At 47.6% G+C, this 72,089-nt stretch overlaps 2 protein-coding genes across 3 annotated transcripts; one reads left to right on the forward strand and one right to left on the reverse strand.

The window, feature by feature from the left end:
- Positions 1 to 5,016: 5,016 nt before the first annotated feature.
- LOC144724407 (cytoplasmic dynein 1 intermediate chain 1-like) lies at positions 5,017 to 45,012 on the reverse strand. 2 transcript variants are annotated; one of them, XM_078603507.1, is made up of 18 exons: positions 44,785 to 45,012; positions 34,350 to 34,465; positions 32,724 to 32,832; positions 30,049 to 30,072; positions 27,577 to 27,721; positions 27,132 to 27,191; positions 25,175 to 25,290; positions 23,018 to 23,110; positions 20,531 to 20,693; positions 18,599 to 18,698; positions 18,181 to 18,306; positions 17,668 to 17,814; positions 16,921 to 17,034; positions 13,988 to 14,121; positions 13,473 to 13,617; positions 9,688 to 9,828; positions 8,615 to 8,740; positions 5,017 to 7,258 (listed from the first exon to the last, which is right to left on the reverse strand). In XM_078603507.1, the coding sequence occupies exons 2-18, from the start codon at positions 34,455 to 34,457 to the stop codon at positions 7,154 to 7,156; spliced, it is 1,956 nt and encodes a 651-aa protein (XP_078459633.1). In that variant the 5' UTR covers positions 34,458 to 34,465; positions 44,785 to 45,012; the 3' UTR covers positions 5,017 to 7,153. The 2 variants fall into 2 exon arrangements, with proteins under 2 accessions (XP_078459633.1, XP_078459642.1); XM_078603516.1 differs by lacking the exon at positions 30,049 to 30,072.
- A 2,649-nt stretch (positions 45,013 to 47,661) lies between these two features.
- Positions 47,662 to 50,910, forward strand: LOC144724414 (uncharacterized). Its single transcript, XM_078603530.1, has 2 exons — positions 47,662 to 47,732; positions 49,272 to 50,910. The coding sequence occupies exon 2, from the start codon at positions 49,297 to 49,299 to the stop codon at positions 50,449 to 50,451; it is 1,155 nt and encodes a 384-aa protein (XP_078459656.1). The 5' UTR covers positions 47,662 to 47,732; positions 49,272 to 49,296; the 3' UTR covers positions 50,452 to 50,910.
- Positions 50,911 to 72,089: the final 21,179 nt, after the last annotated feature.

Here is a 72,089-nt window from a genome sequence, read left to right on the forward strand (position 1 = left end):
CCCCCTCCGTGTGTGAATCTGGCTCTGACACTAGCCAATGGCAAGATCTGAAACCGCCGCCATCCTCAATGAACGCCAAGAAACCCATTCGTAACATCAGCAGGGACGAGCGCTCTGAACTCGCCGAATTGAAAAATAGAGATAACATTGTCATCCTCTCAGCCGACAAGGGCAATGCCACAGTCATCATGGATAAAACCACATACAACAACAAAATCCAGGACCTTCTTAATGATGGCCGTTATACCAAAATCAACAAAGATCCCACCAACCGCCTGGCTTCAAAAAACAACAATATCACTAATCAAACCGACTAAGCAGCTCTCTCTAAAACCTTTGGCTGCTAGACCACCCAGATTTTATGGCCTTCCAAAAATCCATAAAGAACGTACTCCACTCCGTCCTATCGTATCCACCATCAACTCACCTACCTACAAACTGGCCCGATTTCTGTCTGAGAACCTGCTTCCATTCACGGACAAGACCACCTCAGCAGTACTCAACTCAGCTCACTTGGTTTCTCTAATCAAGGACATTTCACTGTCTCCAGATGATTTGCTTGTCAGTTTTGATGTAGTCTCTCTGTTCACCAAGGTGCCTGTACCTGACACCATAGCAATCATTGAAGGCTTGGTCCAACAGTGACTGAATCCTGATGTACCAACTTTAGTGAGGCACTGCCCTTACCAGCACTTACTTAATCTGGAATGGTACATTCTACAAACAAAATGAAGGTACCCCTATGGGTTCTCCCTTATCACCAGTGGTAGCGAATGTTTTCATGGAGAAATTTGAAACAGATGCCATCCTGACATCCACCCTACGTCCTTCCCTGTGGAAGAAATACGTAGATGACACTTTATTCATCTGCCCACATGGCCAGCCAGCACTGAACCAATTTTTCAACCACATCAATTCCATACACCCATCCATCAAATTCACCATGGAAGTGGAAAATGTTGGCAAGCTACCATTCCTGGATGTTTTGATTGAGAAGAGGCCTGATGGCTCGTTGGGACATTCCATCTACAGGAAAGCCACCCACACGGATTCCTATCTAAAGCCTGATTCCCACCACCATCCAGCCCAGAAGCATTCTCTCATCAAAACACTACCCCATAGGGCCCACTGTATCTCTGACCAGAGCCACCTAGCCAGTGAACTGGAGCACATACATCAAGCCCTCAAGATGAATGGATACTCAGACCACACAATCCGCAAAGCTGTATCCCCAACCATGGGGAGAAAACCATCTGAGGACCCAATCAAAACCATCACCTTGCCATACATAGCAGGTGTTACCAAAAATATTTCCCAAATCTTAAACAAACACAAGATCCAGGTCCGATTCAATACAGTACACAAAATTCGTGATTTGATCCCATCTGTGAAGGATGTCATTTCAGACATGCAATACCCTGGTGTCTACAAACTAAGTTGTGTCTGCGGTAGCAGTTACATTGGGGAAACGAAACGACACGTCTCAGACCGTGTTCGCGAATACAAGGCAGATTTGAAACACGGGAGAACCAATATCTCTGCCGTGGCTGATCATTGTTATAATGCAGTGGGCTCGCACGATATTGTTTTTTTTTCCCGAGACCAAGGTACTCTGCAAACCGTCGGGCTACCATCAAATATTTGTCCATGAAGCCATCCAGATATATAAACACAGAGACAATTGCAACCGAGAAGATGGGTATAAGCTGAGCAATCATTGGAAGGACGTTATTAACCAAGCAAAGTCGTAACTTGCTGTGGTGCTTCCATCCTTCCTGCCGTTTGGCTGTTATCTCCGACTCTCTAAGTTGCATTTCCCTGTTGGGTGCCTCTGCATTAACAGGCTGGGGTCTCACTAACATGGCCACCTCTGCTCCCTTAGCCTCGATGTATCGATGGTTCTGGCTGTGTGATGGCTGAGTGTCTCCCTGGCGTGACCACCGTTGCGGTGGTTCTCTTGCGTTGACGCGCTTGCTCCTCACAGCGCAGTTGGCAGCGCTGCAGCTTGTGTTACACATAGACGTGACATTAACTTGCTAATCTCCCTAATCTCTCCCATTAACACAACTGACGTGCTTGCGTGCGGGGATGGAATTCCTTTCCAGCTCGGACACCGCCTGCTTGCCCTTGGCCAACATATATAACCTCTTGTTGTAACAGCTCACTCGCTGTGTTTCTTCCTGGTTCAGCAGTTCCACTGCTGGATTATTTTTTCCGCCTGAGGACAATCGCTTGCATTGCGATCGAAACGTCGTGATATATTATTTTATATTTTATTTTATTTTTCTACCTACGTGACTTTAATGAAAGAACAAAATAGTATGGTTGTAATCGTACTTGTATCTTCATTGTTACACACATACGTGTATAAGCTAGATATGACCATATTCTTTGGGTCTTTCGGTAAAGCCACGTAAATAGAAAAAATAACAAAAGTTAAAATCACGACGTTTCGATCGCAACACAAGCAATTGTCTTCAGGTGAAGATGATTACCTGTGTTGTGATCGTGATTAAAATTTTTGTTATTTTTTTCTATCTATGTGGCTTTACCGAAAGACCCCAAAAATATGAATTCCTGCAGTCACGAAAGCTTTAAGTCAAGATCGAGATGTGACCACCAAGTGGCGGTGCAGCCTCGCATTGATTCGTTTAATCTGATGTAACAGCCAAGGTTTGAACTCGCATCCTTCCGACAGAGCCGTTCGCTTTTTCCCTGAGCCAACATAAAAGCAATAACATCACTCAACCTGAACGTGTCACTCGCACCTGTACGCTCACCATTGGCAGTCATGATCTATAGACTGCTGGATAAAGGGTTCCCCAAGCCGTTGTCACCTCTCGGTTCTGTACAATTATAGAAGACGTATTTTTTTTAAAGCTGGAAAGCCGGGCTCACGATAACGATTTTGGTGTTAGGGGAGGGTCCGGGTTGTGCTGGGGTGGGTCCGCGGGTTTAGGGGAGAAGGGGTCCGGCGATGTCTTGGGTAGGCCCCAGGGAGGGGGGGTTCTGGGTGTCCAGGTGGGGCGGTCCGGGATGGGTATAGAGTCCAGGGTGGATCCTTAGAGGATCCGTCGGGGGTCCGGCGTACTTCCGGACAAGGTCCGGGATGGGTCCTGTGGGTACGGTGGTCCGGGGGTGTTCCGGTGTCGGTCCGGGGCGTCCTTGAACATATTTTTACATAGCATGTTGTTTGTATGTTGAACTCCTTTTGCACCGTACGTAGCCAACTCTGATAATTCACTATGTAACACGATTTTTGTTCCTGGGTAGTAAGTGTTATTTTCTAATTGTTTATGCCTGAAAAGTATAGAAAATGGCTATTATTCCCCATAAACGTTGCTTTTGTGACCATGACTCTATGTGAAGGAATGACACAAATGCACACGTTTTCTCATTAAAAATAGGTACATTTCAAAATATCACTGTCCTGGTCACAAAAGCAAAGTTTGTGGGGAATAATAGCCATTTTCTGTACGTTTGAGGCATAAGCAATTAGAAAATAACACTACCCAGGAACAAAAACAAATATTTATTGTTACAGTGTTATAATCGGAGGTGCTTTTTGAGGCATCTCACTTGCAAACTTAAGGAGCCTAATATTCCATTGCAGGGAGTCCCAAGACCACACTCAGGAGTCCCAATTCTACTTCTGGGAATCTGAATGCCACATTCTGGAGCCTGAATTCCAACGCTATGGAATTAGGACTTCCGAAAATGTAATTGGGACTCATGTAGCCCTAATTAGGGGTTATGGTTCGAGTTTAGGGTTAGAGCCAGGGGTTAAGGTTTGGGTTGTGGATGGGGGGTTAGGATTATAGGATAAGGGCTATAGAGTTGAGTTGGCTATATGTGCATTACAGGTTAGGTTCAGGGCTGTATATGGTCACCTCTGATTAGCACGGTTGGTTATGTATGGTGCGATAATTCAACATACATACGTAAGAGCTATAGGGTTAGGGCTATAGGTTAGAGCTACAGCGTTCAGGTATTTACAGGTAAGGGTCAGGGTTATGGGGTTGTGATGGATTTATGTGCACTATCAGTTTTATACAAGTCACGTTATGCCCTCTTATGGATAAATGATCAACTACAGCTGCTGCTTTACAAGGAACACAATAACAGAGCGGTCGTTAACATCTCGCCACCGCAGCGCCCTATTTTGTACACAGTAACTAACCTGGCAGGAACAGTTTCTAGGGTATATTTTAGCACAAGCAGTGCACCTAGACAGGGAACGATAATAGGACTAGGCTTGTGGTCACATCTGCAGAATTAAACGTTTTCTGCCTGCTGCACTTATTTGATCCTGTGCTAAATTACCTCAAAACAGGGAGGTTCATGGGTGAAGATCTCCTCTACGAGGAAGGCGTGGGGCCTAAAGAGGAAGTCCAAAGAAACCTCGAATTAAACCTGGCCCCTCATTTGGGCTGCCTTTTTAGCCTCCACCCCTCCTGTCTAGGCCATGCCCTTTATCTGTACGACCCCTACCCCTTCATGTCTATGTCCTACCCACTCCCTCTTTAGGCCTCATGTCACTTTAGGGCCCACCCCTAAATCGCTCAAATGAATCACAGTTAATTTGAGTGAGAAAGTGAGTGGGCAGCGGTGGGGGTTGTGATGGGGCGGATTCACGATGACCAACATTCCTTATAAGCAATACATACAGGTGATCATATTAACACGTAGGCTTTGGCGACCAATATCATCCATAATAGAGGTTTTTGGGTTACGCGATCTAACCCAAAAACCTCCATTATACAGGTGATCATGTTGGCCAGTCCCAGCAGCACCGGGCCCCTTTTTCTAGCAGATCCACAGCACCTCGACCCCACCTCTAACCAGAAACCCCTGCCTCGTTTTGCATTGTCCCTCTTGGAACCTTTTCCCTCAGTCTCTCTCCTCAGTAGAGCTCCTTCTCTTCACCTTGTTTAGTAGCTCAGCCAACCCTATATAAATATAAGATTGTACACACAAAACATAGCTACTAAATAAACTCACCATTGGACATAAACATCACAACTTCGATCGTGTCATTTATTGCTGGTCGCTTTACGTTTTGGACCTTTCTTTATTCTGTTTTGTTGAGTTGATCGTGTTTTTCTTACACACCAACATCCAATTTTCTTGTACACTGACACATATTGTTTTGTTGCTGAAATAAAATCAAATGGCAACAATATAAACCCATACAACTGAGGAATACCTAATAAGAATGTTGGGTGATGTGCGTGGTAATTTGTAACTACAGGTCACAACTTAAAACTCACCCACCCCCTCATTCACACACCCACTCACCACATTCACATTTCCTCACCTACCCACTTAATAACTCTAAGCAACCCACTCACCTATGCATTTGTTCATCCATACTGTGTTCCACCAACCCACTCTCCCATAAAGACAAAGATCCCCCCGTATATCCTTGACAGACTGTAGAGGCAAGTGCTGTTAGTGAGCACCTATAAAGGCCGGCACGGCACACACGAGGGGGTGGGTGGCCAGAACCAAGCCTAGCCGCCTTTGTCTCCCTAGTGGCGATGTTTACACATCACACCAGCTACTCATTTTAGGCTGAGTCGACCTAGGGGAGGCCCAGGACCGGTTCAGATAATCGTCACTGGTGTTGGCCGTGAGCGGGAATCGAACCCGGGTCGCCAGGTTCATAGCACAGCGCGCTAACCGCTACACTACCGCTTCCACACTCACCCAGACACTCACCATTCTGCAGGTCACAACACTTCTATTTCATCTCACTGTTCCACTCTGGAATTCCCTCTCAAGCTCAATTCAGGAAACACGTTTACTCTGATCTACAACTCAAATTTGTGTATTGCTGGCTGCTTGACGTATTGGGCATTTGGGCCTGTGCTCGATTGTTTAAAAATAAATGCAATAGTCACTTACGGTAATGAATAAACTTAATTCTGAAAACCATATTTATCAATAAATACGAATAAGTTAGAATATTACATAAATACAGATAGCATTCCAATTACCATAATATCCCCATTCATTAGATAAGTAATGTTCTATAGGTCTATTTCATCTTTACAGGCAGCATATAAGGGTGTATAACAGGGGTCAGTAACCAAAATAACAAGAGCCATTGTTTTCGAATTCTGTAATAAACTCAATATTTCAAGAGCCGCAATGCAAGTGAATAAGAGACAGTCGTTAATAAAGAACGTCACAAAGCAGTCATTAAAGAGCCGCATGCGGCTTCGGAGCCGCAGGTTGCTGACCCCTGTGTATAATAACACAATGTAGTGTAGCAGTTTAAACATCAATTTCAGCAGAGGTTGCAGTGTATTGTTAAATAATGGCATTCATGCAAAACTTATTTTTCAGTGTTGTGTTGACTTTTAATATATTAGTATAGAATCCCTAAATGCATCGTAATGCTAACATCCAAAGCGAAAGAAAAGCCATACAGTAAATACTACTGGTTAGAATGCTGCTTATGACAACATGATTAGTGTCATTGGAGATTATAAGTAACAAAATAAATAAGCAGACAATGCGCCTCATTTCACATTATTGTTCCTGCACATAAAATACTAATATTGTTTTAAATATCTCATCAGGCACGCAGCCTTTTGGGATAAAAAAAGCAACATTGGTTTAACACCAGAAAATTCTGGACCGGTTTCAATATGCATCGTCTAATCAGTAGTTATGGCTTACTTCAATCAATACCGGTGAACTTCCAGATGTGTACAGGCAAGACATATATATAGATGTCATAATATTCTCCTCAACGACACTTATGATGGTTTTGTGTTATGCATTATAAAGTTTTGTATCAAACTAGGATCCATATGTAAAATACAGAAGGTCACCACCATTTGTTCAAGCAAGCCGAACTACTGATGAGACGCCGACTGTCAAAAACCGAAATAGAGTTTCCATGAATTCACTCCCAGTAAGCTGTGTTGCTGATGGGATGTCTAAAACATACTTTCATATTTTTATGTGGAGGGATAGGCATGTATTGTTATTTTGAGTCATAAGGCAAGTTCTGTAGCAGACAGCAGCTGTGGCAGAAGCACGTCTTCACTAACTCTGCACGGAGTATAACCCACATATACAGTTATCAGCTACAAGCAGCTGCTATGCCTTGGGAACACCGGCACGCTGGAAAAGCTGGATCTTAGATACGGGACGATTCCTCTTCAGCATCTGCCCTGTTGGCTCGGATTTCCACAAGAGTCCTAGCGAAGGACGTCCACTCATCGTTGCGTGGCAGTGCCAATTGCTGCAAAGGACAATAGACAAAACCATCAAGTGAAATAACACAATACATAAGCAAACAATATGCCTCGTTTCCATATCTGTCTCTCAACATAAAACAAACAAAAGTATAGATTTGTGTCATACATCCCATCAGCCACATGGGCTTCTGGGATTTTTTCAGCAACATTGGCTTAATTCAAGAAAAGTCTTCGAGTAAAATCCAATTATTCGGTGATACTGCGTTAGCAGTGGTGCACAAATGACAAAAATCAACACGATAAAATAAAATAACAATATTTCATATTAAGTATTCCCACGTTGTTCACGAACTTGCTATCTGCGATTATGGCTATCTGCGAATCTCATCTGGGCCTCTACACAACTGTATCGAGAGAGAGAGCGCGAGAGAAAAGAAAGTGATGAGCTAAAGTGATGATGAGAGAGTAGGGGCATTGCAACGATCACCTTAATCATCGTTGTCAGCATCATCGTTCTGGCATCATTATACTGTGCAGCGTCATCTTTATTTAAGGTAGGTTCATTTATAAACTATTGTTTAATACTTTTATATATTTATTTACTTTGTTTTTTGGTGTTATTATAATTTTCATGTATTCATGGATTCATTTAAGGTAAGTCATTAAAAACCGTGATATTCACGAGCATCTCTGGAACATGTCCCTCGTGAATGACGAGGGAATGACGAGGGAATGACGAGGGAATGACGAGGGAATGACGAGGGAATGACGAGGGAATGACGAGGGAATGACGAGGGATGCTGCATGACAATAGGTGAGGCTTCGGACATGGGGAGCAGTTACGTAGTGGTCGGTTGTCCTTCACCTGCACCTCCGATTAGCACGGTTAGCTATGTATGGTACGAAAGAAGTTCAGCATACATATATACATTAGAACACGCTTTATGAACCAAGCGACCCATATTTGATATCCGCTCAGAGCCAATATCGGTGATGACTATCTGAATTTATCTTGGGCTTCCCCTAGGTTGACTTGGCCTTACCTGGTGTGGTGAGTAAACTTCAGCATCGGGGAGAAAAAGGCGGCTGGGTGTGGTGCTGGCCACTCACCCCCATGTGCCATGTTGGCCTTCATAGGTGCTCGCTAACGGCACTTGCCCAAACAGCCTGTTAAAAGCTCTATGAGGGATCTTTGTCTGTTTATATTTGAGTGTCTATGTGTGTGTGAGAGTGTATTTTTCTGTGTCATTGCGTGTTTGCTGTGTGCATGTCAACTGACACCCTGGACACAATTGCAAACAAGATGTTATATCTCAAGGAATAATCTCAGTGACATATTTTCATTAATAATATAAATAAACTATGTGCTCGAGAATACACCATGACTTCCACATTCTTACCTCGCCTATTTCGTAAATCCACAAGTGGCCTTCAGAGTCACCCACCGCCAACTCACGACCAGAGTGAGTCCAACGGACGCGGTTCAGAGCTGGGCAGCCATCAATCGTAACGCTAGCGGCAGGAACCTGCAATAAACCACACGCATTTAGGCTATGGAAGATGTGCATGAGTTGTTGGATAAGGATCACATTGTAATAATTTCCAACTAGAGTTGAAAATAAATAAGTTAACAACAAGGCTCTATCTGACATCTGTCCCTCCTCATAAAAGTATGTTTTACACATCCCATGAGCCACATGACCTTCTGGGAGTGAATTTAGCTGAACTGGTTTGGCTAAATGACGAGCTGGGGGTCCAGCTAGCTGGGGTTTACTACATATGTCAATACGTTTAACGCGTAGGCTTTCAATACTAATATCATCCATAACAGAGGTTTTTGGGTTAGATCGCGTGAATATCAATTGTTGTATTTGTTGTTTTAACAAATAACGTGGAACAAAAACTGACAAGTTTTACAGGGTGGATTTGTATGTATTCATATAACATTACAAAGACAAAGATACCCCGTATTGCCTTAACAGGCTGTTGGGGCAAGTGTCATGAGTGAGCACCTATGAAGGCAGGCACGGCACACAAGGGGATGGAGTGGCCAGCACCAGGCCCGACCACATTTTTTTCCCCCAAGGCTGCAACGGGTACCTTTTTGAGAAATGTATAATTACACTAAAAGCTTGGCTCACTCCACCTGGGTATGCACTTGGGTGCCATAGTGGCGAGATGTTAACTACCTTGCCTGGTATGCAGGAGGTCGTGGATTCGATCCCGACCCTGACACCTGTATATTTGGTCATGTGGAATTTTCTTCAGGTTCTCCGGTTTTCCCTCCACATTTAGAATCAACATGTGTTTCAACTAGTTGTTTTTTAAAAATAAATTTCCACATGATAAGCCACTTCGTTGAGCTATCATTTGTGGCCAGGTCACTTCTGAAAAAGAGCTATGTAGCTCAGTGGCCCTTAACTGTTAAAATAAAAAAAATAGTTTAGTTCTAGTTGAGTAATCTCGTCCTCACCTCCGTGTCACTGTTCAGGTTCCACAGATCGAGCCGCCCCATTCCATCTACAGACGCAAAGAGCGACGGGTGGACCGGAGACCACATCACGTCGTACACGTAGTCCGAGTTGTCCTCAAAAGAATAGAGTGGCTTGTTGTTCTGCAGCAGAGAAAAGCACAAAATACTAAGATCTGAACATTCTCCATGTTTGAGACAGGTGCTCTTACTTTCTGTGCTCATTCTTAGAAAGCCCCTGGGACTGGAGGACTCAACAAGTGACGTTCACGGGAACAGTAACCATGGTAGTAGCGATAAAAGAGTGGGTGAGTAAGTGAGTGAGTGGATAACTGTGTGGGTAAGTGGGTCAGTGAGAGAGTGGGTGCGCAACTGGGTGGGTGAATGAGTGTGAGTCGGTGAGTTTAAGTTTTTCAGTTTCATTTATTTGGTACTAGCTTGACTACCCAGCTTCGCCCGGGACTTGGATTCACCCCGGCCGCCTTTGTCTCCCCAGTAGCGATGTTCACACACCACACCAGTTAGTTGTTTGAGGCTGAGTCGACCTAGGGGAGGCCCAGGACCAGTTAAAATAATCGTCACCAGTGGTGGCCGTGAGCGGGAATCAAACTCGAGTTGCCGGGTTCGTAGCGCAGCGCGCTATACACATGCGTTACGCTTCTACATGCGCGAGTCACATGACAGATTTGACGTCACAGCTCACTTGCCGTGCAAAAAATATATGCATTATTGAGCCCCCTCCCCCCCAAAACAAGTGTATTTGTTCAATTTTTGCATGGTGTACAGTCTGGAAAGTACCCACATGGCAAATTTCAAGTTTGTTGCATGTCGGGAAGTACGCTAAACATTTTGAACAGACACACATAATCACAACTATGCCTTTTATATTAATGGAGATAGCCCTGTGAGCCATTCGGCTCTTGAATCGGGTGCAACCACAACAAACAAAAACATGAACAAGAAACATCTTAAAGTGACTATGCGCAAACAGAAAAATCCAGGAAAAAACAGCAAAGTCTTCCAGAAAAAGCACCATATATCAATGCTGTGCGCAAACATCCCAGTGGGATGCAAGTCAAACAATAACAACCATAAGACAATTTAGATTAAAGTTATCAGTCTAACTCTGTATTACAACAAACAAATATGGCTAAACCAAAACTTTTCAAAATCACCAAAATAAAGCTATAAAAGCAATGTAACAGTGATCATAGGAACTGTGATTAAAATTTTACAATAAACGATATACATAACATGTACGCCTTTTGGCGTCCTCTGGTCGAACACCTTTTGAGACGAGGCTCCAAAGAAGGCTGTCTCTGATGTGAATCAATCAGTTTCAAAGACAATGTATATATTATCAGAGTATGTTTTGTTTGTTTTCATTGTGACCACAAGTATTGTGGTTAATGCAGACATGATTCCTTGTAAAAGGTTTCAGTTTGGTGTTTTAACATCTTAACACCTGTTTTGTTACCAGAGAAAAGGGGAAAACCTATTCTCATGTACTAATTCTAGATTTGAAACTTTGCAGCCATAGCTGGCTGCATGAGTCACTCCATAACAGCAGGAGTATCAGTAGGAGTATACAACATTTTCAATGCACCTTTAGGTGCGAGCTAAAGTGACCCTTCGGGATAGTGATCCTGTTGGGTGACTTTAATGCCCGAGTGGGTCATGACGCAGACACCTGGAGCAGAGTGATTAAAAGTAATGACGGTAGGCGGCAGCTACACTTCTGTGCAACCCATGGGCATGTCATTACCAACATGCTTTTCCGATACTGGCGCATCCACACATAATAGATGCATGCCGCATCCAAACTAGAACATATGCTGGACTATATATTGATGGAACAGCAGATGTGGGCCCATGTCCTTAACACCAGGACCTTCTGTGGAGCTGATCTGTCCACTGACCATTGACTTGTCATCTGCAAGACGCACCTGCCATTCTTCCACTCTGGAGGTGGGTGCCCACCTCTGACCCCATTCAAATACACAATAGAATGGTCTCAACTAGCTGACGAGTTGCAAGTTAGGAATTTCAACATCGCTTGCAGCTGGAGTTGACATCTCTCCGCCCTCCTGATGCTGAGGGAAAATGGGTGAGTATCAGGATTGCGGCTCATGCAGCTGCAATGACTGCATAGGATATCCACCCCAGACCTCCCCAGAGACCCTGGCTGAAAGAGGTGTTTCCAGCTGGCTGAGAGAAAATGACAGACCCACTCCCGTCGTCTACAACATCCAACGTTGGAGAATAAGGAGGCTCAGAGGTTCGGAGAGCAGTGCGGCACTGCAAGAATGAGTGCCGAGGAGATGGAATCTGCCTCAGTAGTCTGCAATCACTGTTTAATCCCATCAGAAAATAACTTGTAGCGCTTTATCTATCACCATCCATAAGGCAAATAACGGTGATCCGATCTCCGACCCCCAGGAACAGATCTGCAGGTTTGCAGAGTATTTCTATGATGTCTTGGGGAGGGGATTTCCCTCAGCCCAAATAACATCATGAAGCAAGGTGAGGATGCCCCTGCTGGAGCTGTGGTGCCTCAAATATTGGCTGATGTAACCACCCCTTGTGAGTGGCTGGCTGAAGTGCAATCTGTTGTTCAAGTACGAGCAGTGATCCAGAGTCTGAGACCATGAAAAATGCCGGGCAGAGGATGAACTCCCAAGGAAACTGCTGAGGGAGGGTGGTGTCTGTGTGCAGACTGCCCTACATGACATCATCACAACTGTATGGACCACAGGACAACTTCTGCATGATTTAAATGACGCCCTAGTAGTCCCCCTCTTTAAGGGGGACCTGCGCAGATTGTAACAACTAACGGGTATCTCCCTCCTCAGTGTGCTGGGAAAGGTCCTGGCAAAGATTATTTAACTTCTTGCCAGGCATGCTGAGGAGTAACTTTCGGAGCTTCAATGTGGTCTCAAGCCAGGGTGTTCCTGCACAAATGCCATATTCTTTGTCCATCTGCGAGAGCAGAGGTGCAAGGAATTCCAACAGGATATACATCTCTGCTTTATTGACCTGGTCAAGGCCTATGATACCATCAATAGGCCAGGGCACTGGGTTGTTCTTTGTGCTTTCGGAGTCCCTGACTCTCTGCTCATAGACCACCTTCACCGTGGGCAGACCCGGGTAAAGCTACATGGCCAGGAGTAGGAGCCATTCTCTGATCATCTTGCTGTGCAACAGGGATGTCCTCTGGCAACCACATTATTTACTGGGCAGTTGGAGGCAGTCGCTCTCCAACAACAATGGAGGGCAGAGGAGAGACGCTCACAACAACGAGCTGAGCGCCGAGTAGTTAAAATGCTGAAAGTTGGCACATTAAAACGCATACTGTAGCTGGTAAATCTGCCAGTCACCTCAGTCAATAACCAATAGCACCTGGGTCTGTCCCATGACCTCCTGTCAGTGAGCTTTCGGCACTTCACGTGGCCTTGCAGTGCACCTGACTTGACACAAGCTCGGTGGTGACGTCACCGCCATTTAAGTGGGGAGCGGCAGTTGTTCTTGTTGTTGTATGTACAGTATGCTGAACTTATTTCACATTGTACGTAGCCAACCGTGCTAATTGGAGGTGCGGGGGAAGGACAACAAACGAGAGTTAGGAGGTGAGTGAATAGATAAGTAACCAAGTGGTTGAGTTGATGGGTGGGTAAATGGCTGAGTATTTTAATGGGTAAGTGAATGGGTGGGTAAGTGGGTGAGTGAGTGAGTGAGTTGATGAGTGGGTGAGTTTAGTGGGTGGGAGAGTGAGTAGGCGGGTAACAGACCTTCGTGGTCCAGAGCTTGATTGTCCAGTCAAACGAAGAGGTGAGAAAGAGGTGAGAGAAGTCAATGGGTCCTGCAGCAGAGTGGCTGTGAATGCCAGTCACTGGTCCCTGGTGCCCTTCAAACACCTCACTGATCCCTGCTTTGCTGGAACATGCACATTGCCAAATACATTCTTAAGCCAGAGTGTAGCAAATACATTCTTAAGCCAGAGTGTAGCAAATACATTCTTAAGCCAGAGTGTAGCGACAACAGTGCGGCTCGAGCGAGCATCGAGGCACTGCTCATCTCCTGTTTACAGCCCTGAGTCAGTGACCATGGAAATGCCAGATTCCATTACACTCCCTTTGTGTATGTGCGAATGTATCCACGTACGTGTGTTTGTGGATGTGAACTGCATGTTTCCTATGCATGTCAATTGACAGCTTGTATACCGGTGCAAACGAGACATTTCATTCCAAGGGATTTTCTAGAGTGAAGTATTTAAACAGATAAAACTCACAATCAGTAACCTCACCTCCCATGCCTGCAGGCAGTGTATACCGAACCCTCTTCACTGCCCACCACAAAGTTATTGACGTCACCGACAGGAAAGGTCATGCAGGTGACTGCGATCGACTTGGACTGTTTGTGCACGAGTTCCATGCTGTCCTGTTTGACGACATGGAGGAAACGTGCTCAGTTGCCAAGACGTACGAACACACAGAACGCAAAACTCATTAGCGTCGCTGTGAAGATAAATAAAATCACAAATCAGCAGACGATATGCCTCCTTCTCGCGTATGTTCTTCCACGTATTTTTTTTACACATTCCATCAGTCAACACAGCTTTTCTTCTGGGAGAATTTTATGTCAGCAGTCTGGCTTGCCATATGTTTATTGGCAAGCACCCTCTCTGTTAGGGGGTCCGAGTTCGACGTACAATTATACAACACAAAATAAAAAAAAGGCAGAGGTGTGGAGGAAGACATATGTGAATGTGGCGGCACATTGTCTGTTTATTTATTTTGTTACTTAGATTCTCCACAATGACATGAATGATCACTCTTCTATCGCTACTCGCATGTTTACTGTTCCGTGAGCTCCATCCGTTGATTCCGCCACCCATGTTGAGGATGATCTACCAGACACAGACTATTTCGTCTCATCCACCACACAGTATTCAACCACTACCACCACCACCACACTGCAGGTCACAACACACACTCACTCACCCACCACTCCCTTCCTCATTCCTTTACTTACTCACCGAATTACCACACTGCAGGTCACAACAACAGACTCACTCACAACACTGCAGGTCACAACAACAGACTCACTCACAACACTGCAGGTCACAACAACACACTCACTCACCCACTCACTCCCAACATTGCAGGTCACTACAACAGACTCACTCACAACACTGCAGGTCACAACAACACTCACTCACCACACTGCAGGTCACAACAACACACTCACTCACAACACTGCAGGTCACAACAACAGACTCACTCACCACACTGCAGGTCACAACAACACTCACTCACCACACTGCAGGTCACAACAACACTCACTCACCACACTGCAGGTCACTACAACAGACTCACTCACAACACTGCAGGTCACAACAACACTCACTCACAACACTGCAGGTCACAACAACACTCACTCACAACACTGCAGGTCACAACAACAGTCACTCACAACACTGCAGGTCACAACAACACACTCACTCACCCACTCACTCACAACACTGCAGGTCACAACAACAGACTCACTCACAACACTGCAGGTCACAACAACACACTCACTCACCCACTCACTCACAACACTGCAGGTCACAACAACAGACTCACTCACAACACTGCAGGTCACAACAACACACTCACTCACCCACTCACTCACAACACTGCAGGTCACAACAACACACTCACTCACCCACTCACTCACCCACTCACTCACCCACTCACTCACCCACTCACTCACAACACTGCAGGTCACAACAACACACTCACTCACCCACTCACTCACCCACTCACTCACCCACTCACTCACCCACTCACTCACAACACTGCAGGTCACAACACTTCTCTTTCTTTCTCCATCTTCCCTCGCACTGCTCCACTCTGGAATTCCCTCCCATCGTCTCTTTTCACCGAGCTCATATAATAATAACCTTAAATTTCGATTTAAAGCTTTCGTGACTGCAGGGATTCATCTTCTTGGTTCTTTCGGTAAAGTCACGTAGAAGGGAAGTAATAAAATAATAAAAATAAAACATAATAAAATAATTCTCACGACGTTTCGGCCACAACACAAGCAGCCTCGACAGACCTGGTTTTCACCTGAGGACGGCTGCTTGCGTTGTGGCCGAAACGTCGTGAGAATTATTCTATTGTTTTATTTTTATTATTTTATTACTTCCCTTCTACGTGACTTTACCGAAAGAACCAAGAAGAATAATAACCTTGCTCAATTCTAGACGTATGTCAACTCTTGTTTATCACAGTTTTGATAGCGCTGTTTGTTTTGGCTGCTTGATGTACCTGTGCTCAGCAACTGTTTAATAAAATAAATAAATGTGGTTTGATAGTGCACTTTGGCGAAAGTAAAGACATTCATAAAATATATGTTACAGAACTGGATATGTGTAACAGGTGTGGTCATGGTTATGATATCTTGTGCGTATATTGATGCCAGCCAGTAACGAGTGTTGGAATTGCCCAATAGAAGAGTAACCCTGGCCCATGATTGGTCAAGGACAGATGGGCGGTACATTATGCCCCGCCCCTTCCTCCAGATGCAAGTCGGTAGTCTCGGGACTGCCACGTCAGAGCACAAGAAGCGCTTTGCGAAGGTGTTCTACTGCCTGGGCCGAGTCAGGGCCTGGGATGGTTGCGTTGCAGGTCCTGCTGGTGTGCCAGCGTGTCAGTCTGCCAGCGTGTCAGTCTGCCGGAGTGTCAGTGTGCCATGTGTTAGTGTGCCATGTGTTAGTGTGCCATGTGTTAGTGTGCCATGTGTTAGTGTGGTGGTGTATCGGTGAGTCGGCGTGTTCTTGTGCCAGAGTGTCAGTGTGCTGGTGTGCCGGAGTGCCTGTGAGTCGCCGTCTTGATGTGCTGGTATCTTAGTGTGCTAGCGTATACGTGTGCTGGGGTGTCAGTGTGCCGAAGTGTTGGTGAGTCGGCGTGTTAGTGTGCTGGCATGTTGGTGTTCCCACGTGATGGGGAGTCAGTGTGAATAAACGGGCACCATTGTGGTTCTTCAAAATCACCTGGAGGCTCCGTGTATGCGTGGTGGCGAACGAGTAACAGGGACGCCGAGCAGCAGCAAGAATACAATGCACGAGTACTGCCGAAATTTGACAAATTCACTTAACAATAACCACCCTTTGTTCTTGGCGAGGTATACGGCCAGAAGGATGAGACACCGTGAGCACGGGTTACAAATGCGTGGCTATGTTTGAAGTACCTGTGGCTGGGACAACATGTCCAGACTCCAGGAACACATTCGTCCGTCTGTGGACACGCTGATGAGATTGTGCGCGTTCTGTGTCCCCACCACATTCACGCAATACACTGGGTGCTGACAGCCAAAGGACAAAACAAGAGTTAGCAGAACAGAGAAAACATCAAAATAATTTTCTGCTCAAACGAGCACTGAGGCAGTGCCTATCTCCCGTTTACAGCCCTGAACTAATGATCGTGGAAATTCCACATTACTATGGCGGTGGTAAATCTCCACTATTGATCTTCTCCACAACGTTGTCGTTGTTTTAGCCACCCTGGAAGAAGCGATGATTGGCCGAGTCAACCAATCAGTCCTTTTGTGCAATATTTGTGTTTTTCACATGTTGTCACTAGACTGCAGCAGACACAACACACGTGGGTAGGTCCATAAAAACAACTCGCAATTCACTCTGGGATTGTCCGAATTGCAATGGTGACCAGCATCATGAAAATGACAAAAGCAAAAATATAAAAAATAAAACAATTCTGAAAATAGAAATGAGAGAAAGGGTTAAATTGGTCAAGTAAGGTTGCCACCTGTGTTTGGGTGGCAGAAATTATTTTTTATTGTGATCTGGTGGTATTGTTAAACTGTATTACAGTATACGCTCTCATTTGATAGACCTAGGCTGAATGAGAAAAATATCCAGGTTTGGTCTAAAGTGGAAAAGGTGCCAGACCCTAGATTCAAAACGGTCTTACGGCTTACCGTATGTGCTGCTGCTGACAGGGGGGTCCTCTGTACAGGCGTCATGCGATTGCTTCGATTGTCCCAAAGCACAATCTGACCCGAGTAGGTGCCACCAACCACCAGATTTGGATGAAAACGAGCAAAGCTTGCAGACATCACAGCTGACTGCACTCAAACAGACAGGCACATTGCATTTCTCAATGTTAATTCTGCACTCATTAATTCCTCCACCCATATTGAAGACTTGGGAACATTAACAATAGTAGTAGCAATGGAAGCGTAATAAGGTGACTGACCGACTGCTGGTGAGTGGTGATCGGAGTCAATCAGTGAGTTCTGGGTCATCAATAACCCTGGTTGATTCACTCTAAATTCTATCAAGTGCAGCGATGTAAACACTGGGTGCTCCAACCGAGATGACAGCTGGATTTCAACTTCAGCCTAATGTGCTCTCTATAGCAGTAATAATGTTTTAAGGCATTGGTGAGGTAGCTTGGACTACAATCTACACAGACAACACTTTTCACTCACCTGGCAATGGAAGACATACTCAGGAGTAGTTTTCTTGAATTTTGTGTTCCAAACCAAGGCCACTCCATCAGGCTCATGGGGACTATCTTCATTGTTATTATAGGTTGCAACGAGCAACTCGGGGTACTGTGGGATCATATAACACAACACAATCAGATTCAATTTGGAGACTGTATATCTGTCCTCGACACAAAAAAAGATTTGTGATAAACGAGGGCAAATATACTACGCCGTGACTTAGGCCTGCCGCTGTGCCGTTTTAATATTCACGCGAGCCACTTGGTGTGTGCATTACTAAAATTTCACTTGGGAATGATTACTGGCTCCTGAAATTTGGAACCGTTAATCCATCCTGAAAACGGTGACTGGTTTATCGGTTACTGTTTGACAACCTAAGTATTAACACAGCACCACAAACCTGGGCAGACCAGTCCAGGCTGGTGATCACTCGACGTTTGGACCAACGTTCATCGTAGAACTGCCTGTTCAAGGAGAGCTTGGCACCTGCCGATACTTCCCTACACACACACAAGAGTCCCAGTGTAGCAGTGCACACCACGCCATACACTCGATTTAAAACTATATTTTAGTACTTATATTACATCTGGTTTTCATGAGTGGCCCACGATACGTTCCGGAACACATTAGAACACTATTCCAGTGAACAGAACTCAGGGAACTTCGCTTAATGCATAAAATATGGATTTGCATATTCTTATATACTTTTCGATTTAAAGCTTTCGTGACTGCAGGGATTCATCTTATTGGTTCTTTCGGTAAAGTCACGTAGAAGGGAAATAATAAAATAATAGAAATAAAACATAATAAAATACAATTCTCACGACGTTTTGGCCACAACGCAAGCAGCCGTCCTCAGGTGAAGAACAGACCTGTTCTTCAGAACAGACCTGTTGTGGCCTAAACGTCGTGAGAATTGTATTTTATTATGTTTTATTTATTATTATTTTATTATATACTTTATACTTTTAGGATAAGGGCTCCCTTTCTCCCTCCCCCCCTCACTCCCAAAGACTAGAATGATAAAGCGGTTTTGTTTGTTTAGTGATTCATTAGCTGATCTGTAAGCAGCATCACAGTCGTTCAAAAGTGGTAGAATGATAGCTTCAACAATTTACAGGCGCATTCGAATGGGAAAACAATATTTGTTTCGATATAAAACAATTTTTCGTTTTATTTTCTTTTAGATGTGATCAATATGGGGTGGGAATGTAATTTTGGAATCAATCAGTATAAATATTTATTTCAAGCACTCCGTTTGTTTAATGATATTGGTTCTAATATCCGTCATAGGTGGAGAATGAAACTGGATTTTTATTTGAAGAAAAGAGCATGATATTCGTTTTTTTAGGATTTAGGAGCAATCTTAGTGATAATTGATGTTGAATTAAGTCGAAATCGTGTTGGAGATTCTGTTTAACTTCATTTGGAAATGTACCCAATACCAGTGTAGTGGGTTCTAGTGACGTCGGAGACGGATCTTTGGAGGCGACACTTTATTCAATACAAATACTCGGCAGTACACAGTCCAAGTCTCACACAGGGCAACGGCCCCTGTGACTACTGCCTGGGGAAGTACTGCCTCTGGGCTAACGTGCCCTGTCACGGGGCTACAGCTCTCGGTCCCCGGCTATGGGTGCCCTAAGGGAGGCTACACTAACCAGATCTAGCCAGGGTGCGGGTTCCGACCACTGGCCCACTTGGACCCGGCCCTTACAAGGACGTCGGGCCGGGGGTTCCCAGGGTCTCACCATTGGGCCACACAGAGTCCCGGCCCTTACAAGGGCAGCGGGGCTTGGGGTCCCAGGGTACTAGCTAGCCAGTCTTCTGGCTTCTGTCTTGGACTGGCCCCGGACCCTTCCCGGGGTCCGGCTTTTATACCCAGCACCGTTGCTTCAGCTCTAGCTCCGCCTAACTTCCAGAGAGTTCCACAGGGGGCTCCGGGGGATCCCAGGACACCCCGCAGCCCCCTCCTGCTTTCGGGCTAGATATAACGATTGCCCCTGCTGGACCCTAACTGCCCCTGCAGGTAAGTGTACACAGCCCATCGACATCGCTACACTAGCATGAGTGCAATCAGGCAAGTCAATCCACACCAGGCAGGATTCAAACTAAGAACCTTCAAATTTAGAGCTGCTCACTATAGCACTGAGCCATGGCCAGTTAGTCAACAACACTTTATATACTTGCAATTTTCATTAAATGTAAACGTATACTACATATATGAATCTAAGCAAAACACAGGTGTCAGAAACAGACAAGCAAACAGTCTCAAGATTCCACTTATGATGATAAAAAATGGTGTTTTAAAAAATATGAATTTAGATATTACCCATCCATTTCTTCGTTATCACGGCCACTGTAGTCAAAGAATATGTCCTGATGTTCAGCCAGGGCACGCTCCATGATACGTGACGTTCGGTCAAAGAAGTTGAGGAAGTCATCGGAGTGAAGCACCTGTTCCTTCTCCTCTTCTGTGAGCTCGCATGGATGTACTGCAAGTCGCACATTCGTTCTAATTAAAGTATTTCACCTGCAAACTACTTTGACAGAAAATCTCATTTACTAGGGTGTCATTGGTGTCAATTGACACATACATTGCAAACACGTAAAAACACGTATGCAATAATAACCGCTGTTTACCACGAAATGGCAGTTACGTCACCACGGCGCTTGTGCCTTGCTAGGTGCACTTTGAGGACACGTGAAGTGTCTAAGGCCCGCTGGCAGGAGGTTACAGAACAGAACTAGATGCCATGGTTTGACTGAGATGACTGGCAGATGCACAAACTGTGCTCCTCACTGTGCCAATTCCCTACGTTGTAAGCCGCCCGGTACTCTGCTGAATGTTATGAGCATCGCTCCTCTCCCCTTCATTATGGCTGGAGGGCGACTGCTTCCAACTCTCCAGCAGCGTCCTTCACAAACCTCTTGCACAAAGGCCGATCTTGACACTGCAAATAAAAGTCATCGCCAAGTCTAATCAGCTCCACATCCTTCTGTACCATATCAGTTCATATCTTCTCAAGCTGCTTGGGCATGCAGTAGCTGCGCAGGTGAGCTACATGACCAGCCAACAGAACCTCACTTGCAGGAGGAGCTCACTGATGGGACTTTGTCCAGATCTTTCAAGGATTTGTGAGCTCCTCACACAATCCAGCCTGGTTAAACCCAGGATGGATCGTAGGCAAGCCAGCCTAAATGTTTCTAACCAGCGAAGATTCTCCATTAGGGGGGTCCACGTTTTGCAAGCATAGAGAAGGGAGAGAATGACTGTGGCCGAGAACACCTGAAGCTTCGTGCGGAGCGAGAGACCAGGTATCTTCCACACAGCGTTACGCAACCGATGAAAAGATATTGCCGCTCGACTGATTCGGAGTGAGACCTCTGCTGTCAAACTGGAGCCGGTCATGAGCACACTGCCCAGGTATGGGAAACTCTCCACTCTCTGCACAACTGCCACATCACCAATTGGGAGTTGTGGGGGTGGAGTGTCCGATGGTACAAAATACCCAGGCAGGTGCTTAGTTTTGGTGGGGCTGATGATAAGGCCCCACCTCTTCGTGGCAAGCTCCAGGTTCAGCAGCAGCGCCTCCAACTCCTCCTCTGAGTGAGCAGCAATCACTAGATCATCGGCATACATAACGTGGTTGAGCAATAGGGAGCCATCCCTTGACCATATCCGGGGCATCGATCAGCCTCCCATTGTATCAGTACCAGATGGAAATTCCTCCGGTACAGCTATTGAAGGCTTCACGAACTACATGGTCAAAATAGATGTTAAATAATGTGGGAGCAAGAGGACATCCCTGTCGCACATACATGTGCACACTCACACACAACCATACAGACATGGACACTCACACGTAACCATGCACACGTGTGTTATAGAGGTCCATACATCATTTCCTTGAGAGGTACTTTATTATTCAGCAGTCTTTACCCCACACGTGCACTCTTCCACACTTCGTTCCACCACACGTATCTCCCTTTCCAATCCCCGTGACAGCCCCGTGATCATGCCATGCACCATTAAATCACTCTCTTCTTGAACCTTCTAGAATCCCCCCTAAACTCCACACAAGTTTACCTCTTTCACTTTTCACCTATTTTTCGACATCTGAACGTCTTTATTTCCCGTTCCTATGTTTAACTCTTGTCCTTTTGAATTCCCTGGCCAATCCCCTGGTCCTTTACTCATTCCGGAATGGCAGTCGGAGCGGCTAATCAGGGCTCTCAACCTTACCTGCTGCCAGCCGGGCCCCCTTGATTCGCATCTTCTCCAGTGTCGGAAACCCCTTTCTTGGCCCTTCTGCTGTTTTATGTATAAGTGGTGGGGAGTACTTCTAGGTGTCTCTTACACATATATCAACAACAGCCGCCATTTGTCTATAAGTGGCAGTGACATCACCACAGTGCTTGTGCCAAGCCAGGTGCGTTTTGAGGCAATAACATTGAGTGTGGAAGGCTTGCTGACAGGTCACAAGATTAGCAACATACATACAAGATAGACGAGATAGGTATAATGGGTTGGCGGACTGAGATGATTGCACCACCTGTGTAACCCACTGTGCTAATTTGCAGAGTTTTAGCCACCCAACACTCTGCTCGTTGTCCAGTAGCATCTTTAACGAGCTTCCTCCACAGAGGCCAATCTAACACTGCTGGTACCAGTCATCAGAAAGTCCATTCAGCTCCATTATTTCGCTGTACCACATCAGTCCATATCTACTCTAGCCCGTGCCATGCATTTTTATCCCCCTCTATCTGGTCAAAGAGAAGCTGCTTGGTTCATGATGTGCACACGTCCATGACTTACCATCTTCACCACTTTCTTTTCCTTCTTGTTTTTCCACATCAGCATCAACAGCTGGCTTCGGCTGTATTATGTCATCGTCTTCCTCATTGACGTCTAAAACAAAAACAATCATAAAAGCGTCATATTAACTTCACACATAGGTTTTTGCAGCAATATTATCATTCATAATAGATATTATTATTGGATTAGGTTATGTAATGATTTGACTAAATTGATGTTGTAAGACCCTCCTCCACCAGACAGCCAAATGTTCACTCATACAAGTGTTTAGTGCACCATTGTCTCAGATCAGTGGCAAGTGGAACAATCTCACAGCCAAATTTATTAATTAGGGTAAATTTCCCTTGAAACTGAGTTTCAAGTGACAGAATCCAGGAATATAGAATACATTCCAGGAAGATAAAGGTATTTGCATGGAAAAGAAAAGAAAACCCAGATTCTTAAATTGCTTCAGCCCATCATTCCACTGGGGACATTAAAATAGGAACCACTTTGTGAGAATGATCAACAATTGCTGCCCTTAGGATAGACTCGCCCCCACTATAGGAATGTGGAATATTCACAGTAACTTGCTCAAGCCTGTAAATAAATAAAATATTTGGTATTTGCACCATTCTTACAGTGCAAAGGATATCATGAAGGCTATATGGTTATGCTTTGTGAGCTTTACTGAACATTTCAGTCTTGAGTCAACTCAAGATGGTTGGCTACGTACGGTGCAAAAGAAGTTCAACATACATCCATACATACCAAAAGTGATCAGCAGAAAATTCCACGTAGATGGGCCAGACACCACAAATATGAGTGGGTCAACACCAGTGATGAATATCTGAACTGGTCCTGGACTTCCCCTAGGTCAACTGAGCCTCAAATGAGTATCTGGTGCAGTGTGTAAACATCACCACTGGGGAGAAAAAGGCAGGCCATCCACCGGCCTTCATAGGTGCTCGCTAACAGCACTTGCCCCAACAGTCTATTAAGGCTATAGGGGGGATCTTTGTCTTTGAGTGAGCGGGTCAGTACGTAAGGGAGTAGATGGACTCTACACCGCAAGCCTGCAGGGGCCGTACCTTGATTTTTGATATGTGGGATTAAATCTAGTTCTGAAGCTTTCGTGACTGCAGGAATCCATACTCTTTCGGTGAAGTCACGTGGGTATAAAATAAAATAAATCACGACGCTTCGATTGCAACACAAGCAATCATCATCAGGTGGGAAAACCACAGCAAGAAAAAATACACTTCAGCAAAAAAAAATATATTGCTGTGGTTTTCCCACCTGATGATGATTGCTTGTGTTGCAATCGAAACATCGTGATGTATTTTATTTCATACCTACGTGACTTTACCGAAAGAACCAAAGAATATGTGGGATTAAGTTAACAGAAATGTAAATAGGAGGTAAGCACTGTCTTAATGCTCATTTAAGCAAGCTCTCACTGAGACTTATTATACAGGAAAACCTCGCAAAACGCAGTTTTATCTAAAGCGTGTTTTGGCTACACATGGTTTACTTAATGAGAGCTGTTTTCCGGAACATGCGGGTGATGTTTCCGTTGCACGTGGCTTGACATTGCTAAGATAGTTGTTTGGCTTGCGAGAAGTGAGAATGCATCCGTTGGAAGGTACTAAGCATGTGGATTAATCGACTGTGAGAATGATTTATTTACCACGTATGTTTTTGTATAAATATTATTTGTGTATATGTTTTTTTTGCAAAGGATCACACACATTGCCACATGCGTCTTGCCGTCCACACATTAAGGACGTCAGTTACACGGATGCCTAGATGGCGAATCACAAACGTTCAAGTTATAGGCGAGGATTGGCGCAAGTGGTGCGGGAAGAATAATGGAGACGGGGATTTTGTGAAATTGAAAAAGTGTACACACACACAATAAATGGAGCTACTCAACATCCATTAGTACAATAATAGTTGGCGGGAATTATAAAGAGTTAGTTAAACAAAAAAGGGGTGATAATTTCGGGTCCAGGAATGCAACCCTATTTTTCCCATCAGGTATATTATTTGTCTAACGCAATGTTGCCCAACGTGATATTTCCTAGCAACGTAACCCCCGTGTCTGGAAAGATTTTCCTGTACAACGCTACATTGCAGTCGGGGTGGAAAAAAGCCATTCCCTCATAATATCCTTACCATCTGTTTGCTGAGCTGTGACAGGGGTCTGTGTTTCCTTGGCATATGACACCATCTCTCTGGCTGGCAAGTCTACGTGAGATACCTTGGTCATGCTGAGCTTCACTGCACGGCGGCTGCAAGACACCAAACAGCTCAGAAGATAGCAGTCATTAAAACAAAACTATATCTGTATTTATTACATTTGGTATTCGCGCCATTCGTATAGTGCAATGCTATCATGAAGGTTATTATGTCTGTATGTATGTTCAACTTCTTTCGCACTGTACGTAGCCAACTGTGCTAATCGGAGGTATTTCACAGAGAGTCTACAGTCGTTTGTCAGTTTCGACGATGTTGCTATGTGTAATTGAAATGAGTAATTTACAGAAAATATTTTATCACTGGAATCTATCAGTTTCCACTTTCATGGTGAACTGGATGGATGGGTTTTGCGAGTTGAGATGATTTAGAAAAGCGTTCAGTGTATCTTTTCCGTGTAGCTAGATCACCAATGTGTCATCCACATATCTAAACCAAACAGATCATTTTAGTGTGCTTGAAGCTATTGTTTTTGTTTAAAAATCTTCCATGTACAAATTCGCTATCACGAGAGACAAAGGAGAGCCCGTTGCTGCTCCTTCCTTTTGTTTGTAGAAGTCACCTTGCCACAATAAGTAGGTGTTCTTTAGACAGTGTTCAGCTCGTCTTGGGATGTCTTTGGCTAAACCTTTGTTCGTTACCAGAGTGTCGAGTAATTGAATTGACTCGTTGACCGGAACCCTCGTGAACAGAGAAGTCGCATCAAAACCTACGAGAATATCATTCGGGTTAAGCTTAATATCTTTAATTATATTTACGAGATGTTCAGAGTTTTTGATGAACGAAAAGGTCCTACCGATGTAGGGCTGTATTTGTTTCGTTACATATTGTGCTAATTTGTATGTGGCAGAGCCTATTGTACTAACTATGGGTCTCAATGGGACTTTAGGTTTGTGAATTTTTGGTAGCTCATAAAGTCTTGGGTAGTCCATAAAGTCTTAAACTGCGTGGAGAATGGTGGCCATTGTTATTTGTGTTTATGTGACTGTGCATATCTGTCACTATATTAAAGTGTGTGTGTATAGCCCTTCGTTAGTTCTTAGCGATTTATAGTTTTCTAAGCGTTTTTAACATTTGTGAGTTTTTGTTAGCGTTTATTGGCACGTTTGTTAGCGTGTGTTAGCATGGGTTTGTTGGCTAACATGTGTATATTTATGTGCACGTGTGTATGTATATAAATGCTGGTTTGCTAACACATGTGTTTGTGTATTTGTGTGCGTGTTTATGTGTGCCATGTTTTTACATTTAATGTGTGAAGTACTACACACTAAAGTAGTTTACAGTCCATTAGGGTACAGTAGTTTGTAAGTACAATGTAGTGCATAGTGTACAGTAGTGTGTTGTATACAATATTCCCTCGTTAATCACGAATTTCCTATGCGCGATTTTGGTTACCCACAAATTGCATCTGGAACTCTACACGAGTGCATCGAGAGAGAGAAAGAAAGTGATGAGAGAGAATGTGATGCGACAAAGGGATGAGATAAAGTGATCTCTGTCAGCCAACCCATTACACCTGAGTCTGTCCTCCTGCCAGTGAGCATTCCTTACTTCACGTGGTCTCACGGTGTACCTAGCATGGCACAAGCAGTCATCATGTCACCGCTGCTTAGTGGCGAATGGCAGCAAAAACGGTTGGCTACTTACCGTGCGAAAGAAGTTCAACATACATACATATTTGTGTGCTGAGCACTGGCCCAAAGGACCAAAAAGTAAAATGGCCAGCAGCAAAAAGCACTATCCAAGTTGAAACAGTCAAGTTTCTCAAATCCCCCCCACCGCCATCCACCCAGCAGTATAAATGGGTACATCACAGGCTATGATCAACAGTTAAGATTGACTTAGGTATAGACTGACTTAGGTATAGACTTGATACCTGAGTTCAGAATCTGTGTGCAGCTGCAACGCTGCAGGGTCTGTATCCCATTGAAGTGTCCTGCACATAACGAAATGTAACAAACATAAATCAGTGCAAAAACAACCAAACTAAAATCGCAGCCAAAACAGTAAAATAGAATTCAGAGAAAAAATCTAATCAGTAGAAGTTGGATTAAGAAAATAAACAATCAAAATAGAAAGCAGAGCACATACAATACAATAAAAATTGTGAAACAATATCCTCCATGCAGAAGAAATCTTTAAAAAGGCACAAACATAATTGAGTATTAAATTAAATAAATTTCTTGAAAAACATTTTGCCTATTAAAAATCATTTTAAAAACCATTCATTGTAAAACTAAATAACATCAACGTGGATTGTGGGCGATTTCTACACTGGTCTGTAAACAGGCAAAATGGAGGAAGACACAAAATCTGCATACCTGACCCCAGGTGGCACCTCACCAAAGTCTTGACTTCCTGCCTCGCTGGGAGTGCTGAGTGATTTGGAGGAGGTAGGTGACATGGGAGGTGGAACTAAATAATGAAATAAACACGTATCCCATGTTACGACCCTTAGTGGATGACCTAATGATGATTTGATGATAGGGTGCAAATGAATGGGTAAAAAAATACATGGAATGATTTGGGGAAAAAATGAAAGTATGGAAAAATGGAGAGAAATAAGGGAAGAAAAAAAACAAATATCAAATTAATTTTAAATTGTTTAAATACTTCACCTTGAAAATAGAGTTTTCCCTATCTAGGGCCATATGAAGAGAGGGGCCTTGTTTATAAACATCTGGCAGTTCACTAGCATTGGTTCAAGCAAGCCTGACTGGTGATTAAACACTGAATGTCAAAACCGGTTCAGAGTTTGCTGGTGTATAAACGATGCTGCTGATATTATGCAGTCGCAGAAAGTCGTGTCGCTGATGGGATGCGTAAAAAATAAAAAAAAATGTTCACGAGGGGACGGATACAGAAAGGAGGCATATTGTATGCTTATTTGTTGTTACAGATGATTTTCCACATTTGCAAAGAATCTTTCTTTACATTTGCAACTAACCACTAACATGCATGAACACATATCTATACCATAAAAAGGCAGCATTACACAACACCACTCATGAAAATTGGTGTAATTACCATATTGCACGGAGCACAGAGCGGTTATGTTAATTAGTATGTTTTGCATAACCAGTAAACACATGAAAAAAGCGCTAAAACGATAGCTATTGGTAAGCCAGACATATCGAAATTACTCCAGCAATAAACATAAAATATAAAGAAACATATGGAGCTGCTGTGGTGTAATGACTAGGACACTAGCAGTCCAGGGATCACAGGTTCGACTCCACCCCCTGGCACGACAGTTTTAACAATGGGGGAATTTACCTAAATCCCCCTCCTCTTGTCCAACCAGCAGCATAAATGGAAAGGCTCACCACAATTAGTTAATCTGCTTGTCGCATGTGGTGGGGCAAAGTGTGGGTAAGCCCACCTCTTTTAACATGTCTGGTCAGGGTGGAAGAGTAGATCAACTAACTACTAGAGCTCCCTTTAGTGGAGGCCATTCTGCCAGCAATGAAAGAAAGTCATTACAGTGCTGCACCTTTACCGTTCAATGGGCTAATGTTTCCTGTTTGTGGTTTGTACATTTGCACGAGCCAATCAGTCCATTTCTGCCTAAAATTTCTACTGGAATTGATTGGCGATTCCTGACTTTCTGAACCAGTTATCAATCCTGAAAATGGTTACCAGTCTACGGGTTGTCATTTAACAATCCTAGTTAAACTAGTTTCACATTTGATAACAAAAAAACAAAGATGACAATTCATAATATACATTTTGGGTTAGGCCACACCATTATCTGGCCAAGTTTTTTGTCATAAAACCCTTTGCCACCAGACACAGGAATACAAATAACAGTATCACGTGTGCAATAATTGAATGTGCCAACTATTATTGTTTCACTGTACCGGTAAGTTGAAGAACATTTCTCACCACCAAATTTAACAATGAGATTCAACGTTTCATTTCAAACTGTGTTAAGTATCTTCATATCACAAACCAGGAAGTCAGAATTATCATGTCACCTGACATGCCTTCTTAGATTGGTGTCATGACAGCATTTCAACCAATACGATACATTGATCATTGCAAATTAATGTATTCTAAGTTAATTATAAATTATACGGGCCAATGGTTAGCATAATATGTACTTCTCATTATAAATACTCACGAGGCAGTAGCAGGTGCTAGACATGTTATAACCGTCGACTATTGACATATATCACCTACTTCTCCATCATATTTCTAAGCCACACTTAAATTATATATTTTCCACAATAATAAATAATTTTACTTCCATCTCAATGGATTCCATAATTACTCTTTGCCAATAATGTTGGCTTCACAAAACAGGCACACTGTCAAAGTCCTTGTTTATGATACAAATATGCTTGATGAATTGACTTAGTTATAACCGTCATGTTTCTAATTTAGTTAGAAACATCGTGTATATAATTGACTTAGTTAGAGATGTCATGTTTCTAATTCACTTAGAAACGTCATGTATATAATTCACTTAGAAACGTCGTGTATATAATTGACTTCGTTACAAACGTTATGTATATAATTCATTTAGAAACATCGTGGAAATAATTAAATTAGAGACGTCGTGTATATAATTTATAAATTCTGTTGTGCGAATTGTTTTTCAACTTGCAGGCGAGTTGAAACAATAGAGTATTAGGCACTTGTACAAGTGGGAATTTAATTTGTTTGCTTATGAAAGGTGGGGGGGTACAACTAAAATATGGGCAGATAATTGTGGCCCAACCCGAAAATGTATTACGATTCATAATCGTGGATGTGAAAAGCTACATGTTAAACAAGAGACATTCACTCACTGTAATGATCAGTCCAATGGTCATCTGGCAAATCATGCAGTAGCGATGAAAACATGGGAAGAAACAGCAACATAAATTGGACAAAACGATATGATGACAGCAACGGAAGATGGTTAATGCTTGAGACAGACATGTATGAAGCAATGACATACACACTACAAGAACACATCAATTTGCGCATCCGTCAGCTGCACGTATGTATAGTTGAAACTCCAATAATAACTCTGGTCTTTTAACTGTCCCTCGAGTAAAATCCAAACAGGCACACTTTCACACAGACCTGCTTCCACGTGGAACGATCTCCCAGATACACGAACACATGCCACTCGTCTGAACTTACTTAAATCTATCATTAAAAGAAACTCACTCAACATGTGCAACTGTATTAGCTATAAAAGCATGACACATCATTTAACAATGTATGTATCTGTTATTTGTGTGTTGGAATGGATGTGATGTGAATTGAATAAACAAATTGTATAATTAAATTGTATATAAATTGTATAAGCTATTGATCTGGCTTGCTTGAGCCAATGGTGAACTGCCAAATGTTCCAAGGCACGGACTCTCCATGTTAGATTTGGGTCTTAGCTCAATGTAAAACTTAACACAAATTAATAATTAGAATTATTGACGATATTAATAACACACGAAATCAGCAAACAATGCATCACGTTCCCATATCTGTCCCCCACGTGGAAAATACGTTTATTTTTCACATCTTATGGGCCACACACACGAGTTTCTGTGAGCACATAATTTCAACAGCATAGGTTCAATGCAAACAAACTCAGGACTGGTGTTTACATAACCTGAAAGAAGCCTCACCACCCTGCTGTCGTGAATCCGTAGAACCAGGCGAGTACTGAATGCTATTTGCTCATGTATCATCTAAGCCGTTGGTCTCCGCAGTATAGATTTTTATAAATTTGAAGACTTTGTTTTTGGTGGCCTTTACACTGGCCCTTTTCTCGACTTTCAGCAGACATGGTGGAATCACGAATATCGCCCAAGTGCCTGACCAAGATGGCCTCGTTTCATTTGCAGTAGGAACTGCACCTTCCCTTCCTTATGGCTGGTGCTTTTTGCATCTAAGCACTCTAGATGTGGTGAGATCTATAAAGCTATACATATAGAGCTTGGCCAGTTGGTCCCAGTTACAGTAGATGTTTGTGCCCTATTGTGGGGCTACTAGGGGGCAATTCGGCCTGGCCTCCCAAGGTATGGATATCAGCGTTGCTTAGGAACTATATCACAGCATTATAGGCTGGCCAAGAAGACCCCTCCACAGGGCCTTCAGGCCGACTGCACCAGGGTGGTGGTGATCTCCTGACGTAAGTCACATTCGTGACGTAATAGCTAATACGACCTTGGTGGATGCTGGTAACGTCTCCCAAAAAACTGTCTTTCAGTGATTAGAGGTCTGTGCTCAGCGGCTGTGTTAAAAATGTCGAAGTGATTTCCTGCTCAAGTGAGCATTGAGGCGGTACTCATCTCCTATTTAAAGCCCTGAGCCAGTGGTGGAAATTCCATGTTCCTATACCAGGGGTGGGTCTCTTATCAGACACCACTGTTTATCTTCCCCACAAAATCATGATAGGCTGTGTCAACCCGAAACCAATAAATGTTTGCATAAAATAGGTTACACATTGTCAGCATCCCACACCTCTGATTAGCACGAAAGAAGTTAAACATACATACATTTAGTCTTCATGGAAAAAAATTACTGCATTACGTAAATGGATAAATGCATGTTCTGAACATTAGTTTGTGCAATGGGTTATATAGTTTTATGTCGAACTAGAATCCATATCTAAGAGAGGGTCCTTACTTCTAAACCTCTAGTAGTTCACCAACATTAGTTCATGCGAGCCAGACTATGTTGATTAGACACTCAATGTTGGAACCACTCCAGAATGCTTCTTGTGTCAAAGCAATGGGAGTGAAATTATATACTCCCAGAAAGCCATGTGGCTGATGGGATGTGTAAAATATATATTTTTACTTTTTATGGTCGGAGACCGGTTGATAAAGAATGTGTATTGTCTTCTTATTTATTCTCACCTAGATTCTCCACAAGACTAATGATTTATCTATCCTGATATCTAGTATATCTACATTCCTTTGAAGGCCACCATGTTATTGATGCATGTGCTAGGATTTCTGTGTAGGCGAGAACTTCTGATGAGTACCATACAGGATGAATAAACATACTAAACGATATAATAATTATAGAACAAATTAACAATCACCCTACCAATCATATAGCTCAAATACTGCAGGCCTGGCAACACAACACATAGCCAGGTAACTCATCATATGCCCATTTCAGAACTGGTTATCAGCAACCATTTTTAAAATGTATTTCTCAACAGACCCCATGATGTCAAGTTTTGTCTCCAACCCTTCCATAATAATATTTTTTGGGGGGTTAGATCATGTAAATATAAATGTGTCGTTAAAACCCGCCACCACCCGACACAGCCAACGATTCTCTAGGATCAATATAAAATCAATGGAGACAATGTCTCCCTATACGATCAAGTCTCAACAGGTATGTATCTCCAATATAATTCAATTTAGTTTTTTGTCCTTCCTCGCACCTACGATTAGCATGGTTGGTTACGTACTGTGCGAAAGAAGTTCAACATAAATGCATACAATAGGCTACTTACCTAATGGGGGTTCGGGTGGGATGCCAATGCTGTGAAGTAGGGCCTCGGTCTCCCTTCTCTTCCGTTCCAGGTCAGATTCATCAAATACCGTCTCTCTCTTCATTTCCGCCTGTCATGTGCAACATGTCAAATGGATTATGAAGTGAATATTCCATGCTTACATTGATATATGAAAATATCACATAAGGCTGGCAATTGCACAGTTATTCCCATCATATTTAACAATAATATTCTCATCCACAGTGACGGAAATGTAAATAAATTACTGCGGGAACTCATAAATGCTCAGTCATCGCTAGATCAGTGCATTACACACACTTTACAGAACGCAGATCTGAACCATAACCCCTCCGCTGGAGTTTATTCGTCTACTTTGAAGACAGAACATGTATAAATATACGTTACAAATGTTTGTCTATTTCAGCACGTTCATATGAATAGTAAATTCACAGAGCTTTTACACAATTTTACGTATGTTTGGAAGATCCAAAGTGTGACAGACAGACACTTTCAAATTGTATATATATAAACTTTCTAGAAATATAAACTACCCGCCGCTACACGTGTCCCTGTTTCCTTCTGGAACAGTCGGGTTAAAGTTTTCACTCCCACCACGGTGTTCCGGCTCGTTATGTCCCACTCCTGTCACTGCTTACCCATGGTAAATCCATTAATCTTCTGGGTATAACAAGCTAATATGTGCTGTCATGGCTGTGTTAGTTATTGAAGAAGCTCTGTTTTCTTTACCATCTCTTTGTCAAATCTGAACAATTGTGACTGCTATACAAAGTACAAACATGGCTGAAGTAGGAATACTGTTGCTATTTGGTTGTCTCGGATCAGATTTATTTTTGGCATCTCTGCTCCGATTTCTATTTGTTTGTAATGGTCCGATTTTTATTGTTGTTTTTGCTCTGATTTATATTGTCTTCATCATTGTATTTATCTGCAGCATGGATTTGGTCTATCTGCAGCTCTGCATGTCTATCTGCAGAGACAATATTTAAACATCTCATAGGGTGTGCATTGCAAATAAGCTGGTGGCTTCAATGAGTGTGTATGAGTGTATGTGTGCATTTGTATATGAGTGTACACAGTAAGTGAACATGTATGAATGTTCAACTTCTTTGGCACCATATGTAGCAAACGTGCCAATCTGAGGTGCGGCCGAAGAACAACGATATTGTGTCAACAGCCGTGCCGGAAGATGTAATCGAACCTGTGACCTCCGGATAACAAATGAACTGCAGTGCTGTCATGGTTCGCACATGGGAATTGTATTCCAAAGGTTGCCGGTTCGATTCCATCTCTCGTGATGGCAGTAAAAACAACATACTGTATACTCATATACACATGTACACACAGGCGTATACACAAAAAGATACTAATATACAGACACAAATAGTCAGGGTTATTCGCCCCCACATCTGCCCACCTACCAGTATGAGTACACCACAGTTAGTCTATTGGCGATTCTAGTCAATGTGGAAGTGTCGACCAAATAGAATACCACTCTAGTTTGCTCTAGTAGAGGGCCTGCCACCAGCAGTGCAATTGCAGAGATGCACTTATACCTTACCCCTCATCTATCATGGGATTGAACCTTAGGTACCCCACACACACAACCTCCTTCAGCTTGCGCTCTTCCTCTTTCCTCCTCTTCTCTTCACGAATTTGTGCCAGTCGCTGTTTCTTTCGCTCCAGTTCTGCTTTCAGGTCAGTCTTGTCAGACATGATGATCACTAAGGTAAGGAGGACAACACAGTTAAAATATTGTATATGTCAAAAAACGCAAAACAATTCAATGAAAAGCAGTCGGGCTGATGATCCAGTACTTGCCACACTGCAGGTCACAACAACACACTCACTCACCGACCACTGCCTTCCTCATACTCACCCATTCAACAACAACCACCGTTCACCACTAAGTGGCGGCGATGCCACTACGGTGCTTTTGCCAGGCTAGCTGCACTGTGAGGCCATGTGAAGTATCATAGGCTCACTGGCAGGTCATGGAACAGACCCAGGTGCCATGAGTTGACCGAGCTGACTGGCAGATGCACCAGCTGTGCTCCTGTCAAATATCTTCGTTTTAGCTGCCCGGTGCTCTGCTCGTTATTGTGAGCGTCGCTCCTCACCCATTCACTCCCTTACTCATTTACTCATTCATTCAACTCACCACATTGCAGGTCAAAAAACACACACCCATTCACGCCCTTACTATACACGTGTAGAGGAGTACCGCGAGGACCGAACGAGGGGCAAGCGCGGGAAGGTGGACGGAAAAGGTGGAGCCCGAAGAAGGGGGATAAAAACGGGGGACCAGAATAGAGAGGGGGAGAGAGTTGGAGGAGACGTCCCGTAGGGAGCCGGAAAAGGAGGGCTGTAGCAAAGACGTGCGGGGTAGCTTGGAGAGAGAGGGAGTAAGGAAGAGGAAGGGACGTGCGGGGGTAGCTAATGCCCGCAATGAGGGGAAGTGTGGAGAGAGAGAAGGAATAAACGGCGGCAGCCCTGAACAGAATCTGGTCTCCGTGTGATCCTTGATACCCAGAGACGAAGTCCTGCACTACACACATGTAGTGACATCGCTGGATGTCACCATGCTGTGGGTGCAGTACCGGCCCTAGAGGGGCACAGAATGTGGTGTAGCGACATCGCCGGGTACCACAATGTTGTGGGTGGAGAACCGGCCCTAGAGGGGCACTTTGTGCGCTGAATAATAGTGCTGGAAGACACCACGCTTTAAGTGCAGTGCCGACCCTACAGGACAGGGTGTTTGGGTGCCGACCGAAAGATAAGGTTGTGTGAGGCCATGGCACTTTGGTTCACCCGGGAGGACATGTAACCGGTTAAGTTGACAGAAGGGCCCCAAGAGGGGGCTAGGGGGGTCACGTTATTGGGACCCAGATCCTTCCCGAGGATTCTGGAAGGTGAATGTGGCCACAGAGAATATAAGCCGGGTCCCGAGAGGGGCCAGGGTTGTTGTTCAACCTGGAAGAAACCCTTCGTCTACGATCTCCGTTCAACGAGTCTCCAACATGTGGACCCGGGCTGAAGTCGTCGGTCCCGGTCGTAGTAACAGTTACGTAGTGACTAGTGTAGTTAGCCGGGTGGTCACCAGCTTAGATTGTCATTCTGTTAAGGGGAAGTTACCCGTGTGTTGGAACTAAATAAAAGGTGTTGCCTCCAAGTCTACATCTGCGACTCAGTTGAACCCATTACAACTGGCGTCAGAAGTAGCCAAACGTTATTTTGTCGGTAAGATAGGCCGAGTTAGGTTATGCTTACGTGACACATACTACATACCAGGACGTTCTCGGACAACGAGGACGATGAAGGCGTTATTCCCCAGACAGCCCCGAGGATGGCGACCCCAGGATAAGGGAGTGAGGCGCACGTTACGTGCCCGCCTTACTGAACTTCTCGAGGCCGTGGCCACGATGGTCGCTGAGTTCGACCGTGGAGAGCTAGCGGTGGAGGAGAGAGCACCAGAGCTGCGCGGGACCGAGCCTCCCGTCGCTGTTTCCCGCCAGCGGGAAAGCTCCTTGGCGCAGCCCGCGCACGCGGCCACCATTTTGTTCGCGGAGCGGGACAGAGAGCCCGCCAAGTCTGAAAGTACGCCGAGTTCGCCTGTCGAGATTCCATCCCTCAGGCGACGTCTACCTTTTGTTAAAGAATGTTTAGCCATGGGAGGCGACTGGATGGCCTTGAAGCGCCAGTTCCAGACAAACTGCGACTTGGCAGGATGGATGGAGGCGGAGGCGCTGAGAGCGCTACTCGCCGCGTTTGACGATGCCTTGGCGGCGTTTTGCACCATCCTGCCGTCGGAGAGGGCCACGTTTCAGCAAGCCTTTGCCCAAATGGCGCCATAAGTTCGCTGCGCACTGTTGGCACTAACAAAGGCTGCTTTCCCGAAGATGGACCATGATGGAGTCGACTCGCTGGTCCTCGAAAGATTGCTGGCGAAGGACCTCAACATCATCCTGCCAGCTGTCGACGAAGATGATTTGTCTTTTCGATTTAAAGCTTTCGTGACCGCAGGGATTCATCTTCTTGATTCTTTCGGTAAAGTCACGTAGAAGGGAAATAATAAAATAAAATAAATTAAACATAATAAAATAATTCTCACGACGTTTCGACCACAACACAAGCAGCCGTCCTCAGGTGAAGAACAGGTCTGTCGGAAAGACAGCCTTGAAGCACCAGTTGTCTTTCCGACAGACCTGTTCTTCACCTGAGGATGGCTGCTTGCGTTGTGGCCGAAACGTCGTGAGAATTATTTTATTATGTTAAATTTTTATTATTTTATTATTTCCCTTCTACGTGACTTTACCGTAAGAACCAAGAAGATGATTTGTCTTCTTTCAAAGTTGCAGGATGCATCCGGGCACACCTGCTTTTGAAACGACATAAGGGGTTGGCGGCATGTACCGCGCCTCGTGAGACGCGTGATACACCCGAAGACGCGGAGCCCATCCAAGCCTGCGCATTGGCCCAAGGCAGAAGCTGGCGGGAGGATGGCATGGTGCGACGGGATGAACAACATCGACGGCGGAAGACCGCTCATCATGTGCTACAACTGCGGCCTGCTGGGACACATCTCATCGGGTTGCCGCGTGCCGCGACGACACCTCTCCGGACCACCGCCGTCATCCGCCCGATCGTCCACCACTCCACTATATCCCAAGGTGAGTCGCGACACACCACACACTCTGCCCCTGAATCCACCTCACTCATCGCGTTCGGATGGTTTTCATTCCCGTCGTGTGTCGGGGCATGAGGTTTCGGATTTTGCTTGGGCCGACTGGCCACTCCGACCAGGTCAGTGGTCAGAGTTGGCCCATAGAGTGGTTGCCGCGGCTGCGGGTTCATCCGCCATTATCGGAATGATAGAGGGGATTGAAATTAGAATGCTCGTCGATACCGGTGCATTCGCGACAGGAGCAGTCCATTCAGGTCCTCAATGCAGGTTGGACACGTCTCCCATACAGCAGGTCACTGTGCTAGCCCACGCGTCGCCCATGCTTCGCGAGGGAAACATCGTTGGTGGGGTGGGGGTCACGTCGAATATAGAGCCAAAACTTGTTTCCGATTAAAAGTGGATGGATCCGCTTTGTTCTGAAAATTCTGAATTGTCCGAGTCTCAGAGGAGGGAGTTGAGGGCGCTTTTAGCGTGAATTCTCCATGTTTAGCAAAAGCAAATTTGACATCGGCCGCACTACCCTTTTGAGTCACCACATCGATACGGTCGACGTCGCTCCCATCCGGCAAAACCCCTACCAGCTGAGCCCCACAGAAAAAGACCACACATGGCTGGTGGTTGATGAAATTGTGGCCGCCGATACTATCTCGCCGTCCACCAGCCCAACGGGAGCCCTGATTGTTTTTGTTAAAAAGCAGGATGGTAGTTTGCGCTTCTCTCTGTGGCTGACGCGTACCCCCTTCCTCGAATGGACGATTCCCTGGGTGCTCTGGCAGGAGCACATTATTTTTCGACTCTTAAACTCTTATCGGGATTTTGGCAGTTGCTCCTAGATGAGTCGTCTCAACCCAAGACAGCCTTTCGTACACCGCAAGGCTTATTTGAATTTAATCGGCTCCCGATGGGTCTTCACTCCGCTCCGGCTGGCCTCCAGTGGGACTCATGCCTGATCTATCTGGACAATGTTATAGTTTTTAGCCGTACATTTAAAAAACATCTGTAACGGTTGTGTGCTGTCTTTCTTAAGATGCGTGCGGCGAACCTCAAATTTAAACTGCAGAAGTGTCACCTGCTCCATAGCGACGGAACCGGACAAAACCTCTTAGCCGACCCCCACGTCGGTGGGGGAGGTGCGGACTTTCATTGGTTTTGCGTCCTATTACCTCTGTTTTGTCGCCAGGTTCGCTACTATCGCCAAACCTCTCCATGCCCTGACGGCAGGGGGTCAGAAGTTCCATCGGGGGGAGGAGGAGGCCGCATTTGTTGCGCTCCGGGATGGCTTGGTGAACGCCCCTCCCCTCCGATACCCCGACTGTTCCTTGCCGTTCGTCTTTGATACGGACGCTAGCAACACCGGAATTGGCACTGTTCTGTCTCAAGTCGTGGATGGCGTGGAGAGTGTTGTAGCATATGGCAGTAGAGTGCTGTCTCCAGCCGAACAACGGTACTGTGTCACACGCTGGGAACTGTTGACTATAGTTTTTTTTGTGCAGCAGTATCGCCCCTATCTTTATGGCAGACGCTTTGAGGTGCATCTGACCATGCAGCCCTACAGTACGTCCTGCGTATTGAATAGCCATCTGGCCAATTTTCATATTGGTTGGAAGTCCTGCAAGACTATTATTTAACTGTCTCCTACCGCAAAGGTACCTGACACATAAACACGGATGCCCTGTTGCGATTGCCAACAAGCGACGGGTGCGCGTGCTTCTCAGGCTCAAGGCACTGTAAGACGCCTGCCAAGGCTTCGCCCCCTCCCCTTACGGCGTCGGTCGAGGTTCACACCCCTGAAGAAGCCGACGGTCCTGAGGCGCGTGACGCCGTTATTGGCTTGGACCATGCGAAGTGGGGACGCCTCCAGGTTGAGGACGCTTCCCTGTTAAAGTTACGACGACGTATCAAGGGAGCGGATGGGGGTGGGGATCAACGGGGTGTAGCCTCTGTCATCTTCAGAGGCTGATTGCTTATGCCTTGGGACGGAGGGTTGCACCGTTACAACATTGCCGTGCCCACTGCCCTGCGGTGTAAAATCATCTGGGCGGTGCAGGAGCGACTGCTGCACCTCCGTGTGCATAAGACGCTAGCCACACTTAAGCTCGACTTCTTCTGGCCAGATTTGGCGGAAGATGTCGCTAATGTATTTGTAGTGGCATCGTGGGATGCCACTGCATGATGTGTGAGCTGGCCTGTGGAAGACACCATCTACGGCATGCACACTTCTGACAAGCTGCACTGTGGATGCAGTACCGGCCCTAGCGGGGCCGGCTGAAATTGCCAATCAAGGATGGATGGCATTGCACTTCACGTGCAATGCCAGCCTCTAGAGGTTAGGGGGCGAGAGTGCCAGGTACGGTGCAAGGGTTCACAGGGGGCCATGGCACTCTGTGTGAACCTGGAGGCCTGGTGACCGGAGGTACCGGCCCAGGGGAACCCAAAGAGGGGGCTGGGGGACCACGTGAACAGGACCAGGTCCTTCTTGAAGGCTCGAGAAGTGGGGCATGGCTAGGGGCGATGTGAGCCTCATCACGGACAATATAAGCCGGAGGCCTGAATGGGTCAGGGACTGTTTGCAAGAAGTCACCTGGAGAAGACCTGTCCGACTACAAGGCCCCGACCCGAGTCGGGGTCTGGTCCGAATTAGCCAGTGGGTGCTAGAGTTAGCTATCCCAGAGGGGATACCTCCCTAGGATAGCTGAAGGGGTAGATATACCCCTTCGTGTTTAGGGCTTAATTGTTAATAAACGCGTTGCCTCTAAGAAGCCTCCGTCTCCTTGGTGTGAACCCCTACAACTGGCGTCAGAATTGGCCAAACATTTATTACTTAGCTAGTTTATATTATGGAGACAAGAAGTAAAACACGTCCCTGGTCTCCAGATGAAGCGGATGACAACTCGACAGCCCCGAGGTTGGCGGCCCCATCGGGGAGGGCACTTCAGGCGGCACACTCCCGCCTCGCCAAACTTCTCCACGCAGCAGCGTCCATCTTCAATGAAATACACCGCGGGGTGCCGGCGGCGGAAGAAGGAGAAGGGGAGTCGCGCGGGGCTGCAGCTCCCGCCGCCGAAGTTCCCGCCTAAATAATTGAAATTCCCGCTGAAATTCTCCAAAAGGACGTCTCCGCAGCTCCCACCCAAAGTTCCCGCTAACCGGGGACCGCCGTGTCACGATCGGCGCGCCCGGCGCAGGGGGCCGCCATCTTCACAGCGCAAATCAGCTGAGTTCCCGCCAAAAGTGACGAAGAACAGCGATCGATGGTGCGCGTCCCATCTCTTCAGCAGCGCCTGCCCGTTCTGAAGGAATTTTCGGGCACTGGAAGCGACTAGGCTGCCGTCCAGCGGCGCTTGCTCACCAACTGCGAGATGGCGGGGTGGACAGAGGTGGAGGCGCTATGAGCGCTCCCTGTTGCCCTCGACGACGATGACCTGGCAGCCTTAGTCACCATCCCACCGGCTGATCGTTCCACGCTGCACCAGGCGATGCAACAGATGGCGGCGATCTACGGGCCGCCGTCCAACACTCGCCATCAGTTCGCCGCACGGAGGCACGGGGACTCCGAGACACCCCTCGCCTTCCGCAGTGTGCTGCTGGCCGCCTACCCCCGGATGAAATGAAGAAGGCATCGATGCCTTAGTAATGGAAAAGTTGCTGTCGTTGAGATGCGGTTCGCGCGTGAGGCCACCATTATTGATGTTGCTTGTTGGGTGGCACACCTTTCAATTTTTCCACAGTTACATTACAACCGGCTATGTGTTACATGGGGGGGGGGGGGGTGATGTAGTGACATACGACGTCACTACTGTGTCGGGACTGTACGAGCATCGGGACATATGACGTCACTACTGTGTTGGCTCAGTATGGATGCTGTAGGCGGGTGTCACGGAGGTCATGTCAGGCCGTGATACTCTGCGTGAACCCAACAGGACACGTGACGGGACAAAGGGGGGCGAGGGGCCCCAGGGGGGAGTTTGGGGGTCACGTGGTTGGGGGCCCGGACCTTCAAGAAGGATCAAGAAGGGGGGCGTGGCCTGGGGCGGAGCCGGCCACGCCACGGCAGTTATAAATGTACGTAGTAAATATAAAAGTTGTCACGTGTGTGTGTACGTCGATGTGTGCGTGTGAGTCCACATATGTGTGTGTGTGGCTCCATGTATGTGTGCGTCAATGTGTCTATATCACAGTTGCCGTGTTTGTGTGTGTAGCTACAGTTCTAAATATCACTGTCCTGCTCACAAAAAACTACTTTTAGGAGAATAACAGCCTGTTTATGTATTCTTGAGGCATAAGCCGCCCCCTAATATCACTTACTGCAGAGTGCCAAACTAAAAAATATACTGAATGCTATTAAATCTTCATTCGAACATATTTACACTTGCCCCCTCAGAACGGGGGTTGAGCAGTGACGTTATGCCAATTATGCTTAATTGGTGCGCATCTGCTCATAGCTACAGGTAAGATTAGGGGCCGTCCATAAATGACGTCACGCGATTTTGGACGATTTTTGACCCCCCCCCCCTTTGTCACACGGCGTCACAAAAAGTCAGACCCCCCTCAAATATGACGTCCCAAAGCTCCCCCCCCCAAGAAAAAACATGCTTCAAATCGCTTTAAACTTTCGTCATTGTAGTACGTATTTAATGTGGCGCTGCACTCTGATGTTGTAGGAGAAAACATTTATTTAAAAGTATATCCAATTAAGTAGAACGTGTTGTCTATATTTATTTAAAGTTGCACATTTTGATGTGACATCACATTTCTCAAATCCCCCCCTCCCCATCATCACACATCGTCGCAAATGTCTGACCCCCCTAGGTGCGTGACGTCATTTATGGACGGCCCCCTAAGTTGATTTTTTATTCGTTGACTTTCATTTCTTTACCGCTTTTGTTAGCGCTAAATGTTTGCACAAAAATAGCGGAACACCATCGCCCTCGCTCTTAATTATAACACACGCCTGCATTTACCCTCTTGCTTGCTTCTTTCGCTAAAGTCACGAAGATGAGAAACTATTATTTAAAAAACTTACTTAGTAAATATGTAATAAAGGACTCTTTCTCAGTGTCGATCTCCGTTGTCCTTTATTTGGGTTCGTGTAAATCTCGCTCACACGACGTCCTTGCTCAGGCCCGCGTCTCCTCTGACGATCACTCCACAGCCACCCTGCTGCTCCGCTCTGCAGCCACCCTGCTGCTCCGCCCTGCAGCCACACTGCTGCTCTGCTCTGCAGCCACCCTGCTGCTCCGCTCTGCAGCTAGCCTTCCACAGCCCGCTAGCCCTCTGCGCCCTGACACCGATGGCTGACGGTGCCGATGTCTCCCAACACGTGGCGATCGCGCCACCCTCCCCGTACTGCCCAGCGTGGCCTCCTCCTGTTTCACTCCGTCTCAACTCCCCGATCCCCTTCCGGTTCTCTCCCTAAATCCTCTCCCCCACGTGACCCTAACTCCTCCCTCTCCTCACGTGACCCAGACTCCGCCCCCCTCAATCCTTGCTCACATTACAAATATACAAGCCATAATGTGTGTGTACACGTCCATGTGTGCGTGTGAGTCCATATATGTGTGTGCGTCGTGTGTCGATGTGTGTGGGTGTGCGTCGATGTGTGTGCGCGTCGATGTGTGTGTGTGACAGTCGCTGTGTTTGTGTGTGTAAGTCCATGTATGTATGTATGTGTGAGTCGATGTGTCTAAGGCGATGTGTGTGTGAGTCGATGTGTGTATTGTTGCGTCATTCTGTGTGTGGCTCAGTGGATGTGTGTGTAAGTCGATGTGTGTGTCTCGAAGTATGTGTGCCAGTCGATGTGTGTGTTTGAGTCGAAATGTCTGTAAGCGCACGTGTGTGTGCAAGTCGATGTGTCTGTGTATAGATCAATGTGTGTGTCTGTCGATGTGTTTGTGTGTAAGTCCATGTGTGTGTGTAAGTTAATGTGTATGTGTTTGTAAGTCGATGTGTGTGTGAGTCGATCTGTGTGTATGAGTCCATTTGTGTAAGTCGATGCATGTGTGTGTGCAAGTCGATGTGTGTGTGTAACTGAGTCGATGGGTGTGAGTTGATATTTGTGTATACGTCGATGTATGTGTGTGTGTGAGTCTATGTTTGTGTGTGAGTCCATGTGTGTGTTTACGTTCATATGTGTGTGTAAGTCGATGTCTGTGTAAGTCCATGTGTGTGTGAGCCCATAAATGCGTGAGGCGATGTGTGTGTATCTATGTGTGTGTAAGTCGATTGGCACAAGCGTCGTGGTGACGTCACCGCCACTTAGTGGCGAATGGCGGTTGTTGTTGTTGTGTAAGTCGATGTGTTTGTGTGTCGGTCCAAGTCTGTGTGTGTAAGTCGATGTGTGTGTCTTTTTCGCCCGGGCAACGCTGGGTACTTCCCGCTACTAGGTTAATAAAGTGTAAGTAGGTGTCCGTCTGAGTGACGTTACAAGGCACTACACACGTATACGCACCTATTCACTGCCTTACTATACTCACCCAACCACTCACCACACTTCAGGTTACAACACTTCTCTTGCTGCATATTTCCTCGCACTGCTCCACTTTGGAATTCCCTCCCATCGTCTATATTCACCGAGCTCGTACAATAATAACATTGCATAATTGTGACAGTGCTATTTGTTTCTGGCTGGATGTTTTGGGCCTTTGCTCAGCAATTGTTTCTTGAAGCAATATAAAAACGGTTAAAACGACGAACCGGTTTTTTTGCCGTTATTATTTCACGCGGTTACCGTTAATAAAAAAAAATGAACGATTCTAACGACCCTAATACAAAGCGTTCACAAGACACCGCCCATCAACAAAACAATGAACAAGGCGGAACTATAACAATAGCACAAAGATGCAGTCCATCGATAGCACAATAACCCATGCAAAATAAAAACTAAATTATTTTAACAACCCGAGCATCGAGCATTGACAAGATGAAGCAGACAGTGCATCACGAGTCACACCGTCCATTCTCATCGCACTGATCCAGGGCGTGGTACATGCGGCAATATGAACGCACGTTTAAGACAGCAGAATGAACACACGGACGATGGAACGGAAATTAACACACGGTGCATGGCAGCTGAATTACAATATAATTAATGCACCGTTGTATATAAGTGCTCATACATACATGGCTCACGACAGCATAAATTAACACAATGTATGAATATACAGTACATAGACACGCGAATACAATAGAGAACATCGGCAGGCATGACTCATTCATAACACAACGATGCCCATCACAGCAGCAGCAAAACACTCAATGAGCGTGACACGCAGCCATCGGAGAGCCCAGGGGCTGGCTCCATTGTCACGCCAATCCACCATTATGGTGGCATGGTTTTGCAGCCAGAGCACGCGTACACACCGTGTATCCAAGCTCCCTCCTCCTCTCGGTGTCCTCTCTCTCGTCTCTGCCTCCTCAGTTCTGACGTTGCTGGCTTGTGTATTGGCTCCACCCAGACGCAGAATAATTATATTAATAATTGTGGCGGCGCACGGGCTCTTGGGGTGAGAGCAATATTGATTATATTATCCGATGTTGCTTTGTCATTGGTCTGCTTGCATGTGATGTGTATATATAAAATCAGCCACGGGATTGTTCCATCGCAGAATCTTGAGAGGTGGCGGTGGCTTCGGGAAGCTTTCACTGAGAAGTCGATTGCCCCAGGGCGGATGATGGCAACACAATCATCATTATCGTCGTTGTGGAGAATATAAGGAACGTAATACATTGGCAGGCAACACGCCCGCTTCTTAAATTGGTCTGTCCATAAAATTATTTATTTACACATCCCATCGGCCACATTACGCTCAGCTCCATCAATCAATGGTGCAGGTTACTGAATCCCTCCACCACCCGCCTGTCCACCCCACAGTAGAAATCGGAAGTTAATCGATCGGCAGGGTTGCGTGTGGTGGGATAAAGTGTGGGTACACCTACCTCTTCCAACACGTCTGGTCAGCATGGAAGAGTAGGCCAAGGACCCTCTAGAGTTGGAGTAAAGGCCCTTCCATGAGTAAGAAATTACATGACTGCACTTTCCACTGCACCTCTATTGGCGTCAAGTTGTAAGGTGACAATACAAACCTCGCAGAGCAGCTCATCCCTTCGTGTTAGAGAACGGCTCACGAAAGTGGATATCGCAGCTATTCATGAAATCCCTTCAAGTGACGTCTTGCACACACAGAAGGGGCAGCACCTTCCCGCCAGCCCTGGAGTCCCCTGGGGTTCCCGCTTCGTTCTCTTCGCTGGGTCCTCGTGGTTATTTATAGCAGTGCAGCAGAACTTGAGAGTCAGGGTTGTGATCGGCGTTCAGGGTGAGGGTCAAACAGTAGTTTAGTAGTAAACCAGCTCGTCCTTTGTACGTGGCCGTGTCTCCCTCCCTCCCTCCACCCAGCCCCCCAGCCCCCCCCCCAGCCCTTTGTCTCGGACTGGACGGCGACAGCTGCCCACGGCCGGGGAGGGGGTGGGCGACGCGTGACGTCAGCGCGCACGAACCTGGCTCGACGCAGTGGGATGCGGGAGACGTCATCAGGCAGTCAGCTCGCACAGGACGCACGATCGGGTTATGTGTCGGGAAAAGACACGAACCCAGCTGTGCCCATACATTATAGTGCTGAGGTCAAAGGTGGTGAAAGGGTACATCATCGACCTTCACTTATTAATTTCAACCTCTCAAAATGGCCATTCCTCTTAACTTAAAATTTCAGTTTGGTGTTTTAACATCTTAACACCTGTTTTGTTGCCAGGAAAAAGGGGAAACCCTATTCCTATACAGATTCAAAAATTTTGTGAATTTTTTAGTCGGAACCCGATTTGGTCGTGGTCAGAAGCGTTCGTGACCAGAGGTTCTACTGCATTTTGGTACTGGCAAAGGAGGTCCCATGATGTTAGCTTTGTCAACAAGACGAACAAACAGGCGGGGTTCGTCCACTAGGGGCGTTGTTGGGGCGCCGCCCCACCAAGCAGCTGGAGATGAGAAATTATTTTTATAATAAAAATACTTTTCTGTAATTTTGTTATTGTGTTTAAAACAATTAAAATATGATTCTTTCAACGTTGATTACTTAATGAACATAACACTTTAAGTTGTTCATATTCAAAACCGCTGCAACACCACAGTGGATGCGGTTTCGGGGCGGCTGTGAAGGCGTCCGAGTGAGAGATCTCCCTTCTTTATTCGTTGCGATGAGCCTCGCATTGTAGCCATTCAGGGCGGTGAAAAAGGCGCCCGTGGCTGTGATGAGAGACGATGTCACAACGCGAGGTTGCACTGGGCAAGCACATCAGCTCACGGCTCTTGGCAGAGTCAAATGGGTTGTTTAGTGTGGACTTGTGGGTCATGGGGACAGCATTTGAGTGATTTGTTTTGTTTCGCATTGTTTATAAATGCATACCGATGGCAGTTAAGACAGATGTATCACTTTCACGGGAAGGCCAATAACATGACGAGATTTTTCTTCATTAAAACACCATCAATCTTGACTTAAAGCTTTCGTGACTGAAGTAATTATTATTTGGGTCTTTCGGTAAAGTCACGTAGATAGGTTGAAATAACTTACGTGACTTTACCGAAAGACCCAAAGAATATTAAACACCATATTTTCAGAGGTCACTCACAACAGCCCCATCTAATGGACATGTCACGAGCCGCCACTGCAAACAAAGAAGCGCTGACGTCACCACCAAGTTCCTACAGTGCGGATGAAAATGGCTAGACCAGCATCGCGCCTAATGTTCCTGGAAGCTGGAGATGATATTGCGTGGGCCTCATTCACAGCCCTATGCAGCTGTGTATGCCAGGATGAGCTGGATTATCTGCAGATCAAGCGGGTGTATTCATGAGTATAAACACAATCATATGGTTCTAGATCGGTACTTATTTGAAAATTAAAGGTGTTTGGCAAACATGGATTTAGAATTTTCATTTGATAATTACTAGCGTTTTACATTAATAAAATAGATCACAAGCATATAATCACCCTAATCCTCTCTGCTGAAAAGCTACACGAAATTAAGGCTTTGTTAAAATAAAAAGGCGGTCATCTTTGATTTGTGTGCGGCTCAGAGGCGTCGCCTCCCGCCCCCCCATCGGTGACGGGGGGGGTGCCCCACGTGGTGCGCCCCACGTGGTGCGCCGTCGCTGCTGTTCCTGCTGTCGCAAAATGAGTCTCGCAAGTTCGTTCACTGAATCGATCCACAGGTAACTTCAGACTCAATGGTAGAAGGATCGATCCGTGATTCGCGTTTGATTCTCCGCCACCAGAATCGATTCCCGCCACCAGAATCGATTCCCGCCTGTGCTCTGCAATGTGAGTGTTGCCGAGTCAAGTCTTCATCGCGTTTAGCCGGCGAGGCTCCCCGCCTTGGGCGCGATGTCCGCGGGGTCGTGGCGCCTTGCCCCGCGCCTGCCCCGCGCCTTGCCCCGCGCTCGCCCCGCGCCTTGCCCCGCGCCTTGCCCCGCGCTCGCCCCGCGCTCGCCCCGCGCCTTGCCCCGCGCCTTGCCCCGCGCCTTGCCCCGCGCTCGCCCCGCGCCTTGCCCCGCGCCTGCCCCGCGCCTTGCCCCGCGCCTTGCCCCGCGCTCGCCCCGCGCCTTGCCCCGCGCCTTGCCCCGCGCCTTGCCCCGCGCTCGCCCCGCGCTCGGGGGGCCGAGGGGCCGAGGGGATCGGTCCCAGATTCTCCCACGCGTCCGAGCGCTGATGAGAACGCTATCAGACTTCGTAGTACGCACTAGTATAGGCAACTATTATTGATAGTGTGAATAGGTGTACTTGGTTTAATGCGTAGTGTTCATAAGTAGATTAGAATCTAAGTCTAATTTGGTATAGCACAAATTAACATGCATACAAACTTTATGTATTTAAGTATGTATTATTTGAATGCGCATTACGGACCTGTCTAAAAATGTATAGTCTATATACGTAGACGTGATTTAAATACGAAGTGTATATAAATATATACATTGCATTGAACATCATCATGGTTCATCCACTTGAGTGAGTGGGTGTGTACTGTTGATGAATAACGAGGTCTTGAATGGGTGGATAACTGGGTGAGTGTTGTTGGGTGAGTGAAAAGTTAGGTGTGTGAGTATGTGTTGGGTGAGTGGGCGATTGAGTGAAAAATGAGTGGGTCAGTGAGTGCGTGGGTGGTGAAGCGGTCGTGCAGTGGTTAGCGCACTGCGCTACGAACCCGGCCACCCAAGTTCCACTCTCGCTCACGGACAACATAGGTGACGAATATATGAACCGGTCTTGGGCCTCCCCTATGTCGATTCAGTCTTAAATGAGTACCTAGTGCAGTGTGTAAACATCAGCACTGGGGAGATACTTTTGGCCGTGCGTAGTGTTGGACACCCATCCCCTCGTGCACCGTGCCAGTCCTAGATGTTCGCGAACAGCACTTGACCCAACAGTCTGTTGAAGACTATAAGGTGGATATTTGGGTGAGCGAGTAGGTAAGTGTGTGGTTGGGTGAATGACTGATAGCGTGACGTTAAGAGGCAGCCGCCCTCCAACAACAGCGGATGACAGGAGCGACGCTCAATAACGAGCGGAGCGCCAGGCGGCTTAAACAAATCAAGTTGGGGCACAGGTGGTGCATCTACCAGTCATCTCAGGAAACCCATGGCACATGGGTCCGTCTCGTGACCTGCCAGCGAGAGCTTCAACGCTTTACGTAGCCTCAACGTACACCTAGCCTGGCGCAAAGCGCCGTGGTGACACCACCACTTCGTGCCGAAAGTAGGCTGTTGATTTATATGTGTGCATACTCGTGTGCGTCTGTGCCTTTATGCTGATGTAGGTTGTGTGGATGTTGCTGTTTTCTGTCTGCTGCCTCCAATTCCTTAGTCACGGCTCGTGCAGAATCCACCACATGGAGCAGAGACTCTTTGCAGAGCCTGACACTAAAAGGCACCAATGTGACCAATGTTCCTACAGCACGGATCACTTTGGACACATGAACCATCACCAGAGAACACACACGGGTGAGAAACCCTTCAAGTGTACTGTGTGTGAGAAGGCGTTTACGTTGTCAGCACACCTTCGCAGACACGAGAAAACACACACGGGCGAGAAGCCCTTCAAGTGCACCGTGTGTGGAAAGGCGTTTACATTGTCAGAACATCTTTGCAGGCACGAGAAAACACACACTGGCGAAAAACCCTTCATTTGCACTTTGTGTGGGAAGGCTTTTACATTGTCATCACATCTTCGCAGACACCAGAAAACACACACGGGGGAGAAGCTATTGAAGTGTAGTGCGTGTGGGAAGGCATTTTCACAATCGTCGCATTTACATAGACACCAGAGAACACACACTGGTGAGAAGCCCTTCAAGTGCACCCAATGTGGGAAAGCATTTACATTGTCAGAAGATCTTCGCAGACACCAGAAAACACACTCGGGCGAGAAGCCATTGAAGTGCACTTTGTGTGGGAAGGCATTTGCACGGTCATCACATCTTCACAATCACCAGATAACACACACAGGAGAGAGGGCCTTCAAGTGCACTGTGTGTGGGAAGGCATTTGCACGTTCATCACATCTATGTAATCACCAGAGAACACACATAGGTGAAAAGCCATTCAAATGCACTGTGTGTGGGAGAGCATTTGTACGGTCATCGGTCCGAAACAAACATCAGAAGATACACAAGGAGAGGAAGGTGAAATTGAAATGTGAAAGTTCTGCAAGGAGCTTGTCCCTTGTGAAAAAAGAACCAGAAGTAAATACCAGCTTTGCAACGTGGCCAGGAGTGAAGGTGGAATATGAAGATTTGATTCCAGGACCAGACCTCCATATAAATGGAGGTAGCATGAAGCAGGAGGAGGGTTTGTGCTCTGATGGAGAGCGAACCGACGCTTTGCAGTTAGAAGAGAGTCGAAATGCTGCAATGGAACAAGAACCAGAAGAAAATTCCAACTTTAAAACGTGGCCAGGAGTGGAGGTGAAATCTGAAGATTCGACTCCAGGCCCCAACCCCCGGGTCGATGGAGGCCATATGAAGCAGGAGGACAATTCAGATTGAGGGAGTGTGAGACGATCCCTGCAGTTACTGGATGTGGATCTGTGCGGTGATGCAGAGTAGGAGTGGTTAGGATGTGTGTGGGTAAATGTGTAAGTAAGAAACAACTTTCAAAACGTTCACTTTATTCATATACTTCTCTGATTATTAGAATGCATGCAGCTAAGTGTAGGCGTCATTCAGTCAGATATTAGCTTTGAGTAAATTACGTAATTGCAGTGAAGGTTTGAAATATTGTCAATTTGCAGTCTCCTCGGAATGCCTTTGATACATTTTAAAAATATAATTCGGTGCTTACATCTTAAGTAATTTTGAGTATATATGTGAACTTTGGAGTCCCAGAATAATAATTGTTTGCCTTTTGACTTTACTGTTAGACCAGGTCAAATGATAAAAATGGTGACATGAGTTAAAATGTAAATATACTTATGGTTCAATAAAATCCTAATTATTAATATCTGACAGATCATTATGGTTACAATGCGTAAAGCGAGTTTTGTTACTGTGGTGCCGAGTTTCAGGTGAAGCACTACATCTGTTGTTACTCCGCTAATTAAGGCGTCTCCATGATAGACTTATATACCACACCTCCCCATTAGGTCGTCAGGTACTCCATCACATAAATAACTCGCGTAATGAATTGGATTACGCTTTGTAGAGGAATTGTCTTGCACAGCTTCATTGGAGTGCTCGTGGTATTGCATGTGCCCTACTGCGCACTGCATGGTATAATGGGCAGTATTTGCTCCTTGGGTCTCGTAGATGTTCCAATTTGAGAATTCATAATTGCATTGTGGAGTGTTGTGTACCCAGTTGTATGCATCACTCGGTTTATGAACACTGCTTGTGCCACGGCTTGTCCTGTATACCGTGTGCTTAGGGCTGATGGGAGTGGCAGAACCCAAATTAGCTTCTACGTGTAGCAGCAAGCCACAGTGGGAAAGGCCACCGGCTTATGGAAGCATCTCGTTCTGTGCTGGGGCTCTAATGGGGTTGGGGGGGTGCTCCCTGGCTGGCCCGGCTATCGGCCTAGAAGGTGGGGGGGTTAGTGTGCTGCAATCTCGCAGGACCGGGTGAGGGCTGCAGCGAGCATCGCTGTATAATCCATTGGTGCTTTAAACGTATTGTCAACGAAGATTTGTGTTGTTGTAACGCGCTTTCAGCTGATAAACAGCGCACCAGCCTGAGTTAGAAAGTCCCCAGGAGATGGCATCGTGGAAGTGCTTCTGAAATCACTTGCTCCCACAAGGGGCACAGGTAATGTCTCCCAGATTTGTCAAACCTCCTGACACACCTGCATAGCAACAGGTAGGGTGTCCTCAACACATGAAGTTGTCCTGGAGTAATGAAAGATGTGTCGCTGTTATGCCACGCAAAGCTTGCACAAAGCAGGGTTGGTAAACCGGTGAGCTGTCGTGGCCCGTGGCCTTGCTAGCGCGACGGAGGCTCCTGCCAGGCCCCCGCTCGCGCTCGCCACTCCTGCAGGTGGGATGGCTTAAGGAGGGTTTGGGGTAGGCCTGGTTGTAGCTGGGAGGCAGGGAGTAGCAGTATGATGGGCAAGGGAGGAGAGATGGGTTTTAAGGGAGGAACGGACGCAGGTTAGTGAAGATGATTGGTTTATGTGCAATGGGAGTTGGTTTCAGTGAAGGGGAGCAAGAAGGGAAAAGGAACGAGAACGAGAGCGAGAGTGGGCGCAGGGCGAGGAAGGCACAGGGAAGGAGCTGGAGATTGGGAGCGTGAAGGGCGAGATGCGACGCAGTAAACCATGGGAGAGCCACGATTAGGTGGGGGGCAAGACCATGGAGGTAATTATAGACGAGAGTGAGAAATATAGTAGACAGGGAGCCAGTGGAGTTGGGAAAGTAGAGCAGAAGTGTGGGAATTGTGGGGAAGGTTAACATTGATACGGGATGAGACATTTTGTATCTGTTGGAGAGGAGTGAATGCGTAGGCAGGAAGGCCGAGAATAAAATTGCAATAGTGAAGGTGAGTGAAAACAAGGGAGTGAACCAGGGGGTTAGCAGCAGATAGAATCACAGTCTTTATTCAGACTGTAGGAATTCGATGTGCTATGAAACACATTTTCATGGATGTCCAGTATGGGCGGTCAGCAAGTAAATAGAGATACAAAAACAAACTACGGTAAAACGTTATATGAGGGGACGGATTTTGCGAATATCGAATATGTGAAAGTGGCAAGTGCGGGTAGTAGTAGAGATGTGGTTGGAGAGGGAGGAGTTAAAGATGACCCCGAGGTCATCTCCTGCCTTGGGAAACATCCATCCCTTCTCCTGAGCGCACAGGAGCCGTGAGCCCTGCGGGCGGGGGACGGCAGCTGGTGGCAAATTGGAGGGATGTCCCCCTTGGGCCTCCCTCCGACTGGCCCCCCATACCTGGAGACTCGGCCAACTCCACATTTGGGAAATCTGCAGAGACAACAAACGCGCCAGCACTCACAGGAAGGGCTTCTCTTCACCACCTATAGCCTCCCAGGCAGCACTTTGCCATCTTGTCGTCAGGTGAGCAGCTGTCAGAGGTCTCCAGTGACACCGTGCGATGTCTTCGCGGGTTCAATGCGGCGAACCGTGCTTCAGGCGAACTCCGGAACGCCGCAGCGTCAGCGATTAACGCTGTGGGCAATGTGCGGATCAGCCCTGACAACGGCAACGTTGCTGGCGCCATGTGCTGGGCTAGAGTGCAAGATATCCACCACATGGCAGAGGTAACCGCGTCCTGAACAACTTGTAGTTACTGTACATGCCCACCAGATGGCAGGCGTAACCACGTATTGAAAAACGTGTAGTACTGCATATGTCCACCAGATGGCAACAACTAACCACGTATTAAATAAAGTTAGGGTTAGAGGTATGGGATAGTGTCTGCAGTGGGTCCGAGGTCCAGGTGGGCTCAAGGGTGGATCGTGGGAGTCCGGGGTGGCAGTCCAGGTAGAGTTAAGGGTGAGTCGTGGTGGGGGGGTCCGAAATGAGTTAAGGGGACCTGTGTTGGGTCCAGGTGGGGTCCGGGATGGGTATGGGGTGAATCTGGATTGGGTCTAGGGGGATTCAGGATGGGTCTGGGGCGGTCCTGGGAGGGTCCAGGGTAGGGTTGGGTCCAGGGGGGGTTCGGTGGAAGACCGAGGTGGGACCGGCGGTGGCCGGGGTAGTTGCGGAGGGGGGTGTCCGAGGTGGGTCCGCCAGATGTGGGTGCAGCCTCGCGTTGACTCCTTTAATCTCAGTAACAGCCAATGTTTGAACTCGCATCCTTCCGACAGAGCCGTTCGCTCTGTCCCTGAGCCACCTGGTGGCTGAGATAATATTCACGCAATCAACATAAAAACAATAACATCACTCAACCTGAACGTGTCACTCGGACCTGTACGCTCACCATCATAAGCCATGATCTATAGTCTGTTGGAAAAACCCAAGCCGTTGTCACCTCTCGATCCTGTGAAATTATAGAATACGTAATTTTAAAAAAGCTGTACAGTTGGGCTCAATAAAATAAATAAATTCCACTTCAAAGGCGCTTTTCACAAAATTCTGATGGCGTCATGAATTAAAAGAAGAAACATGAAAGAGATATCCGGTTGGTGAAATAAGAGCCAAAGAGGAATCATTCTCATTAGGAACGCGATTTTTAAGTGGATAGGTTACTTATATGGAACTTAAAGATACCAACACTGTCTGAGAGCCTGATCTCCACATGTAGGGTGTTCCGTAACCAGAGGGTCACCACAGTAATCAGCCGATCACCCCAAGAACGTAACCGAGATCGAGGTTTATATAGAAGTGCATAAGATAGAATGGGTTATTTAATATAGTGGAGCTCGCCCTCGTTGAGGCCTTAGAGGCGAACAGCATGGCTTTAAGTTCTACTCGACTTGAGGGAGTGTGAGCCATGCAAATGCCACGCACAAGAAGCTCGCTAAACCATCGCGACCGCTGAGCCACGGCAGAGCGCCGGAGTCTGGCAGCAGACAGCCGTCAGCCCCCTCCCCCGACCCTCTCAATGCCCTCTGTCGCCGATGGGAAGTTGGGTAAACATACACAATGCTACACGCAATGAACACAGAAATACGGATACACAAACACACACAGAGACACACGCAGACACGAATACAAAGACAAAAAAGACAGATGCCCCGTATAGCCTGAATATCCCGTTGGAGCAAGTGCAGTTAGCGAGCACTAATGAAGGCCGGCACGACACACGAGGGGGTGGGTGGTCAACATCACGCCCGGCCGCCTTTGTCTCTCCAGTGGCGATGTTTACACACCAGGTACTCATTTAAGGCTGAGTAGACCTAGGGGAGCCCCATGACCGGTCACATAATTGTCACTGGTGTTGGCCGTGAGCGGGAATCGAACTCGGGTCGCCAAGTCCGTATCGCAGCGGGCTAACCGCTGCACTATGACTCCCCATGATACACTAACTCACAGATACACACAGACACGGAGACATGGAAACACACACAGACACGGAGACATGGAAACACACACAGACACAAATACATGCAGAGACACAGGCAGGGAGATGCAAAAATAAACGCAGGGATACGGAGACACAGACACACACTCAGACACTGAGGCGCACAGAGAGACACGACAACAACTGCCGCAGTTGGCAACTTCATGGCAGTGACGTCACCCACCACAGCCCGTGTGCCATGCTCGGTGCACTTTGAGGCCACGTAAAGTGTTGAAGGCCCGCAGGAAGGAGGTCACGGAACAGACTGAATGTGTCATGGATTGACTAAATGAGATGGCTGGCAGGTGTACTAATTGTGTCCCATACTGTGCCAACTCTCTACGCTTTAAACGCCCGGCGCTCTGCTCGTTGTCGTGAGCGTCGCTCCTGTCTTCCGTTGTTGTTGTTGGAGGGCGACTGCCTCCAACTTCCCAGCAGCATCCTTCACGAACTTCCTCCAGAGGCCGATCTTGACACTGCTGGTACCAGTCATCGACAAGTTCAATCAGCTCCATATCCTTTCTGTACCACATCAGTCCATCTCGTCTCTACACCGCGTCGTGCCCTGTATAGCCTCCTATATCGCTGGGCATTTGGGCTACATGACCCAGCCTACGTAGCCTTGCCTGCCGAAGGAGCTCAGTGGTGAGACTGTGTACAGATCTTTCCAGGATATGTCAGCTCCTCGCACAATTCAGACTCGTTAAAGCCAGGATGGATCGAGGGCAGACCACCCGGAATGTTGCAAACCTGCGCACACGCTCCTTTAAAGGGGTCCAGGTTTCGCAAGCATAGAGAAGGGAGGGAATAACTGTGGCCGGGTGAGGCAATGGCAGCCAAGGAGAGAACATGCCCGAGAGGACGACATCAGTTCATGTGCCGGAGTGAACTGGATCGTGGTATCGCGAGACAGTGAGAGGTGGCGACCAATTGGGGAGGCCTTAATCCAGCCGCGGAGAGATCATGTAGGCCGCTGTTACTCTCTGTGCTGATGGTGACACGCAGCGTACAGCGTACAGTCTATATTGGCAGGGAGAAGTCATTAGATGTGTAATCACAGCTCATTTGTGTGGTAATTACAAATTGTTCTGACCTCAAGGGAGAAAGCATTACCATCAAGGCAATCTCAGATTACAATTAGGCGATGTTCAATTCAATTTCAACAACAATTACGCGCAGCATGCTTACACGCGTGGTCCAGACTCTGTATAAAGAACACTTCCGCACTCCGCACATGGGGGAGCGGTGGCGCAGTGATTAGCGCACTGCGTTGTGCTCCCAGCCACATGAGTTCGATTCCTGCCTGGACACGGATCAACCTGATCGCGGGGCTCCCCCACCTCCACCAACACCACCGCGACGCACGGCGATTAAACGACTCATGAGACCGGCGCGGCGTGAGGAGGAGGCGGCCTTCGTGCAGCCTTAGGTTGACAAGGTGCGGGGTGTCATTATGAATTGTATTATATTTGTAGGTGAGGGTGATCCTTATATAGATACTCCATGGAAATGCATGTAAGTATGTTGAACTTCTTTCGCACCGTACGTAGCCAACTGTGTTATCAGAGGTGCGAAAATAACAGGGAGAATAGAGGAGACTACATTTTAATTCAAGCCTTTACACCGATGTCAACGCTGTCGACATGTTTCATAATTAACACTCTCTTCGAATGTTTTGTCTCAACACCACTGATAGGATTTTCTCACAGCATTCAATCGTGTGTAAGCTAAGGTCATAGACGCCTACAAACCAGTGGGATATCTCTAAATGGATCACCCTCTATAATTTATAATCATACAAGTAAATAACAATTCCCAGCCCCTTGTCAAGTCACTGCTGGATGGAAAATCTCCTTCCCACGCGATGGGTTGTTTGACCAAATAATCCATGGCATGGTCTAGACTCGAACTCAGGTCGCTGAGCTCGCAGCGCAGTCCACTAACCGCTGCACGAAGCACTGCGCCACTTTGGCACAAGCGATGAGCGCGATTGCCTCTGACACGGCGCGCTTACATTACCCGTTACACCACTCAGGAAATGGGCTTTCCTCCCACAAACAAGAAGCTCAGCGTCAGTAACATTACACCCCTCAGTGGCCCGGACTGTGCTCAAATATTCCGCGACTCGAGGCTGCCTCGAGGAACACGAGGCCTCTAGAGGAACACGAGGCCTCGGGAGGAACACGGGGTCTATCGAGGAAAACGGGACTCCACGTACTCGAGACGTCGATGTGCGCTGCCTGATATTTATTATTGGCGCTTTGCGTTTTCGAGGAAAGCAGACGGAGGTGGGGTGAGTGGGTGGGTGACTGGGTGGGGGTGTGGAAGTGAGTGTGGGTGGGTGGTTGCGTGTGGGTGTGGATTAGGGTGGGTGTTTTGGGAAATTGGTATGATTTTAAATGAGTGGTGATGTAGGTGGTTGAGTGAGCGGGGGAGTAGGTGGACAAGTTGGTGTATCGGTGGGTGCGTGGATATGTAGTTGCATGAAAGAGTGAGGGTATGGGGAGTGGTAATTTAGCGGTTAGCGCGCTGCGCTGCTAATCCAGCTTCAAATGAGTACAACGGTGCGATGTGTAAATATCGCCACTCGAGAGCTAAAGGCGGCGAGCCACCCCCTCATGTGCCACCTCGGCCTTCATCGGTGCCCCAAAAGTCTGTTGAGCCTACATGGGGTTTTTTGAGCGAGGGCAGAGATGAGTATGTTCATCGCTGCACGTGTCTGTTCATCGCTGCCAGCGCCCAGGCGTGCGTGTCTCTTTCCCGCTGCACTTGCCCGCAACAAGGCCCTGACCATTACCACCCATCCCCATCTGTCTCTGAGCCACTCCAGGTGCTTGTGCTCCAGGCTCCTTTCGCCGCGGGGCTCGGGGGGGTTCCGCGGGACTCTGCGGGGCCCCTCGAGCCCCCACACGTGTCTCTCATTACGCGCGATGTTCCCCGTGCCGCCTCTACACGGCCGCTTGGTTGCTGCGTCGCGACGCAAGCATGTTGCCCCGGGCGAGCCATTAAAGGAAATCAACAATACACAAACATGGGAAATATTTATTTATATTATATGGAATTTATTTTTGGTCTGTTTTTTTTTACCCTCCTAAATCGTTTTTGTCAATCCACTGCTGGATGAAGTCGCCTCCCCCCATGTGGTTTGGATATCACGCGCCGCTGACGTTAGCCGTGACTGGGAATCGAACCTAGTTAGTAGGCTAAGCTATATATGTACATTTGCTATACATAGACACGTGCATATATCATACAATAAAGAACAGGTTTGGCTGTCGCGCGGACAGGCGGGAAAGTGCTCCGTGGGGACGTCACCGCGCTCATCGCGGAGCCGGGTTGGTCTGAGGTGACGTAATGCCCCACCCCATGCAAATGCGCGGGCAGTGCTAATCATAATATTTCTTTATCCTGGAGAAATCCGATGAGCTATGAAGCTCTTTTTCACAGATGTATGTATAGTATGTTCAACTTTTGTCGCACCCTACAGTAGCCAACCGTGCTAATCGGAAGTGAACACGAGGCCTCTGGAGGCTTCCTGTTCAGTCGGACGGGTCACAGAGCTACTGCAAAGTTTCGGGAAGGTGAGTAAATCACGAAATATATACATAGTACAGTATATGCTCAGTATACTATCATCTAGATTTTTCTGTTTGCGCATAGTCACTTTAAGATGTTTTCTTGTTCATGTTTTTGTTTGTTGCGGTTGCACCCGATTCAAGAGCCGAATGGCTCACAGGGCTATACCAAATAAATGAAACAATGAAATGAAACTCATGCCAATCAAACCGAGCTTTCATTCTCAGAGCTGGAGTTTGTCAAAACCATTACCAAATGTAATGATGTTCTTTTTGTGTGCAGTCATTGGTGATTGGGCTGAGACCATGAGAATGCTGATGGTGATTGCGATGATGACGATAATTACATTATTAATGCGGCTCAAGCTGCTGCGTCTGCTGATGACGATACCGCTGATGACACTGAGATAGCTTATGATCGTGAGAGCTGAGCTAGAGACTCGGTGAGCGGGGTAAGGTGAGCGGAGGTGGCAGGTGGGGGTCGCGGGGGGGGGGCTCTGCGCGCGTGGCTGTGTCTGCGTGTCTCTGTGTGTGCCTGCGTGTGTGTCTGCGTGTCTGTGTGTGTGCGTATCTATGTGTGCGTGTCCGTGTGTGTCTGTGTGTGTCTGCGTGTTTCTGCTTGTCCGTGTGTGTGCGTGTCCGTGTGTGTGTGTCTGCGTGTCTGTGTATGCGTGTGTGTGCGTGTCCGTGTGTGTGTGTGTCCGTGTGTGTGTATGCGTGTCCGTGTGTGTGTGCGTGTCCGTGTGTGTGCGTGTCCGTGTGTGTGCGTGTCCGTGTGTATGTATGCGTGTGTCTGTGTGTGTTGACGTGGCTCTCGCAGGATGATGAATGATCGCCAAGACGCGTCTCTGTGTTTTACACATCAGCGCCATTCGCTACGCTGTCGGTGTAAACTATCACAGCACCCGGGGGGGGGGGGGGGGGGGGCTCCGTGTTACCCCGCTCCCCGCCCCGTCCGCCTGGTGTAGCTTACAGGCGATGATTGCCGCGACCTGCGCTTCCCTTCTTGGCACGGGCAAGCGGATCTGGCGACACGTGCGCGTGCACGTTGCTCGTGCGCGTGCACGTTGCTCGAGTGTGCGTGTGTCTGTGGGCAGCGGTCGTGCAATGGTGAGCGCTACGAACCCGTCGACCCGACTTTATTTTTGTACTGGGGAGACAAAGGCGGCCAAGCGTGGTTCTGGCCATTTACCCCGCACCCCCCCCCGCCCCCGAAATTAACAGGCGCTCACTAACAGCACTTTCCCTGACTGTTTTGGAGGCTATGCGGAGGAACTTTGTATATATATGTGTTGTGTTTATTCGTATGCATGTATTTAGCCGTGTCCGTACGAGTTTATTTTTGCACGTATGTGTGAGTACGCGTGTAGGTACGCGTATATGTATTTACTGCAGTGTATGGGTCAACGTCAAATATTTATCCCTGCGGGTTAAATAAGCTGTCTCCTGTTTACAGCCCTGCAGTGCCAGTGGTGGAAATTCGACATTCCTGTGTCGGGGGCGAGTCTATCCAGAGGGCAACCACTGTTGACACCCCCACAAGGTGTTAGTACTGATTTTATCGATCCTGCAGGGATTTATGGGCTGAGTCATTCCGCTCCACTCCCAACCAGGAGTTTAACTCGCAGCCTTCAGCTCCGAGCCGCTTGCTCCGCCGCTGCACCACCTGCCCGCGATGCCGTGCATGTGCATGTAGAGTATTTACTGCGTGTGTGCATGTAGAGTATTTACTGCGTGTGTGCATGTAGAGTATTTACTGTGTGTGTGCATGTAGAGTATTTACTGCGTGTGTGCATGTAGAGTATTTACTGCGTGTGTGCATGTGGAGTATTTACTGCGTGTGTGCATGTAGAGTATTTACTGCGTGTGTGCATGTAGAGTATTTACTGTGTGTGTGCATGTAGAGTATTTACTGTGTGTGTGCATGTAGAGTATTTACTGCGTGTGTGTGCATGCAGAGTATTTACTGCGTGTGGGCATGTAGAGTATTTACTGCGTGTGTGTGCATGCAGAGTATTTACTGCGTGTGTGCATGTAGAGTATTTACTGGGTGTGTGCATGTAGAGTATTTACTGTGTGTGTGCATGTAGAGTATTTACTGCGTGTGGGCATGTAGAGTATTTACTGCGTGTGTGCATGTAGAGTATTTACTGCGTGTGGGCATGTAGAGTATTTACTGCGTGTGTGCATGTAGAGTATTTACTGCGTGTGTGTATGCAGAGTATTTACTGCGTGTGTGCATGTAGAGTATTTACTGCGTGTGTGCATGTAGAGTATTTACTGTGTGTGTGCATGTAGAGTATTTACTGCGTGTGTGCATGGAGAGTATTTACTGCGTGTGTGCATGGAGAGTATTTACTGCGTGTGTGCATGTGGAGTATTTACTGCGTGTGTGCATGGAGAGTATTTACTGCGTGTGTGCATGTAGAGTATTTACTGTGTGTGTGCATGTAGAGTATTTACTGCGTGTGTGTATGTAGAGGATTTACTGCGTGTGTGCATGTGGAGTATTTACTGCGTGTGTGCATGTAGAGTATTTACTGCGTGTGTGTATGTAGAGTATTTACTGTGTGTGTGCATGTAGAGTATTTACTGTGTGTGTGTATGTGGAGTATTTACTGTGTGTGTGCATGTAGAGTATTTACTGTGTGTGTGCATGTAGAGTATTTACTGCGTGTGTGTATGTGGAGTATTTACTGTGTGTGTGCATGTAGAGTATTTACTGTGTGTGTGTATGTGGAGTATTTACTGCGTGTGTGCATGTGGAGTATTTACTGCGTGTGTGCATGTGGAGTATTTACTGCGTGTGTGTGCATGTAGAGTATTTACTGTGTGTGCATGTAGAGTATTTACTGCGTGTGTGCATGTAGAGTATTTACTGTGTGTGTGCATGTAGAGTATTTACTGTGTGTGTGCATGTAGAGTATTTACTGCGTGTGTGCATGTCGAGTATTTACTGCACGTGTGCATGTAGAGTATTTACTGTGTGTGTGCATGTGGAGTATTTACTGTGTGTGTGCATGTGGAGTATTTACTGCGTGTGTGCATGTAGAGTATTTACTGCGTGTGTGCATGTGGAGTATTTACTGTGTGTGCATGTGGAGTATTTACCGCGTGTGTGCATGTAGAGGATTCACTGCGTGTGTGCATGTGGAGTATTTACTGCGTATGCGCATGTAGAGTATTTACAGTGTGTGTGCATGTGGAGTATTTACTGCGTGTGTGCATGTAGAGTATTTACTGTGTGTGTGCATGTAGAGTATTTACTGCGTGTGTGCATGTAGAGTATTTACTGTGTGTGTATGTAGAGTATTTACTGCGTGTGTGCATGTAGAGTATTTACTGCGTGTGTGCATGTAGAATATTTACTGTGTGTGTGCATGTGGAGTATTTACTGCGTGTGTGCATGTAGAGTATTTACTGTGTGTGTGCATGTAGCGTATTTACTGTGTGTGTGCATGTAGAGTTTTTACTGTGTGTGCATGTAGAGTATTTACTGTGTGTGTGCATGTAGAGTATTTACTGTGTGTGCATGTAGAGGATTTACTGTGTGTGTGCATGTAGAGTATTTACTGTGTGTGTTCATGTAGAGGATTTACTGTGTGTGTGCATGTAGAGGATTTACTGTGTGTGTACATGTAGAGGATTTACTGCGTGTGTGCATGTGGAGTATTTACTGTGTGTGTGCATGTAGAGTATTTACTGCGTGTTTGCGTGTAGAGGATTTAATGCGTGTGTGCATGTAGAGTATTTACTGTGTGTGTGCATGTAGAGGATTTACTGCATGTGTGCATGTGGAGTATTTACTGTGTGTGTGCGTGTAATATACGAACTCACCACACACAGTCATCACACACACGCGTGCGTGTACACGCATGCATTTTAATGATGAGTGTTGTTTCCCGTCTCGCTGATTGAGTGAATATTTTCGTGCTGTTAGTGTTCGCCCCGAGCACAGTTGTAATCGGCCTCCAGGAACTCCCGGTGCGACACGTGTCGCGTGGAAACACATCAGACATACACGTGTGTGTATGCACATATATATCTATATATGAAGAGTGGTGGCGCAGTGCTTAGCGCGTTGCGCAACGAACCCGGCGACCTAAGATCAATTCCAGTGACGATTATTTGAACCAGTCCTGGCCTCTCCTAGGTCGACTCAGCCTCAAATGAGTACCTGATGCGATGTGTAATTATCGCCACTCGGGAGACAAAGTCGGTCGAGCGTGGTGTTGGTCACCCACCTCCTCGTGTGCCGTGTTGGCCTTCATAGGTGTTCGCGAACAGCACTTGCCCCAACAATATGTAAATGCTATACGGGGATCTTTGTTTTTGCCCATTTATGCACACTCACCACACATAGTAATCACACACACATATACATTACATACATAGTCATCACAAACACGTGTCTGTGCGTGCACACATACCCATCATACACACGGACACGCACGTGTGTGTGTATACACAAATCCATACAGTACCTTTCACACACACATACATCGGCATACACACGCACACGTGTACATACATGTGCTCACACAGGTACACACATGTATGCATGTTAAACTTATTTCGCACCGTACGTAGCCAACCGCCATCGGAGTTCACTATACTAGTGACAGTCAGATGGGACATGACATTTTATTGTGTCGTTTTGAGAATGTAAACACAAATCTACTTTGGCGCAGCCGCAGTAATTCCATGGTTAAACCGATTCCAATGCTGAGCGGAGATGTGCATTTCGTGTTCACACGGGAATAAAATACCCCAATCATGGCAGGATGGCTCATTGAGTCTCCTTGTCTGCACTATGGGAACCTCATTTGCCAGTACAAAATATGATAATTGGTTCTTTACCCTTCTATCTGGCAACAAAACTGACACCTTTTTACAAGGAGTCATGTTTGCATAGACCGCAATACCTGCAGTCATAATACAAACAAAAGAACATAACTCTGATAATGTGCACTGTCCTTAAAGTTGATTGATCCACACCCGAGACAGCTTTCCTTGAGCCTAGTCTCATATGGGTTGGACCAGATGACGCCAAAAGGCGCCTTTTGGCGTCATCTGGTCCAACCCATATGAGACTAGGCTCAAGGAAAGCTGTCTCGGGTGTGGATCAATCAACTTTAAGGACAGTGCACATTATCAGAGTTATGTTCTTTTGTTTGTATTATGACTGCAGGTATTGCGGTCTATGCAAATGTAATAAACGACTGGACCACGATGTCTGGCTCAGTGTCCTTTATTATTCGGTTCGTGCTGTACACCCACACGGCTGTCTTTACTCTGTAGCTTCTCCACGGTGCTGACTCCAATGTCGGCCCGATCCACAACAGCAGCTCCGCTGCTGTTTCTCTCACACAGCCCCCCTTGGCTGTACTCTCTGCTGCTCTTCTCCCTCCGCAGCTCTCACAGCTTCTTGCTCTCTCTCTCTCTCTCCGCAGCTCCTCCTGGCAGCCACACCGCTGCCTCTAACACGCAGCCCTCCTGGCTGTCTCCTCCCCAGCTGCACACCACTCCGCAGCTTCCTCTTATCTTCGGGGTTGGCTCCCAATCGCCGTCGGCGCCCCCCCTCTCCACACTTGCCCGCGTGGCCTCACTCTTTTCCGCTCACACCCCGACTACCTTCCCCTTCCGGTTTACCCGCTTAAAGCCCCGAACCTTACCCCCACGTCACATGACTCCACCCCCCGTGACGTCACCTCCGGAAGGTCGCTTACGCCCGCATTACACCACCCTCCCCCGTAGAAAAATCCCAGCCGACCTCGGCTGACCAATAGCAAATCGTAATGCGGCGAACCGAGCTTCCCCCCCTAAAGGACACTAAGCATATAATGTAACAGCAAGAACAACAACAACGCAATCAACATCAACGATCGTACAAAAGCATGCAATAAATACAACTGTAAGAAAAAAATAACAAGACAGCAACAATCAACGAAACGTAAGCGATTTGGAACGTGTGCGGGTCGCCGGCCCGTCCCGGACGGTCGGCGGCCCACTCGCAGAACGGGAACGCGATGAAAGTCGAGGAACGACAGGGGGTAATCCCCCTGTCGCAGCTGGAAGTCCACCGCCGTCCCGTGTCTCTAAAGAGTTAGTCTTGGGCTTGTCCTGTGACCGTGCCCGCAGCTGGGTCGGAAGGGCTGCAGGGCTCGAAGGTCCCGCAGACCTGGCAGGCGTCCTCCGAACAGGGCCCCTCGTCCCCCGCAATGTCACGGCCGGCCTGTCTGGAACAGGTACGACAGGCGCTCTAGCGAGATCAATGGACGCAGGCAGGGGAGAGTCAGCAGCAACAGACCCCGGCAAGGCAATATTGGGGGATGACGCATCATGTAAGGGAGCAACATATGGTTTCAAGCGCGACGTATGCACAACCCAGCGACGAGACCCAATCTGGACGCGTGCTGTCTGTGGGTTGGGAACCGCAATGAGGCGTACGGGACCATGCCAGGGTTTGTGCAATTTCGGCGAGGTCCCCGGACGTACCTGTGGACAATGAAGCCAGGCTAGGTCCCCAACCTTCCAAGGGCACTCCCCCTCAGACCGTCGCGCATATCGCTCGTTCCGGGCCTGGGCTTTGGCCGTAGCCACGCGGGCATTCTCCCGCGCCTCCGTGACTCGGCGAACCGTGTCCTGGATGTATTCAGGAAGTGGTTTCCGAGGTCCCTTCACCCCAGTTCCCAATTGCACATCCACCGGCGGCACGTTTTCCCGACCATACATAAGGTAAAACGGCGAATATCCTGTAGCCGCATGAGGCGTCATCCTGTACGCCGAAAGCACCCCGGGGATGTGCAGATCCCAATCTGATTGTTGTTCACTCACGGTATGGCAAAGCATGGCAGACAATGTCCTGTTCAGCCGTTCAACCATACCATCCGTCTGCAGATGGTATGGGGATGTCCGTACTTTCTTAGTCCCAAGGCCCGCGCACACTTCCGCCAATAATTTAGAAGAGAAATTCCTGCCCTGGTCCGTGAGGAGTCTCTCAGGCGCCCCCTTATCCATAATATACCCAAACAAAAAGGCGTCGGTAATGGCCGCGGCCGACTGATCGGGCAACGGCCAGGCCATCGGCCAACGGGAGAGGTACTCAACCCCTACCAGCAAATATTTATTACCCCTCGCCGATGGTGGAAAAGGTCCCAATATGTCCAGTGCCACCAATTCATTGACTCGAGACACCTGAATCGACTGGAGAGGCGGCACGTAAGGATGTTTCGGCGGCTTACGTTGTGCACACGCAGGGCACGCGCGCACGTGCCCTACGACATCTGTCGCCATGCCGTGCCAAAAATAATGACGTTGCAACGTCAACAAGGTCTTCTGCACCCCTAAATGTAAGAGAGTGTCACAATGGAGGGTTCTAATCAACTCGAACCGCAAGGACGTTGGTACCACCAGGCGCCAACGTTCCTGGAACCCCTCCCGCCACATAAGCAGACCATCTCGGAGAGCGGTTTGCGGCCCCACAGCCGTACTCGGACTCCCATTGTCCTTAGCAGACCGCTTCCGCAAGGACACCAATGACTCATCCATCATCTGTTCCCGGATCCAGACAGACCGCGGCAGATTCAAAACCCCGTCAGCCGGTCCCGGTTCCATCGGAGTGTCCGACTTCTCGACGGCCAGCGTGAGCGGCTGAGGGGGGTTTGGAATCGGCGAACACCTATGCGTCCCCGACTCACATTTACAAGGGCCGCGCCGCGGTAATCTGGAAAGTGCGTCAGCGTTCGCATGGCGCACACCCTTCCGATGTTGAATTTGGAAGGAAAATTCCTGTAGCGTGTCCAACCAACGTGCCAACTGTCCGGATGGCTGGTCAATTTTAAGGGCATATTGCAAGGCCGCATGATCCGTACGCACAATAAAAGAACGACCGTAGAGGTATGGTCGAAATTGCCGTAGGAAAAAAACAACCGCCAATAGTTCTCTGCGAGTGACACAGTAGCGGGTTTCCGCAGGAGACAAGACTCGGCTACCATACGCCACGACACGCTCTACACCCCCTTTAGACTGTGATAACACCGCCCCAATACCTGTGTCACTCGCGTCCGTATCAAGAATGAATGGGTGATCGAAATCGGGATAATCCAATGTTGGGGCCGTGGCCAATAGATCACGCAGACTCCGAAAGGCCGCCTCCTCCGGCTGTCCCCAAACAAACTTCCGTCCTTTACCCGTAAGGAGATGCAAGGGCCTCGCAATCGTCGCAAAACCCGGCACGAATCTTCGGTAATACGAGGCAAATCCCAAAAACCGCCGAACATCCCCCACGGTGGCCGGAGTCGGCCAATCCCGGACGCACGCCGTCTTTTCCGGATCCGTGGACACTCCCTCAGCGCTCACAATGTGCCCCAAATAGCGGACGGACCGTTGCAGTAGGTGACATTTCTTTGGTTTGAATTTCAATTTGGCAGAACGCATCCTCGTAAACACTGTCTCCAGCCGCGTCAAATGTTCATCGAATGTGCGGCTGAAGACAATGATATCGTCCAAATATATAAGACATGTCTCCCACTGCAACCCCGTCAAAACGAGCTCCATCAATCTTTGAAATGTAGCAGGGGCCGCATTCAATCCCATCGGGAGACAGTTGAATTGAAATAACCCCTGAGGCGTACGGAATGCGGTTTTCTCCCGTGAGGACTCGTCAAGGGGAAGCTGCCAAAATCCCGAAGAGAGGTCCAGTGTGGAAAAGAACTTAGCCCCCGACAATGCGTCGAGGGAGTCATCCATACGCGGCAGAGGGTACGCATCTGCCACCGATATCTTATTCAATTTGCGGAAATCGACACAAAATCGCAATTTGCCATCCTTCTTCTTAACCAAGACGACTGGAGCGCCCCATGGGCTGTTAGATGGCGATATAATGTCCGCAGCCAACATGTCTTCCACTGCCCCCCGTACGTGTTCTCGCTCCGCAGGACTCATCCGATGCGAATTTAATCGAATAGGGGCAGCATCGCCCGTCTCAATGTGATGGTAAAGCAAGGAAGTGCGGCCCAAATCCAAATCATCGGAGCTGAACACATCGGAATATGTCAACAACAATTTACGCAGCGCACCACGTTGCTCCATGGACAGGGAAGAATTTTCGTCACATAATTGAGCAACCCAACGATCATCCGAACTCCTTGGCTCGGAAACCCCAGCAACAACTCCCCGGCTATGTGGACAATCATGGGTCGCAAACGCCGTAGTGGCATGTGCCACAACCGTACCGGCCGGGACACGGACGTTTTCTCCCCCCGCATTAAGCACCTGTAAAAACGGTAATTGATCCGGCCGGACGATGGTCTGTGCCCCCACTAACGCCAACCCGGTTGTTATCGTGGCGGACGGTGACAACAAGACCCCTACTGCTCCTAGCCGATCAGGCAGGGGCTTCCGATACCGCAAGGGTATAAGCATCTGTGTACCAGGTGGGATGTCCACAGATGCGACGGACAGCGCCTGCACTTGTACGGCCGAAGCAGGTCGCCCCCAGGGCGACGGCAGAAACGAGATTTGACGGCCCCCCGGCAGTTCAATACAATTCTCATTGATTTTGATCAAAATGGGCATCTTAGCCAAAAAATCGGTGCCTAACAAACAAGGAACCGCCAAAGATCTCGATATCAACACAACACCCGAGGCCGACACATCCCCAATAGATATCTTAGCATCCACCTGACCCACGATGCCCATGCTACCCCCGTTCGCAGCGACGCACGACCCATAAACCGGACGCACAGCCCCCGACGGAATGCCCAACAGATGGAAAATGACATCCGATATAATAGTCGCAGACGCCCCCGAGTCGACCAAAATGCGCACGTCCACACCTTGTATGGACCCCGGTACAGTGGACGAACCCGTAGCGGCCGCGACAACTCTCCGTGCCAACTTACGCCACTGCGTAACTGAATGACAAGGCCCCGTCGATGGCCTTTCTTTAACAACAACAATAGGATCGCGCAACACAGGTGGTGGGTGAGGTGGAAAGCCTTGCCGAGTGTCTGGTGCGTGCCGACATGCCTGTTTCGGAGGATCTTTAGCCGACTTGACCGGTGCCGAGGCCTCCTGCTGCGGCGGAGCCGGGAAGCGGGCCCAGCAGTCTCTGGCGTAGTGGCCCCTACGCCCGCAGCGGAAACATTCGGCCTCGTTGCGCCGAAGCGCAGGCCTCGCCTCCTGACGGCCCCGTTCTGGTAGCACCGCGCGCGGTCTCGGCCCGCCGCGTCCCGTCCATGGAGCGGAGGCGGCCGTCAGTTGTTGAGGGCCCCGGTCATCCGGAACATAGACGGCCTGCGCAGGGTTCCATCCCAGCGCATCCCCATCTTTGACGGGCCCCCCCGTCCACGCCGTCACTTGTTTCCAGCGACGGAGGTTGAATTGCGCATCGAGACACTTAGCAGCCATCCGGGAAGTTAGCTTCTCATGCCCACACACAGGCATGGGGATCCCTAGATCCCGAGACAGCTCCAACATTTTCCCTAATATGAGAGGCTCAAGCAGGTCCTGTGGCGTCTCAGGATAAGCTGCCATGGCCAGCTCCAGCACCGCACCCCTGAACGCCACGGGCGACTCCTCTGGTGCTCGTTGTCGTTGAGCGAATCGCCGATGCGCATCATCTGGTGGCTCATAAGCATCGGCCATTTCTTGAAAAACACCACATAAAGTTGCCTTCTTATCGGTCGCTATGGAACGGAAGAATCGGACAGATTCGTCGTCCAGGAGAGTCGGCAACACCTCCAAAGCCTCCGCATCGGTCCATCTTGCTGTGCGTACCGCCGCCAAGAAGCGGCAGGCGAACGCGCTCCAGTCCCCACCGACGGAAAATTCTTTAACCGTTGTAAGGTGGCGACTCCGACTCCTCTTCCCGCCGTCTTCCAATGGTGGTGGTTGTGATGGCAAATTCAAAATGGCGTCGGCCCGCGGCGTGGCCAAGATGGCGGTTTGGCGCCACGGAGCGCGCAAAATGGCGGCCTCTTGCCGCGTGGGCAATGGCGGCGGCAGGACAGGCAACGTGGCGGCCCGCGGAGCACCACTTGCATCATCCATCGTCCCTGGCGCGACGAGATGGCATAGATGCGCCAGGACGTCCTTAAGTGCCTCCAGTTGTACCGCCATCGCTTGCCATCGTTGATCCGCGTCTGATGATGTCGACGGACCCGCCACCGCGCCAACATCCTCCACTCCCGTTCCCGTGGTCGCCTCAGCCTGGCTCTCCTCCACCACCCCAACAGGATCCGTGGTTGGAGGGAGTTCGTCGTCGTCGGACGAAGAAGCCGATGCAGGCGCCGGATTAACTTTCTTCCTCACTTGTTTCGACATGCCGTTGCACTTCCGACACCAGTGTAATAAACGACTGGACCACGATGTCTGGCTCAGTGTCCTTTATTATTCGGTTCGTGCTGTACACCCACACGGCTGTCTTTACTCTGTAGCTTCTCCACGGTGCTGACTCCAATGTCGGCCCGATCCACAACAGCAGCTCCGCTGCTGTTTCTCTCACACAGCCCCCCTTGGCTGTACTCTCTGCTGCTCTTCTCCCTCCGCAGCTTTCACAGCTTCTTGCTCTCTCTCTCTCTCTCCGCAGCTCCTCCTGGCAGCCACACCGCTGCCTCTAACACGCAGCCCTCCTGGCTGTCTCCTCCCCAGCTGCACACCACTCCGCAGCTTCCTCTTATCTTCGGGGTTGGCTCCCGATCGCCGTCGGCGCCCCCCCTCTCCACACTTGCCCGCGTGGCCTCACTCTTTTCCGCTCACACCCCGACTACCTTCCCCTTCCGGTTTACCCGCTTAAAGCCCCGAACCTTACCCCCACGTCACATGACTCCACCCCCCGTGACGTCACCTCCGGAAGGTCGCTTACGCCCGCATTACACAAACATGACTCCTTGTAAAAAGGTGTCAGTTTTGTTGCCAGATAGAAGGGTAAAGAACCAATTATCTCTCCTTGTCTGTTTACACAACGAGTGCAATAAACTCCCTCAAACTGTGTTCATTGCCCAGTTACGTCCCATCCTTTCAGCCGCTGATGCCGAGAAATTGGTTCATGCTTTTATTTTCTCACGCATCGACTACTGCAACAGCGCCTTGCGATCTGGGAACTCCAGTAAGGTGCTTTGTCAACTCCAGTCCGGTACTCTGTGAACTCCAGTTCGATCGGAATGCAGCTGCTAGGGTCTTGACCCGAACTACTCGTTCAGAACAAATCACTTCACTGGTTGCCGGTTCAATTCCGTACATAATTCAAGGCCGTCCTCCTCCTTACATTTAAGGCCCTGCATGATCTCGGACTTCCGTACATTGGAGAGTTGCTGCTGTTGAGCCCCGACGTTCCAACAATAACTCTAAGGTCGGGAGACTTGTATCTCCTCTGCATCCCCAGAACAAAGATAACGTCAATTGGCAGCGATCTGTGCGCCTTCGCGTCCGTGGCACCACTTGGACTGTGGAACTCTTTCCCCAAGGATGTCAGGCAGTCTGGTTCGGTGGAGATCTCCTGGTCCTCCCGCCTGAAGACATTTGTCTTTTGGAAGGGATTTTATATTTTAACTCGGAGTCACTTCTTATAACCCTCCCTCTCACCCCCACAATGATTTTGATGTAAAACGCATTGAGATTTTATGAAACGTATTATTTAAGCTGTCATTATTATTACTTTTGACGATGATCCTGTACTTTAAAATGTCAATTCATGTTTGTTTTTACGTATTTGTCAGAGCCAAATGTTGTACACTGGTAATTCGTTTTGTTCAATAATCGTCGTGTTTGTCCACTGTTTTCCATGTATTCTGTCACGTGGTTGTTTTTTCCTCTGATTTCTATTCGCTTCATTGTTGTACTGTCGCTACGTTTTTTTTGCTTTTGTAATTTTGGTGACCTCGGTCGCCCTTGCAAATTAGAGTTATCTCATCATGACACAAACTACACGTGATCTCGTCGATTACAAAAGGGAGACAGCTCCATGAGTCTTTGAGCACAAGTATAAACTAATAGTAATGATGGGCAGTTTACAGGGCAACCAAACAGACGAGCAAGCTGGAGTGAGAGAAGGGGTTTCTACAATACACCGTTTCCGCGTGCTGACAATAAAAAAACTCAACTCATTAGTCAACATGTTGTGCAATCCGTTTACGGTAGTAAACAACATTTTCTCTAGAAAAATGACATTTATACAACAGCACCTGGGCTTTTGTACATTATGAAAACAGCACTGTCTTCAGTGGAATGCGATGCAGCCATCCAGGCGACCACAAGCTGAGGCATTAATTATAAACAACGTATCGGAATGATGAAACCTACATAGAAATATCACAGCGCTTCACGGAGATTCCATGAAGAAGATAAACCACTTATACCGTGGGCGGGGAGCGACCCAGGGAGGCGAGCTCCCGGCCAAGGCCCCGTTCACGGTGACGGTATCGTCCCGAAGCGACATTCAGAGCCAGAGGCGTGAACATACAAAGAAAGTCGACCGGCTTAGATTTACTGGCGTATGTGCTCCGATAACAACAACCAGCGAAGGTGGAAAAGGTCGGCTCGAGATGAATATGAACATAACAAAGGCCGTGTAATTTTGCTAAACAATTATGAAAA

Source organism: Lampetra planeri, chromosome 2 (genome assembly GCF_965212315.1).
Source record: "Lampetra planeri chromosome 2, kcLamPlan1.2.h2, whole genome shotgun sequence".
Classification (NCBI taxonomy): domain Eukaryota; kingdom Metazoa; phylum Chordata; class Hyperoartia; order Petromyzontiformes; family Petromyzontidae; genus Lampetra; species Lampetra planeri.

Coding starts and splice junctions, on each gene's coding strand:
- LOC144724407 (XM_078603507.1), bottom strand. CDS start 34,457: ATGTCTGACAAGACTGACCTGAAAGCAGAACTGGAGCGAAAGAAACAG. Junction 27,722..30,048: donor CCATTGGACTGATCATTACA/GTGAGTGAATGT, acceptor AATCATCATTAG/GTCATCCACTAAGGGTCGTA. Junction 17,035..17,667: donor TGTCAGCAGCAGCACATACG/GTAAGCCGTAAG, acceptor TTTGGCTGTCAG/CACCCAGTGTATTGCGTGAA.
- LOC144724414 (XM_078603530.1), top strand. CDS start 49,297: ATGGAGCAGAGACTCTTTGCAGAGCCTGACACTAAAAGGCACCAATGT.